At 31.9% G+C, this 59,131-nt stretch overlaps 2 protein-coding genes across 3 annotated transcripts; one reads left to right on the top strand and one right to left on the bottom strand.

Annotated features, from left to right (window-relative positions):
- Positions 1-5,014: 5,014 nt before the first annotated feature.
- On the bottom strand, positions 5,015-24,851 carry LOC127718580 (low-density lipoprotein receptor-related protein 5-like). 2 transcript variants are annotated; one of them, XM_052224645.1, is made up of 7 exons: positions 24,683-24,851; positions 23,150-23,233; positions 17,797-17,868; positions 13,264-13,453; positions 11,031-11,252; positions 10,124-10,239; positions 5,015-8,148 (listed from the first exon to the last, which is right to left on the bottom strand). In XM_052224645.1, exons 3-7 carry the CDS (start codon positions 17,855-17,857, stop codon positions 7,775-7,777), a joined length of 963 nt encoding a protein of 320 aa, XP_052080605.1. In that variant the 5' UTR covers positions 17,858-17,868; positions 23,150-23,233; positions 24,683-24,851; the 3' UTR covers positions 5,015-7,774. The 2 variants fall into 2 exon arrangements, with proteins under 2 accessions (XP_052080605.1, XP_052080606.1); XM_052224646.1 differs by having other exon boundaries at positions 17,797-17,863.
- Positions 24,852-36,860: 12,009 nt separating this feature from the next.
- LOC127719180 (cell adhesion molecule DSCAM-like) lies at positions 36,861-41,373 on the top strand. The gene is made up of 4 exons (XM_052225204.1): positions 36,861-36,991; positions 38,452-38,760; positions 39,825-40,114; positions 41,341-41,373. Exons 1-4 carry the CDS (start codon positions 36,889-36,891, stop codon positions 41,371-41,373), a joined length of 735 nt encoding a protein of 244 aa, XP_052081164.1. The 5' UTR covers positions 36,861-36,888.
- The last annotated feature ends 17,758 nt before the right edge of the window (positions 41,374-59,131 follow it).

Here is a 59,131-nt window from a genome sequence, read left to right as displayed (position 1 = left end):
TTACATCTAGAAATTGACAATGAGGATCGGTTGAAAACAAAACTTTACGACAAAAGAGATGATTTCACCTTCCCAATTGTGAACTTTCCATTTCTCTGTAGCAACATTCCAGCAGCTCCTGCATACGGAGTATATATCTCCCAATTGATACGATATTCCCGGGCTTGTATGACCAATCATGATTTCCTTGATAGAGTGTTGCTGCTCACAAGGAAGCTCTTAAACCAAGAGTTCCAAATGGTGAAGTTGAAATCATCCCTTCATAAATTTTACGGACGCCATCACGAGTTGGTTGACCGTTATGGAATATCCGTTTCACAGATGATGGTGGATATGTTCCTAATGTCGTAACTACAATCCCGTCCCCTTTTCACAAATGTGATCTACCGAATTAGACTTGTTTCCGGGTTTGTACTAACAGGATCAACACTACGGGTGCCACATGTGGAGCAGGATCTGCTTACCCTTCCGGAGCACCTGAGACCAGTGTGTGGTGGGGTTCATGTTGCTTAGTCCTTAGTTTTCTATTTTGTGTTTTGTGTACTATTGCTTGTCTGTTGGTCTTTTTCTTTTTTAGCCATGGCGTTGTCAGTTTATTTTCAATTTATGAGATTGAATGTCCCTCTGGTATCTTTCGCCCCTCTTTTATATCTAGTTTTTTTTTTCAGCATTTACAAAAAAAAAATGGAAAGTGACAACGTTTAGCAATCAAAACGTACATATTGACCTTTTTGTGATTTCGATTTGATCACCTTTTCCATCCAAAACTTGAGTTTAGCAAGAACTGACGATTCCTTGAATGTGTTCAAATGACATATTAAGAATTCTGTTAACAGGCTTAGTTAATCACAAAAAATGATAGGTATTTTGTATTTCTATTTTACCAGATATCCGTATAATTAAATCATTCGTTTAAATAATGCCATTTGCGTTATTAAATTTTAAAAATCACAAACAAAACAAACATGTTCCTCTTAGAAATCAAAGAGTACAAAGGACACAGAAAATAATTAGTGACGAATATTGATACCCTTCATTAATTTGAAATGTACGTCTATGAATATGATAAAGCACATAATAGGCTGTTATTCATAACTTGTACTTCAACTTCTATCTTGATCTGGCCTTTAAACTAGATCGATTCGGGCGTCATTGAGGAGTCATTTGTAGACGAAACGCGCGTCTGGTTAAAATAATTATAGTCTGGTATCTTTGATGAGTTTTCTTCTTTTATTCTGTAAAGCTTATGACGAATACTGTAAAAAATAACAACAAAAAAACTGAATAAAAATCGAAGTATACCATTGTAGTGGTTAACCTTAAGTGAAAGGAGATTTATAGTTTCGTCAAGGAGACGACAACCTAATAAATTAACAATACCACAAAAAACTCCTGAGACACAAAACAAATGTTTCTTCACTTTTTAGGTAAACATATAAGAAGGAAATGGTAAATTTATATAAAAGCGATCAAAGCCACAGGATTATGTGTGGACAATGCACAATGAACGCCAACGGAATATGACAATATTGATATTTTTTAGTCTCGTACATTAAAAAACAAATTGTTCAATATTATGTTAATTTATTTATCAAAAGATTGCATTATAACGTTTAATTATTTCAGTTCGGAAATATAAGATATGATTTGTTTGATGTCTTGTACAAGTTATGTATATGCCAATGAAATATTTTATTACCAATTATCAATTCACTGATAGGTTTTACTAAACACGATATATTAAGTGTCGGAGAAATACGCTAGGTTGAAAGCGATATTTCCTTAAAAGTAGACAGAGGAAAGTCAAATAAGAACGAACTGATAAACATGAATAGCTATTCTTTGAAACAAATAAGCACCTACAATTAAAAAGAAAAAAATTAAAAGACCAGTTGCTGATGATAGAACCTTCACATAAAGAAAACGCTTGTAAATTTTTTAAAGATACATTTTAAATTCAGTGAAATTCGCAACAACGTCTGTCTTGAATATGAATACAAAAAAAAACTGTCACGAAAAAAGATCCTTTTGTCGTTTTGTAACCTTATAAGATGATTTAAAACATTTTTAGGAAAGTAATACATTGCATATTGTAATATCGGCATATAAACACCGACAAGATCTAAGAAAATAAAGTAATGGTAAATGACATCACCATCGGGACGTCAATACGACATCATGTTACACATTCCGAGTTCCGAGAAGAAAATAATTAAAGCTAGCAGGCTTATGATATGCGTTTTTGTCTACTTAAGTTTCACCAGAGGCGCTCGAATCACCGTGCACTATATTTCATTAGACAATTGAAACTAATAACTGTTCAACTAATAATATGTTAACTATTTTGCTTACCAAACTATTTTCGAATTTTAAATATGTCCAAGTAAATAATATTGGTCAACGATTCTTAAATATGAAAGAAAGTTGATTAGGATAGTCAACTGCATATTATATTTTATTTAATTCCCTTGGTTTTATTTCTTGTTTTGTTTTGTTTTTGTTTTTGTTTTTTTGTTGTTTTTTTTTTTTTTTGTGTTATTTTTAAAGTTGCTTAAGTTTTTCCACTATGATAACCAACTATTGCCGTCAATAGAAAAATAATTGACTTGATTTTGTGTACCTCTATATTTTTCCTGTGTGTGGTTATTTTTTAAGAAACTTCAACTTATTCTTTATAGAGTTTATGTCATGTATGAGTTGCAGAAATAAGTATCTAACTCTAGATTGTATCTTGCAGTCATGGGATATGTGGGTATTTATATGAAATGCAAAACCGTTCAACGGTATTTAAAATTAGACAATCTTCGATGTGTAAACATAGGAAACATTTAATTATTACTAAAGTAGGGTATACAGGAGTGATCGCTAATTTTTTATTAACCTCAATTAAATGTCATTTTTTAGATTGTAGTCTCATTGAGGATGTTTTTATAAAGTTAATACGTTTATGTCAACATTGAGTTAATTGTCAAAATTCATAAAGAACAGATCTTTAAATATTTTTCATTGCATGGGGTTTTGTATGCTATCTTTCTTTTGTATGTGCTTAAGAGGTGTTATTTTGGATCATATTTTAATGTGAGTGATTTATTTAGTGTTATAAAATTGCTCTGATGAATACTTTATGTAATGGTGTTGATATAAGGAAAGATTTATTCTAAGAAACCGAGATAGAAAAACTTATCCTTAGCGTCAATAGGGAAAAAAATGCGATGTTCATTTCGATCAATCATGTAAAGAAAGCGTGTTAGTATGAGTGCAATATCAAGAGAAATTATATAAAAACTATTTATATTTTAAATTGATGATCGATTGTTGCTTGTTTAATGTCTAGTGACAAATATTTCATTTAATTCGATGGGGAAACAACATTTCAATTGTTTTGTGACTATTGTTATTTGATTTTCCTTGCTCTAAAGCTATAAAACGTCACGTTGTTAAAAAAACGTCATTTTAAAAGTGATAACAGAAGACTAAATAGACAGGGAGATATATATCTATGATGTATATGTCATTTTGTTTTACTATACAGTACTATCAATTATTCATTCGAATTAAACCTTACTATCAACTACAAAACAAAAGTGTAGGCGGCTTTGCTAGATTTATTTGTATGTTTTTGATTTTCGAGTCAGTTGTGCTGTATAATTATTTATAATGTATGTTTTCGAAATTTTGACTGCTGGATCCAAATTATTGTCACATAACCTACAGCTGTATTGTGTCTCTATGGGTCGCTTAGCTATATTTGTCTCCAATATAACTTCAACTTCAACTTTTATTAACACTCTAGACAGTTTACACTGTTACAAGAGGCAGACAAATGATAAAAAAAAACGGGACAACAAATGACTGTTATACAAGTGGGAGGCTGAAACTACCTTTTACACAAGGTTTAATTGCCATTTTTTTTCTCGGAAAATGCTTGTACCAAGTCAGGAATAAGGGAGTTGTTTTTCAATCCTTTTTTGTAGGTTGAAATAGTCGAGCGTTTGGGTTTGTCAGGTGTTATAGACTTTCTTCTCCTTGAATTTACCTGAGAGTTCGTTCATTTTGTTAAAGCATGTTTAACCCAACCTTTGTGTTTATACAGAAGATGCTGATTTAATCATAGACACGCTCTATTGAGCGATGCAGCATTAGACAGAGACCGATGTCTATTGAACCTTGTGTAATAACATAAGCAACACGACGGGTGCCACAGGTGGAGCAGGATCTGCTTACCCTTCCGGAGCACCTGAGATCACCCCAAGTTTTTTGTGGGGTTCGTGTTGCTTAGTCTCTAGTTTTCTATGTTGAGTCATCTGTACTATTATTTGTCTGTTTGTCTTTCTATTTTTGGCTATGGTGTTGTCAGTTTGTTTTCGATCTATGAGTTTGACTGTCCCTCTAGTATCTTTCGTCCCTCTCTTGTATAAGAAGATATTCATCTGGCACACATTTCTTATGTTTTCAACTAGTTATTACCTGTTTCCCATCGCCAATAGTTGAAGTACATGGGACTTGTCGTACTAGAGGACGCTCACATGATTCATTCTCATTGATGACTGATTATATTCTTTATTTAAAAGAAAGTCAAAATGAATTTAATTTTTCATCATATGTTAGGATCCGATAATTTGTTACTCAGTACTATTTACCTTTTAAATCTCAAATCATTTATTATTTATCTCAACAAACTTTTATTTTTCATTAGCATTTGGTTTTATTCTGAACTGTTGCAAGTTGCAAGATACACTTTGTCATATTATAGGTAGGATGCGAATTTGCACAATCTAAAATAAACACACCACTACAATTGTATTGATATCTGGTAAAAATAAGGAGATGTGGTATGATTTACAATGAGACAACTATCCACCAAAGTTCAAATGAAGTGGATGTAAGCAGTTATAAGCATCCGTACGGCCTTCAGCAAGTGTATTTTAACAAGACACTTGCTTAAACACACGCAGCTGCATTATAACATGTATAACTAATATACAAAAAAAAAAAAGAAAAGAAAAAACTACAATTGACAAAATTAAAAAAAAAAATTAAAATTTATTATCATTATTCTGCATGATATTTTTGAGTCAGCATTATTACAAGGACATGGGAGAAATATCAACATGTGGGAAAAAAAACGGGATGTTCCATCACATACATATCTTAAGTTTGACATGAAATGGTCTAAATGTTTTAAGCTAGTTTCAATTCTGACCATTTTGATTGATTATTATGATTATTTTTACAACGTCATTGTCGTATTTAATTGTCATTAAAATATTGGTCTTCATCATTGAAGATTGTCTCGATACTTCTGGAAAACAATAAATGATAGTGTCTCGTCCATTCTATCAATGTTCGACCGATCTGTGTCTGGTAATCTTAAAAAAATATATATATAATATTTATATTAATCCAGCCAAAAAACAAACATACTATCAAAATAAGTTTTATAAGCTTTTACAACGTAATGCACGTATGCCGTGTCAACAATTTGTCAAGGTTTCTTTATATTTTGTATATCATTTAAACAATTAAAATTGGAAAAAAAACATAGGTTAAATGTAAAATGCCAAACACGTAATCAATCAATACCTTTATGTTCTATAGATCAACTAAGCTTATGTGGATATTTCTGAATCTCTGTCATTCCACAAGTACTAAGAGATTTGTTAATGTGACTCGTATTCAATGTCAACACCTATTTAAGATTAATACCGTGTTTTGGAACGCTAATCCTTGCATCCGTGTTTATTGCGACATTAAGATATGATAGGAAGTCTGTTATACGATGTTTCAATTGATGTATATTATAACATCGGTATTCTTTTTATTAGCTTGTGTCAGTATTTGATGGTGTTGCATTTTAGTATAATTATATTCATTTTGCTCTTCGTGAATCTTGTTTCACTGTTTGTAGTGTTGAATTAAATTATCTGTAATGTTAGCTTTAACTGTTTTTGCTATTGTGACAACCTAAACCCATAATTGAAAAAAAACTAAACATCCTTGTCAAATCTACAGGCAGCTTAATATATCACATTGTCAACGGAGAGCCAAATATATCGATGGCATAAATTACCAAAGCCTCTGAAAACGAATCTAGCGTATAATTAACATGTCTTCTTCACTCTCACCGTAGTCTTCTTTTTAACAGTATAAATGAAGTCAAATGATCATATTTTTTTTCTTGTACATTTGTGATTTAGCTTACATGATATTTTATTTCGTTTTGGATAAAATGACGTTGTGAAATGGACTTATATTTAATTAACAATCGTGCAGAATGTTATTAACTAGTTTAAAATAATTTACTACTCACCTCAATATCAATGCCATCAAACGGATAAATTTAATTAACTACTAGATCAGAACAATAAGGTAACAAACATTACAATTGGCATGTTATTTGTTTTAAGTATTTAACAACATACAGTATCAGAAACAATTGATTATACCAAAGATCATATTAATTATACCGAATTATACTTATTACCGGGTTTGCACTAATATGAGCAACACGACGGGTGCCACGTGTGAAGCAGTATCTGCTTACCCTGTCGGGTCACCCCCAGTTTTTGATGGGGTTCGTGTTGCTCAGTATTTAGTTTTCTATGATGTGTTTTGTGTACTATTGTTTGTCTGTTTGTCTTTTTCTTTTTTATCTATGGCGTTGTCAGTTTATTTTCGACTTATGAGTTTGAAAGTCTCTCTGGTATCCTTCGCCTCTCTTTTACGTTATGACGTAACATGAAATCTAAGTATTTTTGTTATCAAAATATTGGAGTGATTTACATTATTAAACTTGCACATGCAATACAGAAAAGAACCGTACCGTTCAATATGTTATACAAAGCGAAACAGATAGATTAGTAGAGATAGATATAGAACGTCAAAAACTAGTTTTGTATTATAAATGTATGATGACAATGTCTACAATCACTGCCATGTATATTCTGACTGTTTTATGTGTGAAGTCAAAATTGACTGACATAATAACCGTTTGTTTAATAGATACTGAACGTATACAGTTTTGTGTGCGACGCTCACAATGTGTTCCCTTGTGTGTTTATAATCGGTCTGCTTGAAAGAATTCAGTTTTGTAGAATTTTTATGTCGATTATTTCAAATTTCGGCACATAGTTAAATATTTACATCTTTATAGTGTACGCATGTTAGTGCGTCATTTAGACACACAGTAGTTATATTATTCTATGCATAAAAGCGGCAAGCAGTAACAATTTTTTATATTCTAACTAATGAGTTATTACAATAATATAGAGAGAACTATATATAGAATTAAGTTGTCGTGTACATTCTTAACAAACAATATCTAACAGAAGTCAATTAAAGTAAACTAGCTTCCATGATAGAACCATGGTCGCTAAAAGAAGCTTTGGAAACTAACAAAACAAATAAATAAGCAAATAAAATACATATAATAAATTCAGTATTTTATCGGTAGAAACATACTTCATACAACTGTCATGCAGACGTCATGTTTCAATTTAGTTAATGTTAATGTTTTAGAATATTTCTAAAAGTTCAAATATTTGTTTATTGTTAAATTTTAATATCATAACAGATCATTTGCGATAGAAATACATTTATATTTTGAAAGTGAAGTAGATGCTGGTTTATTCATATAAATATATATATACTGACATATTCCCTGTTTCTATTCTCTTTAACTTTATATATATATATATATATATATATATATATATATAATGTTTAGAAGGAGACGCTTATCCTGTTGAATAAACAGGTCCCGATCATTGTGTAATTAAAGTGATTCCCTTACTCTGTGTTTGTTGCCATGATTTGCATTCTTCGTCAATATGTTAGATTTGAACATCGGTAACTTATAGTTGCGCAAATTTCTGTATAAGTACTTACGTTTTTCCTTATATACAAGTAAACCATATATTCTTTTGGTACCTGCGTATATGACACTCGCTGATGTGACTGGTTGCAATGTGACTTTGAGTATTTCATTAAAATTTACACAGTATATTTCGTCATCTAGTACATAGATGCCTACGTTTTGTATGGTCGTATTCGTGCTAAACAATTTCCTGTCATTAGTTCCATTCAAATATGCAGATTTCAAATCGCCTGTTGCGAAGTTCATCCAGTAAAGTCTTTCTTCGATGAAATCTTAAATGAAAATGCAATCAGTGTGAACATATTTATTCATGCATTCACAGCAACGGTGAATCTTGATATCTTTATGTAGTTCATATGGAAAGTTTTTAAATAATATACAGATTTGTTCGTCCTCTCATATGATTATTTTTGTAGACCATCATTTTAACATCAACTATAATTCAGACATATAACACCCTCTCCTCTACTCCCTCTCTCTCTCATTTAAAGACTGTCAGACACTATACTAAAAACCAGTCCGAGCCTGAAATTGGCACTTTTTGTACTCGACTGTTCTGAGTTTTTCTCGATCAATCTGAATTAGTCTGAATTTTACACGATTTTACTTGACTGTAATCTGAAGCATACTAAAAAGTCTGAACTCATACTCGACCATGCTAAAATAATTTCAACCCATTTTAGACATGTACTCGTCCTGTGCTTAACCAGTTTTCGACCTTTTTTTTAAATGTCTTGACAATGCTCGACCTAATTAAAAAAAGCGAAAATAACCAAGTGTTTATTAAAACTCGTCACTTGAAAACCACCTGGCAATGTTATAGCAAAATTGAAAAATGACAAAAAGGCAACAGTATACAAAATACAAAATGGAAAATTAAAAACAACGCAAACACCACCAAAAAACCGGAATTGGTCCAAATGCTCCGCAAGTTTTAACAAATATATTTCCACATTTGATTTTTGTCATGTTTCTCTTATAATAACATACCGTGCCAATTTTACTGCAACACTTCGGATGCATGAAATTTGTAACGAGTTGTTCTCATTTTTAAATGTCTCTTCAGTGACTCTTGAGACCATAATAAATAGAAATCAAAAACCGTATTCAAACGTTGAAGAGCTTACCATACCAAAAATGACCTTACAAAATGAAAACAACAGGTTATAAATTTCATGCGTCCGAAGCGCTTTTCTGGATTTACCTTCATCAGGAATGATCAAAGCCGAATATTTGAAAGCCAAGGATGTATAAGAACCAAAAAAGTTGAAGATTTATATTACCGAAAAAGGACATAAGGTCAACTTATATATATTTGGAAAACTTGTAGAATTTTTACATTGATTACATCTGAACGGTACAAGCAGTAAAGGGGCATATAAGCTGTGTTTTTTATTTGTTTAATAAAACACTAAGATCAGTAATAAAGTTAGTTCAATTGCAATATCAATTTGAAAATAAGGACATGTAGTATGATTGTCAATGAGATAACTATCCACCAAAGTTCAAATGAAGTAGATGTAAGCAATTTAAGGCAATCGCACGGGTGTCGATTGTCATTTATATAATTTCAGCCATTAAACGTTCACCTATTGATCAGCGTCTTCAACAATGCTATTTACTGAATAACAATTTCGGAAAACTTGTAGAATTTTTACATTGAGGACATCTGAACGGTACACGCAGTAAAGGGGCATATAAGCTGTTTTTTTTATTTGTTTAATAAGACACTAAGATCAGTAAAATAGTAAGTTCAATTGCAATATCAATATAGAAATAAAGAGATGTGGTACATGTATGATTGTCAATGAGATAACTATTCATCAAAGTTCAAATGAAGTGGATGTAAGCAGTTATAGGCAATCACACGGGATTCAACAATGACAAAAACCAATACCGTATAGTCAGCATTAAAGTCTTCAACAGTTCAATTGAGAAAACTTACGTCCCAATTTATAACAAAACATGTTACGAAAAACAAATGTGACAGACATGAATCAACGACAAGCACTGAACTACAGACTCCTGACTTTGGACAGGCACATACACAATGTGACGGGGTAAAACATGTTTGAAGGCCCTAACCTGGGACAGTGGTGTAAAAACATTTCCCTGAATTCATAGTTTACACGTAATACTTGATATTTGAACTGGTAAATGATTCTATTATACAAGATATATCGCGATTCTTTTTAATGAAAAATAAATAACGATATTATTTGAATTTAGATCCATAAGATAACATACCTATACTCAAATCCGAAGCTTCCTCCTCAATCACTGTTTGATTTCTAGTACCATCTAATCGTGATCGTCGAATACTTCTTTTTTTCGCCGTTAGTGTTGTACTATAGTACAACCACCTGCAATGTTGATTTAAAAAGAAAAAACATTGAAGCATCACTTTATAAATTGAGTGATATTTGTGTAATATAACACAAAAAAATAAAACACAACTTGCAGCTTTATTGAAATTCTTGAAAGTCTTCTCAAAGCGGTAGTATTTCAAATGTTTTAATATTTTTCTTATTTTTATTATTTTAGCTCATGTTTACGGACGTTGTATTCTTGGTTCTCCACTATAACATGTTTAAATCTGCATTTCTTAATTTATTATTAGATATATAATAATCATCAAAAAGACAAAATATCAGTGTTAGATTAGTTCCTGCTAGGATATCTGTGTTTTTATCGATAGGAATGGAAGGCATATCAGTTATCATTTTCTTTTATTATTTATTAGCGCTGGGTAAATACTCTTGCCTGTTACTCCACTATGATGTCATCTTTCCAACAGTTAATGCTTGAATATTAACGTGATGTTTAATAGAAAAACAAAGGATATGGAGTATCCATCCATGAAACAAAATCAGTACATGCACAGCAAAAAATACACAAGCTAACTGTATCATTATAGTTAAATTATCCGTTGAAAATTAAGAATGTTTTATATTGATCAGCAAAAAAGGTTCCTACATCTTCATTCTACGCTTACCTAAGATAAATTCGATTTAGGTTCCTGAGGGTCAAATAGCCCCTGGAGTGTTCAAGTTTTTATAAAATTTCTTTAAAAAGACTTTAAAATGGTTTGCTTGAACGTTCCTTGAAGTGAAGTCTTTTTATTCTTCATTAAAATAACAAAATAGATACAAACCTGTACCGATAGTCTAATGTTAGGGCAAAGAGTGGATCATCATTGAGGACAAGGAATTTATCAGATCCATTTAAATTACATCTATAAATATTTCCAGCTTTTCCAACGTTATATTCTGTCCAATACACATTGCCGTATAATGGATCAATGGCAATACCTATTGGTACACTTGCATTAGTCACAAACTCCGGTGTGTAAGCTTGATCAGATGGATACTTAACTCTAAGAATAAAACAGTATTAGAATTGTGTTTAAGTTTAACTCTTCAAATTTGTTTTAAGTTTTGGATTTTCAAATATACATGTATTGGTTTCAATCATCACTAAAGAAACATCAAGTGCAGTACTATTTGTATAGTTAATGTTGATTGTACCACTAGTCTTATACTTGAGCGGTGGACTGTAAGTACAAGAGGGCATCATTAGTGCAACATCTAGTACTTCGGTATCAACATGAAATAAATTTAAATAAAGAAATGCATTTCCCTCAGTCATAGCTCTGATTCCTCGTCCGGCTTTAGCACTAAGTTCTTTCCTTTTTGGTTTTATCAGCTCTTCAACGTGTGTATTGCGATTTGGGTTTTTTTATATTTCCGACCTAACCATTGCAGAAGATACACGAATCATCGAAATGCGCATCTTGATGCAGTAAAATTGTAATTGTCACTTTTATCATAGTTTTTTTTTTTTAACATTAAACCATTAACAAAGAAGATCTCTAAATATGGTATGTTCGTCGTGCATAATAATATAACCTGTAACTTTTCACTTAAGGTCAATCGAGTGACGAGGTGTTGACTATTCTTGCAGATCCATAAAACTGGGTTAATGGCATGACATTTGTCAGTTCAACGCACAGTCACGTATTTATACATAATATGCATTCTTTGCTTAATTCATTGTATTCCTAACAACTGTTTACACATAACACATGTGTAAAAGTTGATATGCGGCTTCAACAAACTATTATATAAGTAACTTGGAACAAATAGTGATTGCTATATGTTCTGAAAGGGGCTCTCTATTCGAAAATTGTATTGCACAAATTCAGCAGACCATTAAGTTATTTTAAAACTTATAATAGAATAGATATGTTCGGTACACGTGACTTTAAAAGCTTCGGACATACATTATGTTGATTGATATGTTTGTTTGAATTTTTCAGCCAATTGCGTTGAACGCATGCTGTGATGTATTGGTTACACAGTTTTTGGCACATTTGTTGTAGCATTACCATTTATGTCTGTTCGGGTTGCTCGTCCTATTTTGTCAATACAACGGAACTATAAAAAAAAACTGTCATACAAGTGGAATGTCAAGCTAGCTTTAAAACCAGGTTTCACCCACTATCTTCTTCATGTTCTTTTGAAAATGCCTATATGACAGTTGTTTATCATTTGTCCTGAAGGTTGGTATGATTTAACTTTGATTTAGTCAGGTTGTATTGTCGTCCCCCTTTTTGAATTTACCTAAGTCTTTTGTTTTTGCTAGTACTGGTTATACATCATAGAAATTAACCAAAAAATATGCAATGAATGACATGGATTATTTATCGTATGTGGAACTACAGCTTGATTGGAAGAATGGTTTATCGGAGGCTATTAACGGTTTCTGTTAACCCTACAAAAGTGTTTGAATAACTACATCACCATTAACAACGATTACACCGATGAAAATAATGCGTTGGTTCAAACAGAGTACTCGCCAATAATGTCCCTCGGATGCACTACTAAAGTGGGTTAGTGCAGTATATGTACTACCGACAAACAAATAAACTAAATAACATTGTATCAAATACTATGAATAAAAGGAGATGGGTATGGTTGTCAACCAAGCAATTACCCTCCAGAGACCAAATGACGCAGATATATCAAACACAGCTCATCGTACGGCATTCAACAATGAGCAAATTCAATATCAAACAGCAAGATGTAAAATGTTCCATAATTATGTGTACTGCCCGTAATGGGTTGTAATAGACTTGACGGTTATTACAGCTATCTCTAGGGGAAAACTAAGTAAGTAGAATGTACATTTAGCAGAACACACCGTACAAAAATGTGTATTCTTTTAAGCAAAATATATACTTGTTGCAAATCTCATTTAAAGTACGACTTGAGAAACCTAGGAACGCAGAAAAATCTTGAAGTTGTTGTGTTTCAATTCAAGAAATATTTCGAAAAATAAAGAATGGGCAATGCTTGTTATTCTATAAAATGTATGAGTTCTCTTACCTCTGTATGTCGTTCTTGTGTAGTCTTGGAATATATATATATCCATTGTTATAATCGTAAGCAATCGAATACACGTCGCTCTGTAGATTAGTTAATATATATGATACGCGTCCAGTGTCCAAGTTGAATTCATATATTCTACCATTACTATCAGTCATGTTAGTTGAAAAGACAAGCTTACTTGGAAAACCTGAAATATAAATTGAATAAGTGGCGTTTTTATTTTGTGTTTTAAGTTGCCACCGATCAATTAAAATATGAAAATAAACATGTAGTGATGCAGTATGATATTAACATGGCAGAGAGCAACCAACCACAGCCACTGAATTACAGCCTCCTGACTTGGCACAGACACATAATGTTAATAGCATTTAAGTTATGTATGTTTAAACTATTGGTGTGTAAAATGTTAAGCAGCATACATTGTAGCAGCTGACAGTAACATAATTAAGTAACTTTTGAATGACTTCATGCAGTATATTAAACAACAGTAAAGGAAATTCAAACACCGTTTCATTTTGCACAGTATATCATACTTTAACCAAAATCGTCATCGGGATAAGAAAATTTAGAAGTAAAAATCGGATAAAACACCATATTGAAACTACTAATTATTTACATGTAGAGCCTCTGGCCTTTGTTAGTTTTGTATTTTTTATTTTTTTTTTCATTTTAACTCATTTATATGTTTCGGAGTTAAGTGTGACGTCTATTTTTACTGAACTAGTACAGTACTTTTTTGTTTAAGGCACCAGCTGAAGCCTGCCTCCGGGTGCGGGACTTTTTTTTTTCGCTGTGTTGAAGACCCATTTGTGGCCTTGGGCTGTTTTCTGCTCTTTTGTCGGGTTGTTTTCTCTTTGACACATTCCCCATTTTCATTCTAAATTTTATTTTTATACCTTAATCTACGTAATCTGTCATACACGTTAACATTGAAATGCAAATAAAATAATAATTACGTTGAAAATCAAAGATGCATATTCCAAAAAAAAATAAATACCACACTTATATACATTTTATATCGTTTCTTATCATTGTACAATGCAAATTTCATCAAATGTATTACAGATCAGAAATTAAAGAAAAGTGTATAGCTAGATTTCCTCCTTAATAGTAAGACTGTTATCTTTGAATAATGTTTATCTTGACACAATTATCAATAAATAGATATAAGAAGATCTGGTATGAGTGCCAATGAGACAACTCTCCATCCAAGTCAAAATTTATAAAAGTAAACCATTATAGGTCAAAGTACGGTCTTCAACACGGAGCCTTGGCTCACACCGAACAGCAAGCTATACAGGGCCCCAAAACTTACTAGTGTAAAACCATTCAAACGGGAAAACCGACGGTCTAATCTATATAAAATACGAGAAACGAGAAACACTTATAAACCACATCAACAAACGACAACTACTGAACATCAGATTCCTGACTTAGGACAGGTGCAAACAATTGCAGCAGGTTTAAACGTTTTGATGGTACCAAACCTTCACCCTTATCTGAAACAAAAGTGTAACATGACAACATAAAAAGACACTGTTTAAAGTCTGTTTAAAACGTCTGACATGATTTTTTACAAACTTTTTCTAAATTCTCCATTGAAAAAATTACGAAATTACCAAGAAATTAAAATTCCAACTCCCGCAGATTAGTTCAACAGGGATGAATTTGGCTATTATGAAGGTCTTTTTTGTCAGATAGCTCTTTTCTTGATTAGGTCTAGTGCATATTTGTTTTTCAAACATGTATCTGTGAGCGTTCCTGGTGACAGTAAATAAAAAAGGGTTCCGGATGCTTGAAATTAATAAAGTGTTTTTTTTCATTTTAAATAACGACATAATAGTGCATGTGTTATTTCAATTGCTGATGCTATGTGTAGCAATTTTAAATCATTTCCAAATTAAGTAGTGTGGGATCACTATTAATTGAATAACGATAATTGCTATTAGGTTACGCTGAATAAATGTTGATTACGCCATGCACTTAGTTTTCTATAAGTTAGCAGTAGTCCTAAATATGCAAATGAAGATTTATCGAAGTTCACGAACTTATAAAGCTTAATTCAGAGATCATCTTAAACTCGAAATATAATGATTATATTTGCTTTCTGCTGGAAGCTTCATGTTGCTTTAATGTTTAGAAAAACAATTGCAATATTTGTTTTGTTTGTTGCTTCCTACACATGTACTGATGTTATGTAAAGTATGGATACATCATATCTTTCTTTTATCTAAGCGCAATTGAAATTTGAGAAATTGTTTCAAATATCGATTGTGTTGTATTTTCAATATCCTTACTTGCACGCTTTGTTAGCTTAAACCTAGCAATTACGGTTTTTCTGCTTATAATCAAAAGTTCTGACAGAAATGACATGAATGATGTACTAGTACTTAGTATTGTTGATAAACACACGGTATATATTCCTAATTATTTTAAACACTGTTGATCTGGAAATTATAAGCACTAGGACATCTCGAAATACAAAAATAAAGAAACTGTTGTAAACCTTGTCCATTTTGACGTTTATGTCATGCTATCCTTTATTTTTTTCAGTTTTATAGACTTCCTTGTTATGGAATTACCTTGGTATATCTGTGATACGTTTTTACAAAACGAATATTCAGTGAAAAATGTCTGATGTCGTACGACATTTAATTAAGGCCAACCAAATAAACGAATTTCGGGAATCAATAATTCATATTGTAATTCACTCCATACCAAACGAGACATATGTATTGATTCGGAAAACTTACCTTTTGATTATCACAAGAACAAATCGTTGATTCCTGTGTGCCCTATTTGTGTTCGCTTTTAATGAAAATCTTGTTATTTTGTCATCGTTTTAATTGCTGTTGGTTACTATTTCCTCTATTTATGTTTTGTTGGATGTTGTTTAAGCATAAATCAGACCATTTGTCTTCATTTTTGAATTTTATATCAAAATAAGGAGATGTGGTATGATTGCCAATGAGACAACTATCCACCTAAGTTCAAATGAAGTGGATGTAAACAATTATAGGCAACCGCACGGCCTTCAATAATAGGGAAAACCCATACCGTATGGTTGGCAATAAAGGCAACGCATGAAAAATATGAAACTATAAAATTGAGAAAACTAACGGCCTAATTTATAACAAAAAAATTTAGGAAAAAAAATATGACAGACATGAACCACTGGCAACCACTTAACTACAGGCTCCTGACTTGGGACAGGCACATACAGAATGTGGCAGTGTTAAACACGTTAGTGAGCGCTCAACCCTTTCCTAACCTGGGACAGTGGTGTAAAAGAGGGACGAAAGATACCAGAGGGACAGTCAAACTCATAGATCGAAAACAAACTGACAACGCCATGGCAAAAAATAAAAAGACAAACAGACAAATAATAGTACAGATAACACAACATAGAAAACTAAAGACTAAGCAACACGAACCCCACCAAAAACTGGGGGTGATCTCAGGTGCTCCGGAAGGGTAAGCAGATCCTGCTCCACATGTGGCACCCGTCGTGTTGTTTATGTTATTACAAATCCGGTAAATAGTCTAATTCGGTAAGTCACATTCGTGAAAAGGGAAGGGTATTGTAGTTACGACATAAGGAACATATCCGATATCATCTGTGAAACGGTTATTCCATAACGGTGTAACAGTACAACATAAGAACAAACTATTATAATCGCTTACTTTGCGGTTGTGGTCTTGCTATTTGTTAAAGGCCGTGCAATAGTTCTTAGATATTATTATCCTTCTCATTTATTTTCTTGTGGATACATTGCAGTCGTCTCAATGACACTGAAACCAAATCTTGTTTTTATTTACATGTACACCAATTGTCTGTATGATTCAGACAAGGTTAACACATTCAAACAAGACCACCATATGGCATTGTATGTTGATTGTACACACTGGGCTAGAATGCTCCTCTGCTTAAGAACGTCGGAATATATTCTTATCCCACTGTATCGACGTAATAAACGTTGTGAAGCTCATGATAAAAACAATGGAAAAATGTATTTTAAAAATCACCAGCACAATTTTATTTAGTTTAGAACGCTGGACACATGGACGATGTTGCCATGATGTAAAAACTGATGTTTATGATTACTGTGGGTTCATTTATTTTCGTGGGTACCAATTTCGTGGATCAAGGATAACTTTCATGTTCGTCGATATTTAATTTCGTGGTTTTGCCGAAGTCTGCATACAAGCCATAGCAAATTTGTCATTCGTTGAACATTTAATTTCGTGGTTCACCTGTACCCACGAAATCCACGAAAATTGGTATCCAACGAATAATAATGAATCCACAGTAGATTGAATATGTGTTATAAATACAACAAGAAATTAATCATTTTGAAGTTCTTGTTCAAATGTTGTTGACATTATGTTATTGCGACATTACAATGCTTTGTTTCAGGTGGGTTTATTTTCTTCATTTTAACAAATTACTGTTTCTGATAAAGACTGGTGTGTTAACATCTTAACATCAAAAGTACTGCTATTACTGTTTTAACACATTCAAATCCTTACCTTGAGTAATTAAACAGACAAAAATTATCAATACGGAGAATATCAACCTGTGCCATTTCATCCTGTTCTACACTGCGAAAAATAATAAATTGAATTATTCAACATGTAGCATAGTTGTCAAAAATGGCAGTGTAAATGAAATACTTTTATAATATAAACAAATCAATTTTCAACCATCATTTTTATCAGAAGCCAAATTAAGCAACATTCGTTTACCGATGTTCAATTCTCATTATTAAATTACGAAGTTACACATCAAAGCAATAAACAAAAACATCTCATGGTCTCTAGAAGGAGTGACACCGGGTGACTCGACAGAAAAGGGTCTCCTTCTTCACACGAATCACCTGCCACGCCATGCGAATCGTCATTCTGTCAAAATGTCATATTTTGTACAAAGCCATACCAATGACAAACACAATCTTATGGCATTTCCGTAATTGTACACGATGCTTTTGTCTCAATATTTGCTTTTTTATTAATATAGAATGTTTTAAAGGTACATTTTACTCGTAATTGAATATAAAAACGCAATTAACGTATTACCTTTGACATATAGAGACATGGTATCTTCAGAGAAATGGATGCTAATGTGTAATCTAATTTGACAGTAATAGTTCCAAGGCTGTTCATTTAATCTCAATTTGGTAACTTTATAATTGGTAAGTTTTTTTTTTAAATCAAGTTACTTTACTTATAACTTGTTATTGGCTTTAAATTACTTTCAGTAAAAGCGAATACCCTTAGATCGGCACTTTTTATCTTTTCCCTTTCTGTTAATTTTTTTTTTTTTTTTTTTTTTTATTCCGATCTGATTAGTTGAACCTTTTCCATAAGATTTGTACAGTTTGTGCTTACGTTGAGCTGTTTCATCTTTATACCAGAGGGTAATGGGATGGTTGAGTGATTACAATCAGGTGCAACCCCGTCATATTGTGCATGTGCTTGTCCCAAGTCAGGTGTTTGTAATTCATTGATTGACTTTGTTTATTGTGTTTTCAATCGGTTCTGTTTGTTGTTTTGTCATAAATAAAGGCAACAGTAGTATACCGCTGTTCGAAATTCATAAATCGATTGAGAAAAAAACAAATCTGGGTTACAAACTAAAACTGAGGGAAACACATTAAATATAAGAGGAGAACTACGACACAACAGAAGCACAACATTAAAATGTAACACACACAGAAACGAACTATAATATATTAATGGCCATTTTCCTGACTTGGTACAGGACATTTTAAGAAAAAATGGTGGGTTGAACCTGGTTTTGTGGCTAGCCAAACCTCCAACTTTTATGGCAATGTTAAATATAACATTAAAATGACAACATTACATGACAGGACTACAATACAAATAAATGGGAGAACATATAGGACAGAGAAACATACGAATAATAGCTAACAAAAGGTACCAGGTTTAAAATTTAATACGAAAGACGCGCGTTTCGTCCACACAAGACTAACCAGTGACGCTGAGATCAAAAAAGTTCGAAAGCCAAAACAAGTACAAAGTTGAAGAGCATTGAGGACCAAAAGTTCCAAAAAGTTGTGCCAAATACAGCTAAGGTTATATATCTGGGATAAGAAAATCCTTAGTATTTAGAATAATTCATACTTTTGCAAACAGTAAATTTATAAAAATGACTATATAATAGATATACATGATAACACCGAAGTGGTGACTAACTACAGAATAAAAAATGATACATAAAACAACATAAACCAGCACATAAAAATTCACAGCCGAGTTAGCCAAAGAGATCAACGCAAAAAAAAAGGTGACATCACATTTGAATTTCTGAAATATCCCCAAAATGGGATAGAATTAGGATAGATTTCAAGATTTGGTTTAAAATACTCATATAACATTTATTAATAACAATGAAAATTACAATACTAGTTAATATAAAATGTGGTAGTAATTAGATAATTAATAGTATTATCTAGCTATGTCGGTGTTTCTTCTAAATCAAACTGTAAACCAAATATATCGTATAAATCAGGCCATTGTTTTTTTTTCCGTTTGAACTGATTCACATGTGGGCATGTCTGGGCCTTTCATAGCTGGCTATACGATAGGAATTTGTTCATAGTTTCCTAAATTCACTTCATTTGATGAGCTGATTAGTTGTGTCATTGTCACATACAGTACTTGCAACCAACGACGTTACTGTTTTAGGGATCAGTCGCCAGCAGTTAACAGTCCGTCATCAATCAGTCAAGTTCACCTCATCAATTAGCCCGTTTTGACCGATAGGAGGTATCGGACAGATTGTACTTAAATACATCACGTTGATCTGTTTTAAATAACTGAACCGTAATTTTGTTTTTTTTAATCAAAATGGTGACGAGGAAAAGTACAAATTGTTTTAGTAAAGAAGCTTGACATTTTTTTTAAATTATGCAGAGAAGTTTTCCTTACTCAAAATGTCATGTCTGTTAGAAGACAAGAGAAATATGCAAACAAAACTTAGATTTAAATTTTACTAAAGTATTCCGAGTATATTCAGTTTGGTTTTCATTACAAAACCAGATGAGTGCAAAAAAAGAGTGTTCTTCGCAATTACTTAAATCTACTAAAATGCAGAAAAGCTCTAGAAAAAAAAAATCAGGCAATAAAACATTGCAGATATCGGTGCATAAGTTTAAACAAAATAATAAATATGGACACTCTAAAAGATTGAAACAAAGTTAATATCTAGCATATTTTCTCTTATAATCGTAATATTTTATAGAAAGCAACCCTTCCCGATGTACGAAATAATTATACCAAAATGCCGGTTAATAATATTAGAATGAAGAGATGATTTCAATTCATTCAACAAGTACAATATTTTAGTATCGTTACACTGGCATTATTCACATTTTTGTATGGAAAAAAAGTCATCCAGCGGTACAAAGGGACTATCATCCAATGACCGTTCATGATATTCATTCAAATGAAACAAAATGTTGTACTAAATTTAACACAAACAAACGTAACAGTATCTATTTCCATATATAATTCACATTCTATTAAAAACAAATACTCATCCAGAGGCATTCAAAATGACTAATTGCAAACAACGATGCATGTATTTCAATAAAAAGTAGAATATTGTCATGTGTTAACAATGCGAACAAACATTTGTATCGTTTCTCTTATATTCAAAATGTATTATGAAAAACAACCCATTCTCCAATACAAAAAGTAATACATGTAATACCACGTGAATGTTGGTGAATTCCAGAGACTTGAAAAATGGGATTTTCCGCTTCTCCGCCTAGCAGGCGGCATGTAGGAGTGAGAGCAAAGACTTGTCGGCTCGGAGTCAGATATCATTGTGCTGGTAAGCTGACATGTCTTCCTGTACTCTTTTACCTTGTGCACTAGCACGTTATGTTTGATTCCACGTGTCGGTAAAGTACAACGCAGGGTTTATATTATTATCATAGTATCATTTTCTCGTCCTCAAAATGGATTCAATTTGCCGCTTGACGTTAAACATCCATCCATATCTATCTAATTTCATCATATTGCTTTTTTTTTTTAAAACAAACTATCCCTATGTACAAAAAGTACTAAAAACCAATGACGATTCCTGATGTTCATTTAAATGGAAAAAAAACTGCATTGCTATGCAACATATAGACAAGTTACTTTATCCTTATATCATTTACACTGTATGAAAAATTACTAATCCAGAGGCACGTACATGACTAATTGCTTATAACGGTGCTTGAATGTCAATAAAAATAAGAAATAAAGGCACTGTTTTAACAATGGGAAAGAAATATTTCAGTTACTTATTTCGTATATTCTTTATATTTCTGAAAATCAACCCATTCTGATGTACAAAAAGAAGTAATTACAAATTTCTTTCGATGATTTCCATTAAAATGAAGAAATTATTGCGCTTTAATGAAGACAAAATGACTGATTGCTAATAAAGGTGCAAATTTTCAATAACACGAAGACATATAGGCATATTTTAATAACAGGAACATTATAGTATATCTTCTCTTATTTTTTTCGTATTCTTTTTCAAACAACTCATCTTGATGTACAAAAAGTACTTAAAACCAATGACGGTTCAAAATATCTATTTTAAGAAGAAATATTTGCATTATTATGCAACATACACAAAAGTTTAAGTAACATTGAATGAAACACTACTAACCGAGAGGCATTTAAATGACTGACTATTCATAACGGTGAATTGATTTCTACAAAAAAAAAAGAAACTTTGCATGTTTATTCAATGCAAACAAAATGTTAGTATCTTTCCTTATGTATTCATAATATTTTAAGAAAAACAGATCGTCCTGATGTACAAAAAGTTCTTATACCTAATGACCGATGATGATTTCCATTAAAACGAATAAAAAGCTGCACTCCTAATGAACGCAAAAAAAGTTTAAGTATCTGTATCCTTATATAAGTCACATTTAATGAAAAAAACATCCATAGGCACTTAAATGATAGATTGGAATACTCCCATGATTGTCAATAAAAAGAAGCTGTATTGTCATTCTTAAACAATGGAACAACAAACAGAGTATCTTAATTTTATCTTCAGATATATTTTTCATTTCTATCATGAGGTACAAAAGTACACATTTCCCATAACGATAGATTATATCAATCAAAATGAAAAAAAATAAAAACATTTGCAGTTTTATTCAATGAGAACAAACATTTAGATATATGTAGATAAAACGAACAAAAATGATACTGAGTACTGATTTAGGTTAATAAATTGTTTGCGCTACTAATTAAAGCAGAAAACATTCCGAGCGTGTCATTATGCAGCAATTACGTAACACATCTAACAGACCACAAAAGAACAATTATTAAGAATAATCAGATAATGTATCAAAAGTAATTGTTTTGTTTTTTATATGGCAAGTTGCAAACAAACTATCAGTTAATCTGCCCTCGTCGAGGTCCGCCTTTATCGCAATTAAATATTGCGGAGTTTGTTTCACGTAAGAATTTAAATCATATAGATCATATGAATCAGTCCGATCCGTGCATATAATTAATTAAATGATTTGATCAATGATGGTTTTCACGGTAACAGTCAAATAGAGTCCATAAGATCATTTAATAAAGCTACATTAAATCGATAACCAAGCATTCAACGATCAGTCAAAATCACGTCGTGGATTAATCACCGATCAGTCAAGTTTACGTTAAGCAGTAATGATTATGGTTACAAGTACTGTGAAACATCACCTTATTGAATATAAAAAGTGTTTTTTTTTTCTGTAATTAAACTGATATTTATGATTCGCTACTTTCGACCATTGTTAAGTTCTGATAATTAAAATAGAAATACACGGTGCAGCATGCTTATACTAAAGTCTAGTACCTTTTCAGTTGTTGTCACTAACTAGACCCTGGTATTTGATTTACTGTATAGGAACTTGTGTTGAATGCAAGTCGTTGGTTGTATCTGTAAATGTATGGCAAAGTACTTAAACTTACGTTTAAGTTGATATATGCTTGTAAAATATATATTTCAGGATAGTGATAATCTTATATTCAGCCCTGGTTTGTCCTTTGTGGTATAGTTTCGAGGGTATCACCAGCCTAGTAGCCAGTTCCGAAATCAAAATACGGATTTTTTTGTTATGAAAATTTGCTGTTAATAAATTTTAGAAATTATTTTAAATTAAGGAATTTATCTCCCTCTTGCAAAGTTCTGATTCCTGGCCCGGCTTTAGCTTTACTTGTTTGTCCTTTATGGATTATAGCTCTTCATCTTTTTAATAAGTTTTAGATTTTTTCAATATTTTGGCCTCGAGCATCATTGAAAAGAAATTTATTGTTGAAATGCGCATCTTGTGTAGAAAAATTGGTACGTTAATGTTATTATTGTACTGTTGCCACCCTGTTTTTTATCCGTACTGCAATTTTGTTTTAACTATTTGATACGAGCTGAAAAAAACGTATTACGTCTTTTATTTTTTTTTGTAATGTTAGACTTAGATTCACTTTTACCGAGTGTCAAATTATATACCTTTGCTACCAAATATAAATGTTTAGCTATCATGCAACGTGTTCAGAAATCAGTTACCCACAGGATGACTTGGAAATACAAATATGGTCAATTTCTTTTTCCGACCGGCAGTAAAACCCCAGGCAAAAGGGGAGGGGGCGGGGTGTCCAATTGGCTGTGCAGAATGTACAAGTACGCATCCACGTCTGGTCAGAATGGGGATGTTAAAACCGATCCCTCTCTGCACGTAAAGAAACCTTGAAACAATCCTATTAGGGGTCCGTAGGCGGACTGTTGCAAGGCAATGATTGCTGTCCCTATCAAGTTTACCCTCATTCTCCTGTGGCAGTCACAAATTTACGTACCTTCATCTAGTATGGCCTCTGTTACAGGACCTACCTATTATATTTATTGTTAATTTGATTTCGTCCTGAATATGCATGGACTATTTGCCACTGAACATTAAGCAACCACCAATCTCTCAATCAAATATCAGTGATCCGTATGTCTGTACATATAAAAACACAAACAATTTAGTCGTATTATGTTAATTGAAAATATATTGTCACGGGGTCATTTGAATTTATGACTGAAATCCATACAATTTTCTTTTCAATACAACTGGGTTTAATATTTTCAGTTCTTTGTTATATGAACAGATGATTTTCTTAACCAACACACATTATATAAATAAGTAAATACACACCTGCGTATCCGATATACAATGTGTTGTTGCAGTTATTAATTAAGTTTACAACCAGTGACAAAAAAATAAGTATTTTGTTTGACTTTATTTTGATAAAAGTCGTCGTTGGAACTGTGGTCAAATGTATATCGCATGTATATAATCATGCACATAACTAAACTACACGTAAACAAAAGCTTCTGCTAATCATAACTTACCAATTCTCTCTGCAAAGTACTTTATTAATGATGTCCATTCGATACATTATCTTTAAATCTAAAATCTAATAATGATTTCCCCCATTGAATTGTTAAGTAAACTAGGTCACAACCTGATATACTCCATGCGCAACATCTATGCACTTCAGTGGTTTTCAGTGTATTTCCGTTTACGTCATCAAGGTCAAACTGTAAGGAACATCTGTGAGATTGGCATACGGGTTCTACGAAGATACATTTATAAATTACTATGTACATTTATTTTACCTTTTCGAAAATTGTGCCTGACTGACTATTTTCGAAAACTACAGATAATACTATTTATCATTGTTTTTTTCGATCACGTAATACTGTTCAGAACAGATGTGAGGATGAAATACATATTTTAAGTAGATGGATACAATCTTATAGATAACTATAGATATTTTTTTAACCTATTTTAAAAATTATGCCTTATAATGAATAGAATTGAAAAATGTACAGATAATACAAAACTAACTATATATATATTACAAATAAAACAATGTGAACATCTCAAAGTCTCACCTTGTTGGTTGTTTTTAGGTATGCTAGGATTGTTAAAATGTACAGAAAGTATAAAAAAAAGAGGAAAAGAAAAGAAAACTGCCAGAAATAGTGACTTTGATTATATAAAGTGCTTGTTTTAAGGTAGCACAATACAAAGATTTTATACCTCCAACTCCCCAGTTTTAAAATGCTGTAACTTTCTTTAAAATGCTTGAAAATTTATAAAAGTGGTATTTATGGATAGCTAACAGATTACTCTAAATTAATGCAATGTTAGTATTATATAACAATTATGTAATTAATTATAATTTTAACTGTGTCTACAAAATTTTACAAGAAATTTCCACTTTCAATTGAAATTAGCTTCTTCATGGATACCCCGAGAGGGTTGATTTTATAATATGTTGTTCCTAGAGCCATTATCTACAAAAGGGTGTCTCAGATTTTGGATAGAATGTATAGATCAAATTTTACATCTAATCAAATAATCTCTACTTTTATGTGGTAAAGATGTTTACACTAATTACAGATTTATGAGAGAATGGAATACGATAGCGATAATTTGAGAAACCCTTTTGTAGCTCCTGCTGTGTTGATTAAGATAACGTTAAAATTTCTTGTGTTGTTATAGAGATGTCAGAGCTAAATTCATTCAAGTGAACTGACAAAGATTTTGCCATTAATTGCATAATAATTGATTTCATAATGATTGCATAACAAAAATATTGCATTCATTTAAAAGATTAATCTTTTGTCTATATATATATACCTCTTTTATTAATTTGTATGCAGTCATAAGAAAGTAACATCATTTTAAAGGTTGGAGATTGGAAGTAAAAAAATCTTTGTTTTGTGCTACCTTAATGCAAAGTATAAGACATGCCTTTGGTTTTTCATAAAGAAAATTACTCCGTAATTACTCTTCACCCAATGGAGTTTTTGCAACGCTATCAAAACACCATAACACATAAGCGTTATGAACACAACACCAGCATGCCTAGACGGAAAAACCCAAAAGTACAAAATCAGATCTCTAGTTATAGTTATTCGAAAAAAAGTTTTACTTAAAAAGAAGATAGGTAGACGGTGTTTTTAATGAGAAAAGAAGGGACATTTTTCTTACTTTGGGACGAACAAATTAACTGACTGTTGTTTGAAAATTGTGTATGCATATTCAGGACAAAGACAAATTAATAACAAATCTGAAAGGTAAGTTCTGTAATAGATTCATCAGAATGCAAGATTGATTTAAACTGCGGCTAGACGTATGTGGATATTTGTTTGTTGAAACCAAAATAAAATGTTGTCTTTAAATAGGCTACCTATGGAACCGTCAAACAAAGGTCTTAACCTGTAGAGAGCATGCCACTCTCAAAATATAGACCATCACATTTTCATGTCCCCTTTCAGGAAGGAAAATATCCAACAACAAAAATTTTAAACCCAACGGATTCCTCGTTGCAGCTTGTTTTTTAACTTTTGGCTTTGGATTAATGCATGTTTCTATACCCCTTTCAGCCTTTAGCAAGGGCATTACTTTGGCGATATTGGTTGTGGGGCAAAAGGAAATGCATTTAACAGTATGGTTTCTTAAAACAATAACTTACATATGTAAACCCATACATATATCCTATATTCATGAAAACATGCTCACAATGTGTTTGTCACGCATCGAGTTGTGACAAACCACCACCTTTTATTTCTCTTTTCGAAACATGCTTTATTAATGGCATTGTACTCCATTATAACTAGCAAAAGTTATGTCATTTTGGACTTTCTGAATAAATACCAAATAACTTCCAATACGTTAGTACGAGCTGTCTCCCATACACCAGGTCTACCCCCCTTAAGTGACTGCAAGCAAATTGTCTTAACAGAACCGAGATAGTTCTTTCCTAAGTCATCCCTTTGGACAAATAAAGTTCAGACAGAGCAAAAACAAAAAGGCACTCGAAAAAAATCAAATAAACAGTTTATGTTTTAGAATAGGAATGCAGTATTTAAAATTATCCTTATTATTTTTTGGCAGATCTGTGACACTCAAGATTTCAAACGTATATGAGAATAAACATTCCGTAAGGCACTTGTTGTCGTTGAACAGAACATAAAGAGTTTTTATTTCATTCAGATGCATGCATTTACTAAATATATGTCATTTCTAAAAATAGCATACGCATTACATCATGTTTTATAAGTAGTAGCTGATCAGACAAATAAAAAAGCCATACATTTAATCGGTGATTTGACTGGTACGCACGAAACTCTTTATCTCGTATTTCCAAAAAAGTATTTCTGTAGAGAAATCCTGAAATCGTTATGTACATAGTGTGTTTAAGGTATCGTATAGACTTTTTCAAAACTGCCAACTTAATTTTACTAAAACATATTTAAAGAGTGTAAGAAAACACATAGTAGATGTATGCATTTACTGTGGGATTAATGAAGCTACACTGTACAGAAAAGATCGTAAAGCGTAGTGCACGTACATGTACTATTTTCACTCACTTACCGCAAATACTGATAATAAATTTATACAAAATATGTTATACTTCCATTCATTTAAACATGGTAAAATTAATCCACACTTTTGCGTTGATTTAAACAAGTTGCTTGTTATAAATTTTGGAAACCACCGGGCCATTTCTATTTCAACAAAATTAACGAAACATAACCCATTACACTCTGACGTATCGTATAAACCTTATTATAGGTGTATATTAATTCCAGCTATTGTCTTTTATAAAAATAGTTATTACGTTTATATGTTAAATGACTCAAATCATACACTTATACGTAAGAATTTTTGTTAATGGCGGTGACATTTTTCTGAAAGATAAAATTACTGGTTGTCTTTTGATCTGTATAGTACAACATGCATTTCCATGCATTACTTTTATATAAGTTGATGACTTTGATATGCCTTTTTAACCAAGGTAAGCAATGAACATGTTATACACATTCAATTGCTATTGAAATAATCATAGTGACAACAAAATAAAAACAAAACAAAACAAAACAAAAACAAAAAGAATACAGAAAAAAGGAACGTAAAAGCAAAACTCGAAAACAGCAAAAAGGAAAACAGAAAAAAGTCTAAATACTAACATAGACTATATCCTGACTTAGGACACATACCAACATGCGGCGGGTTTAAACATGTTTTATGAGATCTCAACCCTCCTCCTCTACTTATAGCCAATTTGGAATGTACAAACACCCATCAAAGGCAAAGTAAAACTAAGTTCAAAAGAAGTCGGAGTCCAATGTAAGAATAAGGAACAGAAGAAACTTAGTCAAATGACAATGATAAACATAAACTAACAAAGGACTACTAGCAGTTACTTACATGCCAGCTCCAGACTTGAATTTAACTGATTGAAAGATTATGTCGTGATCATATGAATATCAACTTCAATCCCTCCCGTTAGGGGTTTAGTATCATGTCATCATGAAATATACGAGAACATAACCTGTGTCTTGCCAAAAACCGGTTTGAAATAAATTTGTTTATTTCGGATACGAGAACCCTATCAGTGAATCAATATTTATTCAAAAACAAAATTTAGTACACATTTTTACAAGTTGTTGATATCGGAAACCCTTGTGTAATAATTTTATATAACCAAAGAGATTTCTTTCGTTAAATCAAATGCTTTGTTGCATACACAAAGAACTCGAACAACTTTAGATATATAAACACCATATGATGGTGCAAAGGGAACATTATCAATCTACTAATGAATAATTAACAATTGGAAATGAAAAATCATCACTCTAATCGTAAATTTGTGTATTCAGCTTCAAATTAGAGATATAGATGTCAAAATCCAGGAAGGGGCAGTGTTCAATGCTAGTATTAGCTTTAGGTATAGTAAGCCCAACAGGATACATCTCTTCAGTGTACATATTGAAGTCGTAATCACTGAGAGCCAAATCATTATCCAAATATCTAAAAGCGTTATTAAATTCTGTGTCAGACGTTGTTTTGATGGGTCTTTGCTGATTTAAGACATATATTGTGATTCGTAAAAATACATAAACAGGTCCACAATAAGTGGTGCATAGTTATTCTACATTGGAAATCCGTTAGCTTGGCAATATACAGAATCTCCATACCGTTGCTATTAAATAATGACCTAAAAGAATTTGAATATATATATGCACATTCTGACTTTTTAAATGCCCATTTAATTAGGCATGTGGAATAATTCTTTAAAATGAGACGTGTGTGTATATAAGATGTGGCTTTGAAACACGATTTACGTTACTGAGAAGTGTCGACCACTTTTTGTTCTATTGGTCTTAATGTTACCACAAATGTTGTTCAATTGAAATGAAGTAGTAGTGGGACGGGTGTTTTTATGCATTTCCCTAATTACCGGATATCAGAATTCATGAACACAGCTTTTGAATTCGTTTACTTCTGACAAAAAAGGGTAAATTTGAAGGGTAATTTGACTTGCGATTTCAGCGGAAAAAGAACAACTTTACCTGTCCTTGCAGATATTTATTTGCAATTTGATAACATACAACTTGTAATGCTGATGTTAGTTTTTGATATTGTCTACATCTGTAATACATGGATTTGTTTGTTTTTTTTATAAATTTAAATATCGATAAATTGCTATTGCTATACAGTAATGATTAACGATTAGCTTTGGCCCTGCATCTTGTCGATACTTGTATTTTTGTACTGCTCAATTTTCTTTCCTATTATAAATGACTGAATTTTTCACAATAGACCAATTGGGTGTATACTGTTAACATTTGTAACATGGTATATCTATTAGCTGGAATGACTTTGAACCTGCTTTCGGTAGATAATCGTATAACTGATATTGCGGTGTCTTTCTGTTAAAATTTTCATTCTTGAACAGTGCCTTTATATCAGGAGAGACATAATCTATTGTATTCGGGGGAAATGACAATATTAACAAGTAATGAAATAATTTTATAAATGTACTTTGTACTTTAATCATATTCCAGGTTTTCCAAACATGATTATCCTATCTGTTGATAGTAACATAAAAGTACTCAACATGGACACTGGAGACGTATCATATATATTAACCGATCTACAAAGTAACATTTATTCTATAGATTATGATTATAGAAATATGTATATTTATTTTCCAAGATTTGATAAAAACGACATATTACGGTAAGTCGTTTGCTCTTAAATATTTATGATTATAATTATATACTAAAATATCAATTTAAGAAGCTTTATTTTCAATTCAATTTACGAATAAAATTGTGTTAAAATGTCTCTACATTGTTTTTTTGTTTTATGTGCATGTAAATTTAAATGCAGGTTAACAATTAGATAATTTTCGTTGCAATACATTTGACTCCTACAAAACTGTAATAAATATTTACTTTCTAGCACTTGATATAGAAATAAGTAGATGTGAATGTTAATGTGTCAGCTATCAACCTGTTAAAATGACGAAGATACAAACAATTATTGGTCACCGTACAACGTCAACTTTAGAAAAAATCAATACCGTAGTTTCGTAGTGACAGAAATGAACCGACAACAACCACTGAATTAAAGGCAACTGCAATACGACAGACACACATAGAAAGTAGTAGGGTCTTAGATTTGTGAACGCTTGGTTAATATAGTTGAGCGTTTAATTTAGTAAGCAGAAGGAGCCTATATATCTCCCAGTTGATACGATATTCAAGACCTTGTATTTTCCTGGTAGAGGTTTGCTTCTTAAAAGTAAGCTATTAAACCAACAGTTCCAATTGGTGTAGTTGTAATCATCCCATCGTACATTTTACAGACGCCATCACGGGTTGGTTGACCGTTACGGAATATCTGTTTCACAGATGAAAACGGATATGATCCAATAGTTGCAACTACAATCCTATCCCTTTTTACCCGTGGGTGACCTACCACATAAGACTTATCATCGGGTTTGTACTAACATAAGCAACACGGCCGTTACCACTTGTGGAGCAGAATATGTTTATCATCTCAGGACACATGATATCACCACTTAATCTTTAATTGTCTTTTGTGTCTTTTGTACATTGTTGTTTGTGTGTTGGTCTTTTGTTTTCTTTTTCAGCCATGACGTTGTCAGTTTATTTTTGACTAATGGGTTTGAATGTCCCTCTGGTATATTTCGCCTTCTTTTAGATTTCATCGACGTTGTTCTTTTAGAACAAACCTTGGAGATCCGTATGTTTGTTGTAATAATGTGATTCTCACGCCACTGGTGATCTTTTGTAGACGTGTTCAAAAACTAGAAAGCATAAGTCGCTATTTCATGATATACTATGATGAGTTTGAATGAGAATATAAAAAAACTGAAGATGATAAAACATATGAATGACAGTCGAATGTAACTTTTTGTAAATAAGAATAAAGAATTGGTATACGGTGGGTTCATTTAAGTCGTAGCTACAATTTTTAGGAAAAATCATTTTTTCGATGGTATTTGATCTCATGGTGTTGTTAATGTCATCATAGAAACTTATGGAAAATCTGTACTGTGTTTAACATTTAATTTGTGGTTTAATTATATCCACGAAATCCACTCAAATTGTTATTTTATAAAAAAAAAAATGAATCCAGACCATACAGGACTTACATAGCCATTATAGAATACAAGTGCATTTTGTGTAGACTGTCATCTGATGTTAATGAATATACTTGCTGTTTTTTTGTGTTAAAGTTATAGAATATTTCAAACTGAACTGTTTATGATAAATGATATATGAAGTATATTTTAATTTCAGGTTTCGGTATCCATCAGAAGACGTGTCCAATTTAGAAACTGTGACAGTTGCAGATGAACCAACAGGATTGGCAATTGATCCAGTAAAAAACCATTTATATTGGACAGAACAGTCCAAAGGAAATCTGTTCAGAAGCAATTTAGATGGGTCAATGAAAACGTTGATACTACAAGATGACATATTATTTGCTCTTACAATAGATTTCCGAGGAAGGTTTGTATCGGATTAGCTACGTTAGATTAAGGTATACTAGATTAAGATTAAGTACATGTACTCTAAAAAGCTATATCAATCATCCACCTGAAATATTACATATCTTGGTAATACCATTAATATGTCAAAAGCCCAATCTGTGATGAAATGTCTTTGCTTTTTTTCTGTTTTTTTTTTTTTGTAAAACATTGCGTGTTGACTCCTTTTGAAAAAAAAATGAATAAATATTGCCATCGGTGTTTACAGGTATTTTATTAAGTTTAAACTATCTCATCCGCCTTTCAACCTTATTTCCTGTTATATTTATTTTATTTTCTTTTATTTTCTGTTCAGACATATTTGATCATATTAACATATACAATTAGTGTACTCGAATTCTGACGAGTAGACCGATGGAATAACAATGTTCTCAATATGAAATAAGGAATCCTTCGTTTACTTTTGAAATCTTCTAAGACAAAGCACTGAAATATTATTCAGATTCACGCCTTTGCATACAGTCAAAAAGGGTACTCGCAGATTCGTACTTAGTTTCTTTTTAGGGATGAGGGATGGATGTACAATCTTAATGTGCATCGGGGACTTTCTATACTGTCCATGAGTGCATTAAATGTTTATTTCGATAAATATGAAATTCTTTAAGTCGTTTAAACATTTATTCTATATAAAATGTTATGAGTTCTGATCTGTTTCAAAATATTTCATTAATCTATAAGATAACTTGGTTATTTGATAAAATCTGTAAACAATGACAATAACGCATTGTACTTGGATTGTATAAAATAATAATGATAAATGAAAGCAATATCGATGTACAGTTACTTGTATTTATCATGTTTATGGTCGCCGGCTATGATTCATAGTGTCTACATTACTAATGTTTCTTTTTCTGCACTAACAGTGCCAGCATGTCCTCTTTTTATTCACCAAAATCAGCAGTTTTCACATCTCAGCCTGTCTCAAATAGAGCAAAAATATTTGACCATCTAAATGTATATAGCCTCAAAATAAATCAATATTTTTTATGTCAGGAATGACTGTGTAATACAAATGACAGCAATACTGGAATACAATGATTTCAAAATTTTGTCCACATCAATTAAGAGTGCGGGCATGTCCTCTTTTTTTAAATATTGAAGCGTAACAAAAATTCAGTAGTTTTGATACCTAAGGCTGGCTCGTATAACAAAATAATTTGACCGCATCAACCAAAACTGACCATATTTGGATTTTATTATATAAACTTACATGGCCGCATAATACATCAGTATTTTTTTTATGTCAGAATGGATTGTTTTATACAAATGACAGCAATATTGAAACACAAATACTACAAAATTTTGTCCGCATCAATTTAGAGTGCCACCATGTGCTCTTTATATTTAAAATATTGTAACGTAACAAAATTTCAGTAGTTTTGAAACCTCAGGGTGGCTAGTATAAGAAAATTATTAGACTGCATAGAACAAAACTGACCATATTCCATGTATTTGCACTTTTTTATTGAAATGTTTATAGCTGCATAATAAATCAGTAATATTTTTACGTCAGGAATGATTGTATATTACAAATGACATCAATATTGGTACACAATGACTACACAATTTTTGACCGCATCAATTTAGAATAGCAGCATGTCCATGTTTTATTATAAATATTGATTTATCACCAAGTTATCTGAGGCTGACTCGTATAACAAAACAATTTGACCGCGTCAACCAAAACTGACAATATTTGCACTTTATTATGTAAATTTACATGGACGCATAATAAATCAGTATTTTTTTATGTATGGATGGATTGAACAATTGTATAATACAAAAGACAGCAATATTGGAAAACATTGACTACAGAATTTTGTCCTCATGAATGTAGAGTTCCAGCTGTCCTTTTTATTGAAAATTCAGTAGTTTTGATATCTCAGGCTTGCTCATATAACAAAATCATTTGAAAGCATCGACCATAACTGACCATATTTGGACTTTATTATGTTAATTTACATGGTGCATAATGATAATAAATCATATTTTTTCATGTCTTGATATGTTGTTTTATACAAATGACAGCAATTTTGGAACTCACTGACTACAAAATTCTGTCCGCATAAATTAAGACTGCCAGCAAGTCCTCTTTTTATTCAAAATATTGACTCGCAACACAATTTCAGTAGTTAAGATACTTCAGGCTGACTCCTTCTACACAATTATTTGTCCGTATTAACACTGATTAACCAAAACTGACCATATTGGCACTTAATTATATAAATGTGTAATACCACATAATAATTCAGTAGTTTTTTTATGTCAGGAATGATTGTATAATTCATATGACAGCAATATTGAAACACAATGAATACAAAATTTTTACAACATCAATTTAGAATACCAGCAAGTCTTCTTTTTATTCAGAACATTAACTTCCAACAAAATTTCAGTAGTTTTCATATCTCAAGCTGACTTGTATAACAGAATTGTATGACCATATCAGCCAAATCTTTGAGAGGTTTTGTCTCATTGTTCTCATGCATGAAAACACATTTCTATTACAAGTAGATGGCTGTACTACAGTACATTAGGAACCAATAAAACGATAAGTCGATCAAGATTGGATGGTACTGAACAACACACATTTGTAGACGTCAAGTTGGAAAAAGTAACTGGCATAAGTATAGGTATGTCAACATTAATGTTCATTTATGAAAATATGAAGACTGGTGTCTGTTTGTGTAATCTGTCATAGGATATATGTGATATTATGCTGTGTCCTATTTTTTTGTAATCTAATACAGACGATGCGAATAACTTACTTCATCATGCGTGTTTATTAATCCTGTATGTTTTTTTTTAAATTAAGTTCATTTATATGTTTTGGACGACTTCCGTCTTCTCTGAACGAATACACATTTATTTATGGGCCAGCTGAGGTCCGCCTTCGTTTGCTATCTGCTCTTAGGTCGGGTTGTTGTCTTTTTGACACATTCCCCATTTCTATTCTCAATTTCAATTTTATGTTAGATTTACACTTTTAACGTACAGATTATAAACAGCAGCTCCTGTTTCGTATGATTAATCAAGTTACGCTTTCGTCTGTTTGTTTGTCAATGTCCTTGACATCTCTAATATTTCGTATACACTTCACAGATAATACATGATATATTTGAAGTATAGATTGTATGTACTTTTGGCGTGCCTCGGTATTAAAACACCCCTTCATTGTGTTCTGCTGTGGATATATTTGTACTTTTGTCTTTCATTTTGCGTATTTAATTTGTCTAGATAGCGGTTTTATTCTATTTTGTTTTTTGTTGTTGAAATAAATATTTGATTTTATAGCGATTTAGATTAAAACAATGTTTTGACTGCTATAAAACAATTTTTTAAATGTCTATGCACTATGTCTGGTTGTTTTGCTCACACATATTCTGGAGCTTTTAATTTTGTCATTTGAAAAAGTAAGTTTTGTTTTGAATTTTACGTAGGGTTTGGTATTTTTGTTATTTTCTTTTTCTTTTTTTTTTTCTTTTTACGTCGTCCCCAATGCTATAACAAGGCATGTAATCAGCACGTTGACATGATGTATTAAATATTAGTTTATTTTTGTTCTGAAAATAAGCTCTTCAGTTAATGCTAAGGTTGTTTTATCCCCAAAGCATACTTCGCCTTTGCGGTTGTGGCACATATTTGTTGTATGCTTTGTATGCGAAGTTATATCCAACTAGTTTTTTTCTACCACCTCTGATGTGTCCTGCATACTAAATAATGATCTTTGTATTCTTTATGATTTTTTTTTCAAACAATGGTTTGTGCTTGTACAAAGAGTAAATCTATATTCATCAAGAAACTGCTTTAACACACAACAATCTTATATTGTTTATTGCGTTTGTTAACCTGTTACCTATTTATCGTAGTAAATTAAACTCATAACAGGAATTGTCTTTACGTTTAACTGCTTTAAATTTTACCAATGGATATGTGCTTAGGCGCTTGCGAGTATGTGTGGTCGCATCACATTCTGTGTGCGCAGCGGTTGTTGTCTGTTATATAAGATATTTGTTTTTCGTTTATTGTTTTTCATTTCATAGTATGAGTAGTAGATTTTCACGTTTGAATTTTTATGCTATTGTTTCATAGTTTGCTTTGCATATAACAAGGGTTTTGCTCATTGTTTAAGGTAGTACGATTATTTAATTTTGCTGACTTCTGCGTCATTTTTGTTGGTTGTGGAAATCTTGTCTCATTATCAATCATAACGCATCGTTTTATTTATATGTAATCGAACAATTTGTCTGAAGTGTTATGCTTTTTATCGGCTCATCTTCTTTAGCTTAAACCGATTTTTTAAGCATAAAAATGACGTACATTAGTTATCAGTAGATTTGTATAGAAATTAAAACAATTACATTTAAACTAATAGTGTCTTAAATCAAGCATCGCTGGTGAATCTCTGGCAGACGGAGACCTATGCATAACGTATACCATTATCAGCCTGGTATATTTGATGACACTTTACTATATTGTTAGTAAATAATAATGTACAGCATATATTCATCTATCAGATTATGATAGTGGTCGACTTTACTGGATGGAAAATGTGGAAGGCATATTACAATCCACAGATTTCAATGGTACTTATAGAATGAAGGTTTCTAGCACAATAACGGAGCAAGCATGGGAATTTGTGCATATGGTGATGACATATACTGTTCAAATGGTATGCACCTGCTTCAAGTCAAACTTTCCGGAGGCATGCGAAGACCTTTTGTCTTATACTCAGATAAAGACACGATACATGGTGTACTTTACATTAACAGAAAAGGTAAGTTGTGTGACCGGATGCTTTTGTTATTATAAACACGTTTGAATATTCATTAAGGTTTTACAGATAATGATAGTAACTAACGGTCACATAATCAATCTATTATCCTGATCTAGTGATAAAATAAACTCAACATAGATACACTGATTGTCTACAAAAGACACGTCAGTTACGCTTCAATCAAAACAGTTTTAAAAAAAAAGATCAAATAAGCAGCTTCATCCACCTAATTTCTATATTTTTACATCGAATTTGACAATTTGTCTACTGTGGTCATACAAGTACCCGAATCTATAACAAATGAGACGATTTCAATTCAAAAATTATAAATATTCCTCACCTTAGCAGTAATATAGCAACTTCATCTACGTAATGAGTAGAAATTTCTCTTCTAATACGAAATGAAAGAACGTATGGAAACAGTCATCGGTGCTAGAGGCAAATTTTATCAAAAAGTGCATCGGAAAGTACCAAGACCAAAAAAGTAAATACTTTTTGATTGCATTTATGTTTGTTTAAATGTATTTTGTCAGTAATGTTTATGTCTGTTATGCATGTTAAAATCATATTACCGCCATCACATTCTTCAAAAATTCATGTACAAAGACAGAGTGATAGTTGTTTTTCTGTTCATTTGCATAAGTCGACTTACTATAGAAAGACAGATATAACACAAGTTATCTATATTATATTTAAAGTATTATGAAAATGGTTCATTTGACCACCAAGTAAAGCAAATATCTTTAAATTTAAGTTTTGTTGAAATTCGGATAAACTAGTAGATATTTAAGTGAAGAAGTCACTGTTTCACTGCCTACAATACAATATGAATATCTCACTGAGACATCCAAGCTGTTACCGATTGTGTTTTAAGGTGGACAATTAACACCCCGTATAGGGATGCACATCCAAAACTGAGCTTATTTACAATAAAACTTTATCAAAGGGTCGGGCGACAAACAGGTGCGTTTCCAGTGCAGTGAAGGTGTTATGCTGCCGCTTTATTCATCAATTAACCTGTAAGTCCCAATTTCTAATTCTGGAAATGTTACTTTATTCTTACTCAAACTCTTTTTTATATTCATAATTATTAAAACTAATAAACGTTGAAACAAGTTCGTTAGACGTGTAATAGCATTACTGAGGTGAATATTCTAATACTCATACATTTTGTACATGGCACAAACTCGTTTGATTTTTTTTTTCTGCAAGCATTCGTTTTTTTTTAATTTTTGTCATAGCTACTTAAGCCTCAAATGTTTATTTAATTTCATGCATCCATTGATATTAACTGCTTGTGTTTCATCGTTCCTGATGACGTTAAGATAGGAATGTGATTCGATCGAACGTAATTCATTGAATGGTGTTTATATTTACTATGTATATACCAGTGTTGGGTAACTGTTTATACCGGATGCTTTAACTTTTAACATTCAAGTAAAGGACATTTTCCATTGCAGACCAATATCCTGTTGTAACTATTAATTCAAACTATTATGTAGTGGATTATGGAAGTTCGATGACTACTGACTGCTCATTCCAAACTTCTGAATGGAATCCTGTTCGTGAAATATATTGGCATTTCAATAACAGTGGAGTAATAACACGGATTGTAAAAGGAACCGAGAGAATATCAGGAAGTTCAATCGAAACACCATCTCTCACAATTTTCAATGCGACATCATCTGAATCGGGAACATACACCTGTTACGTGAGAAATGATATTGGAACAGGACATAGTATACCAATATATGTTAAAATAACAGGAGGTTTGTAAATCTTTTGATGTTTACAATGCTTTTCACTTTGTTTTTTTTTTTAACTTTTTTCGCTCCTTTTTTTTAATATGTAATCCCATTTTATTAGCAGGCATGCAAAAAGGTTACTCATCAGTGCTGTTATAACATAAAAAACATGTGTTACTGTGTTAACAATATTTAAATATATACCTATTTGGGCCGTGCATCTAACTGTATAAAATTGCAATTATGTAAATTGTGCAACAATCTAAAAAAAATATTAGAAAACACGCAACTTCAGTTTACCACATTATGTCAATGTCGATAAAACCCATCCCGTATGATATTTCAATAAAAATTATAGAAATAAGAAAATGTGATATGATTTGCAATTAAGACAATTCTCCACCAAAGACCTAGTGTCGTAGCAAGTAACAACAATAGACAATGAGCAAAACCCATACCGCATAGTAAGATAGCCCATAATATTGACACACTCACATAATTTTACATCAAGAGACGAAACATGTGTTTAACATGTTATAATGCTCATTGCCGGTTTTTATGTTAAGTCGTCTGATTAATCATGTCGCTAAGTTTGTTTTATTTTTGTATTTGAAACATTTGACTGATTGTGAATTTGAAAGGTGGTTGAAGCATGAACATCAGGCTACGCTAATCTTGTTTCGCTCATCTCTGATTTCACAGTATTCCCCCACTTTTTGTGTGTTACCTTTAATATGTATATTCCTCATGCATGATATGATTTTTGGCAAACTACTGTCGCCTTGATATAGTAACAAAAGATCGATCTATCAAATATATTATGATAATGATTTGAACAGGTTAAAGACATCCTTCAGGTTTTGTTTTAAACCAAGACAAAATATACATCTTCGTGAATATGTTACTTATCATAATAATTTTGTCTATCGCCACAAAGAAAAATCGTTACTTTTGTTATGTTTGTACATTGTACTTTATTTTTATGAAAGCGCTTCAGACACACAACATTTAAAAATATAATCTTTATTTAGTACTGTACATCTTTGCTCACATATATGAATTATTAACATGCCATATTTAAAATGTAGATGTGCCAATTGTGTTTGTCGGAAATAGAAATTATCCAATAGGGTACGGCGAAAAAATAACATTATTCTGTAACATATCATCTGAACCTCCTGCTAATAATGTTTATTGGGAGAAAGTAGTCAATGGAACTAAACACATACTGAATAATTGGACAGTTGGTATTCAAGGCGTTTCTGTAGACACGCCATCGATTACTATAGCGGAAAGTACTACTGCAGATATAGGAACGTACAGATGTGTAGCTATAAATGATGTTGGGACTGGTTATGGTGCAACCATACTGTTGGGCGTAATTGGCGGTAGGTCACTATCAAGTTATTGCCTCTTATTATTTGGTAATATTCTGACCTGATAGCTATATCATTTTACACGGAACAAAGTGAATCAAGTATTTGTCATCCTGTGTCGTGTAAACATGTAAAGATATCGAATAAAATTTGTAATGTTCTCCTAAAAAAGATTCCCTACCTAATTGTAAATAAACAAAACCAAAACTTTCCGTCGGACACCAACTGACGTGTAAGTAGTTAACGTATGATGAAATAAAATTGAGAATGGAAATGGGGAATGTGTCGGAGAGACAACAACCCGAACAAACAGCCGACGGCCACCCATGGGTCGTCAACACAGCGAGAAAATCAGCCACTCGGAGGCGCGCTTCAGCTGGCCCCTTAAGAAAGTGTGTACTTGTTCAATGAAAATGGACTTTACGCTAAACTCCAAAACATATAAATGAACTAAAATTGAAAAAAAAGAAAAGGCTGACAAAGGCCAGAGGCTCCTGGCTTGGGACAGGCGCAAAAATGCGGCGGGTTTAAACATGTTTTGTGAGATCTCAACCACCCCCCTATACCTCTAGCCAATGTAGAATAAACAAACACACAGTAATACGCACAGTAAAACTCAGTTTGGAAGAAGTCCGAGTCCGATGTCAGAAAAGGTAACTTAAGAAACTAAGCAAAATGATAATAATACATAAATTAACAAGGGACTACTAGCAGTTACTGACATGCCAGCTCTAAACATCGATTAAACTGATTGAAAGATTATGTCTTTATCATAGGAAAATCAAGCACAATCCCTCCCGTAAGGGATTTAGAATCATACCATCATAAAATATATGAGAAGAACATAACCCGTATCATGCCAACAACTGGTTTTAGAATGTGTATATTTCCGATCCAAAGACCCTATGAGTCAATCAAAATTCATACCAAAATATGCCATCTTTAATGATCTGACAACAGTATCATAACTATATCCCTTCTGAATAAGTCATATATCAGCTTTAGGAATATAGTTCGTTACTAATTATGTATAAGCTTTCAAAATATCGTTACTAATTGTCTATCAGCTTTCGAAATCGAGTTTTACAAAATGTGAAACTGTATTATAATTGAATTTTTAATATACTAGTCAACAAAAGAAACGATACAGGGCAATGTATTTTCCATATATAATGCAATTGGATACACTGTACTAGGTAAATAAATAATTGCCCAATTGGTCTTTTAGTTTATGTTGGATACGAGAAATTGTTGGGAGTGAAATGTTCTTCAAAATGTTGAATACGAATATCAACTATGTTCATTACTGAATTAAAAGAAAATAATCTAAAAATTTTATGTCAGCTTTTTCTCGTTTTATCCATTTTGAGCAGTAAGTCCGGAGTGAGTCGTGCATGATGTTACGACACTCATTCCAATTGATAATTGACGGGGGACAATATTTAGGTCACTTACTGAGGAATGATTTCAACTCTCGGTCATGAACCATGTTAAGGTTGTCCTGTTATAACATAGGAACTGGGGACATAAATGTATTTGGAATTACTGCAATTTCATGACGTAGGTGTATCATCACTGATATTAACATCTTTACACACTTCGCTATAATTAAACACATATTTTCAGGTGGATTTTTTGTAAACATAACAAATGAGAGGGAGTTCAGTATTATCAAAATATCCAGGAATTTGTTCTTTAACAGAATAATCATAAAAAACCTGCAATATTTACAAAATCAAAACCTTTATTGACATATTTGATTTTAATAAAATGTTTTTATGATCTTCAGGGCGATCAATTTTGGAAGACAGTTAAGAATAACAATATGCAATTATAACGTGGACGATTTCATACTTACAGCCCGTAAGCTGGTAACGTGAAAGTTAACACTTTTTTCATTCGGGAATCGTACGTACATCGTTCGGGAATTGTTCGTATAGAGTTCGGGCATCGTTCGTACATCATTCGTATAGCGTTCGAACAACGTTCGGTCAGCGTTCGTTCATCGTTCGTTCATCGTATGATAATTGTCATCGTTTAGGGTTTTGTATATCGTATGGTTCGTGGTATCGTTAAGCGTTTTATTTGTCGTATGGTACATGGTATCGTTAAGCGTTTCGTTTATCGTATGGTATATGATATCGTTTCCGTTTCATCTATCGTATGGTATATCGTTTTGTTAAGCGTATGGTATATTTTAGGGTTTTTTATTTCAGAAAGTTATTTCAATTATTATTTTGAGTTAAGATAATTTAATATAAAGAAATACGGGATAAAAAAAGATAATTATTAGATTGGATTGATTGATAGTTGGTTGCGTACTTGTATATATAAAAAATAACCAAACGGATGCACCACTTTGGCAAGGTTTTTTGTAATGCCAGGCGGAGAAAGACCTGTAGTGACCATATTACTATCCCCTATTCACCCTTTGGGGCGACCTACATTTGCACGAATTTACCTGTAGTTTACCTGAGTTCTTTTTTACCTGTAATTTGTTTTTCGATTATTGTTTTGAACATAAATTGGTGATCATACAACATCTTCTTTTTTTATATATTGATAAACATGTAATAGATTTGATTTGATTTTTGGTGTTTTAACGCCACTTTTAAGCACCGCTTTTGGGCTATTTCGTGGCGGCCAGTTTTTATTGGTGGAGGAAGCCGGAGTGCCCGGAGAAAACCACCGACCTTCGATAGGAAAACTGACAATCCTAGTCAATTAAGATTGGAGTCGAGTGCACCCGCACGAGCAGGGTTCGAACTCACAACCTCAGTGTTGACTGGCTAGTGATTACAGTAGTAACTACTTAGACCAGTCGGCCACCGAGGCCCTCCAACATGTAATAGACAAGTCTTTATTTGTTGATATAAACATTAAAAGGCACTATATTTAGATCTGTGTAAAAGAAAAGTTTTGAATAAAATACAGTGAATATCATAGAAAAGAACATTTAAAGTATATAGTCATGAATAAATCTTAGAATACATGCACATGATATCTATACGGGAATCATCTATAGATCAGTCCTTGTCTAGTACTTATATCCTAGCGATTTCAGATAGCATTGACGGGAAATTTTTCCAGTTTGAAATTTCAGAAATTGTTGAACTGTAAACTTAATTTTCTCTTTGTCTGTGCGTTTAACAAGGGCCTGGTTATCGCTGCAGCAAATTTTCTTATTTTATTAAGTAAATTTGTTCGAATGAATTTCAGTTTATTTTAACAATATTAAGTAAATTTTAATTTTTTTTTATAAAAAATTATGGATTTATTTTCATATGTTTTTGTATAATTCCGCGCAAATGTAGTAACTTTTCATCAGATAAATTTCGCGCAAACGTGGATTTTTTTCTCGCGCAAATGTAGGACGAATTCGCGCAAACTTAACGTGCCGACCCTTTTGGACTATATTAGATTGGAAAGAAATTTACTTTCTTGAAAAAATAAACATTTCGATTGTTAATTAAAGCAAATAAGTTATCTTGATTATTATAATTTTTGTTTTATACTAATTGCGTAATTCTTATTGTCTTTTTGTTATGTTGAATAATTGTGTAAAAACATTTCAAATTCGATCTGATAAAATGTTAAAAAAACTAACCTAAAGAATACCCTTAAATGAATGGAACGTGAACTATCTATTTTACATAAAACTTATTCAGTAGTAAAAATAGTGTATTGGTTGTAAACGTTTTAACTTGATTGAGAAACGTTTAGAAATGCAATAAACTTATTTTACATGTACTATAACTTTATGTTGATTTCGAACTGTATACCCTTGCTTACCGTTAGAAAAAAGAATCTGCAACTAATAACATTACATTATGGAATACCCTGCTATATAAAACGAAGGGGAAATATTTCCTTCCATCACATTTTGACATGAGTAACATGAGACCAAATACCGCAAAATATATTAGTCTCTCTCTCTCTCCCTCTCTCTCTCTCTCTCTCTCTCTCTCTCTCTCTCTCTCTCTCTCTCTCTCTCTCTCTCTCCCTCCTAAATTATATATAATGTTCTATGAATGAGGCTTTATATGAAATACACGTTTTATATCTAAATGTAGAAGACCAAAAACCTATGTAGTTTGTAACTCTTGCAAAACAAGGATTTTAAATGTTATGAATAAAAAAAGACAAGACATCCCTGGTATTTGTTCCCCTCAATGACAGAGTCTGATATCAATGGAAGATTACCATGGATATATAAAAAAAAACTGGTGAAGGATTCTATGAAAACAGCTTGGCTTTCGATTGCTGCTATGGTGTTAAAAGTGTTATTTTGACTGAAAAAAGTGCTTAAAGTCATATGAAACTTCAAATTAAAAAAATGATTCAGATGTTTTTTTATAACTAAATGGGTGGTTTTTATCATAAAACTCAGCAAGACCTTTCTCGTAAATATCAGGTGATCGCAATGCGACAGTGCGAAGGGAAATACCAAACTGGCAGAAGGGGTCAACAAACGTAAACATCACTCCGTCATCGAAATAAACTATATCTTATTGTACATGTTGTACACGTGCTTACCTGAATATCCATGCTTCTTTGTTGATTGTTTAAAAAGATGACAATCGGTAAACTTCGGATTCAAAACACGACCATTAATAAGCTGCCATATTTTCACAACAACATTGACCGAGTGAAATATTTTTTTGACGATTATACGAAATGGATGCTTAAAAATGATTAAATTTATGGTGTTTACATATCTCAATTGATACGTTATTCTCGTGCTTGTTCACACTATACGGACTTTATATACAGGAGTGTGCTCCTTACACAGAAACTGCTCCAACAAAGTTATGAGGAGGACAGATTAAAAATGACACTCCGTAAATTTTACGGACACCATCACGAATTGGTTAGTCCATACGATGTGTCTTTGTCCAAACTAACTAAGGACATTTTTACCACGTGTTAGATTGTGGTTTGTCATTACGTCGTCTGATCTTTTAATTACCGAAAGTGACTTATTCCCGATTGTGACTGTTTTGCTAAGTGTGAAACCGCATTGCTATAAGACGTGTCACGGTACCTTTCTATCCCAAATTCATGTATTTAATTTTTATGTTATCTTTGTTATTCTCGTCGGATTTTGTCAAATGTCTTAACGTCTTTTCTGTTATATTCGTGTGTTATGGTAAAGATAATTAATCACCACCTTCATTTATTAGATTTTAGTTTGGTTCATCGATATTTATACGATATATTTGGTTTCGTTTTGATTCAGAAGAAACACCGACATAGCTAGATAATACAATTAATTATCTAATTACTACCACAATTTGATATTAATAAGTATTGTAATTTTCATTGTTATTAATAAATGTGATGTCAGTACTACAAATCTAATCTTGAATCAATCCTAATCTTATCTTATTTTTGGGAAATATTTTTACAAATTCAAATGTGACGTCACTTTGTGTGTTTTTTTAGAATTCAAATGTGACGTCACTTTGTGCGTTGATGCTTTAGCTAACTCGGCTGTGTATTTTTATATGTTGGATTAAGTTGTGTTATGTAATGTATCCGTTTTTATTCTGTAGTTAGTCCCCACTTCGGTTTGATCGTGTATATCTATTATATAGTCATTTTATAAAATTTACTGTTTGCAAAATTATAAATTATTCTAAATAATAAGGATGTTCTTGTCCCAGGCAGAAAACCCTGGCCGTGTTAGGCGCAACTTTTTTGAAGTTTTGGTCCTCGGTGCTCTTCGGCTTTGTGCTTGTTTTGGCTTTCAAGCTTTTTTCATCTGAGCGTCACTGGATGGTCTTGTGTGGACGAGACGCACGTCTGGCGTATTGAATTTTAAGCCTAGTACCTTTTGTCAGCTATTATTCGTGTGTTTCTTTGTCCTATATGTTCTCCCATTTATTTGTATTGTGGTCCTGTCATGTGATGTTGTCGTTTTGGTGTTGTGTTTGACGTTGCGATTAAAGCGGGAGGTTTGGCATGCCACAAAACCAGGTTCAACCCACCATTTATTCTTAAAATGTCCTGTACCAAGTCAGGAAAATGGCCATTGTTATATTATAGTTCGTTTCTGGGTGTGTTACATTTTTAATGTTGTGTTTTTGTTGTGTCGTTGTTCTCCTCTTATATTTGATGCGTTTCCCTCATTTTTAGTTTGTAACCCGGATTTGTTTTTATCTCTATCGATTTATAAGTTTCGAACAGCGGTATACTACTGTTGTCTTTATAAATCGTGAACAGAAGACTGAGTTTATATCATATTCATGCATTGGTTCAAGAATTGGATTAACAGTATTTTTCAACAGTCACTCGTTTCATATGACTTTAAGTCCGTGTATGAGTAAAATTCAGAATTAATATATAACTCTTCCTTTTATTTGTTGATATTTCTGTATCTTGAAGGTAAGCTTCTGTCCAAGTATCACATATTTCAACGCAAATCATTTAGATCAAATCACCTTAAATAACCAATCAATTTTATTTTAAAGTTGTTGATTTGTTCTTTGTACGAATACATGAAATATTTGTCACTGGACGTTATGCATGCAATCAATGATCAAATACAAATCTACAGTATTTTTAAACATACTGCAATTTTATATATGAAAGAGACTAAATAATATAAATATTAATTATTTTACACATATTTGAAGGATCGGAATAATCAGTTCTACAAATGGTTGTTATTGAAAGACTTAATGCATTTTTACAAATAATACATGGCTCTGTAAAATTTCATATCGACGCACCAAACTATTTCCTTTTATCGTAAGAAAAACTCCTGCATAGCTCATTTTCCGATTCACTCAAGGTTTTTGGCGATCTTTTTACTTGTTCATTTATATTCCAAAATTAAAATCCTACACATATTGCCAAAACTTGTATTCTCAGGCAAGACAGCGTAAAAGATAACTACACTGTTGTTATTGTACAAACGGTGTTTTGAAGGCCGATATCCATTTGCGCTGAAAAAGAATTAATTTGCACAACTTAATTGCGCCAATTCTTCTTTTGCGTCACTATATTTAAAAAATGCAGCATTCATTTTCGCCAATTAAACTAGCATATAATTGCGCAAATGTTATAGATTTATATACTTTTTCTTTGGTATTTACTTAATAACTGGATTCCCTCCTCCTATTTACGGGCTAGTTTCGGGGTGCTTAATTCATGTATGGGATCTTATTCCCCATTCAAAATGACTGTGCACGAGTCAACTGTAAATAGCCTTGCAAAGCATGATTTAACAGCCGCATTATATTTCCAACTTATTTCTCCATTTTTCTGTATAAAAGCCTGGCGAAATTTATAATCTTCACAACCACGACAGGTTTCATGCCCTCTATCAGACTCTGTCTTTTTAAACAAAATTTCAGACATCCTTACAAGTGAGTATTCTAATGTTACATGTAAATAGATTAATCGTTTAGAGGTAAATATGGCACAATGAAGTTCCATTTATTGGCGCAATTCATACTATAAGAAAAGAAGAAAGGGCGCGATTCCAACCATTTCAATATGGCAAATTACACTTAACCGTTCTGACAAACCGGTAATTTCTTCGCCCGGGGATATGAATTTGAAATTAATCATCCTTCAGTAACTTTACAATACCCAGCCGTGTCATTTCCGTATATTGTAGATAGTACGTGTGATATATACACCAGAAATACCCATTCAATTGAATGTTATCTTTTAGGAGGACTCCATATCGAGTAACATTAAATATCAATAAAAATAAAATTACAATTAAAAATGATAATAATAAGTTGAAATGTTCCTTTATTAAATGCACCTAGGTACGTATTTGTAAACTTATGTTATTTCATGCATCTCTTTTTGTATTCTTTTTTGTCGTCAATTACTTAATTTTTTTCTAATTATCTTCTTCATAAATCGAAAAACGCTCCCACCTAAATGAATCATATGACACTGAATGATTTCTCCAACTCAAAACTAGTTATAGATGACTCTTAATTTTTTTTTCTCGTTTGGTTGCTTGTCCATTGACGTTTACCCCATATCCTTTTTGTCGGTATATGTAAAAAGCCGCTCATCGATCAATTTCACAAGACATATAACGAGAAAAATACTCGTAAGTTATCAACATTAAAGGGGCCCTAGCTGCCAAATTCATGTTCACCGATTTGACTAAAATTCTCATATTTGATTTATAACATTCTAAAACGTATTTTCAAATCACAATAAGTCTGAAATAAACCGTTAAGAAAGCATGTACTCGATAATATATATCAGAATTTTATGTGTATTTTAGTCTAGACGCCATCTAATTAACTATCGAGATGACCTCCGAATATTGCCGATGGTCACATAACCCGATATTAACATAAACATAAATATAAATAGACTGCTACCACGTGTAATTGAGATTTTATAGGGTCTGTTTGATTTCATGTTATAGTTTAAAAATATAAGTTCATTAACGTTTTTACCTGTATAAGAATGATTTTTTGTGGATCGAATCAGTCAACGACATGGTTTACCTTTCAATGTCGACACTCTTTTCTTTTAATGGGTGAACACGACTTATGTATTAGTAACCAATCTCTAGCTAATGGGTTAAATTGAAGGTCACATGAATACGGACTTTAAAACGTCAAACTATTCACTTGCAAGTGAATAATTCATCATCGATATTTCTTTGCTTATTTTGACAAAACTGTACCAAATTGGCTGCTAAAAACGAATTATTATTTCATCATTTCCCTTTTATTAATTATTGAACCAAACGAAATCATATTGTATTTTTGTTCATATCTCGTAGCTAGTGCCCCTTTAAAGTATAACTTGCTATCAATTGATGTAGAACGATTGTTTTGTGAAGAGAGCCCTTCAGGACACTTCATCGTTTACGCACATTGATCACATAAATGAAAAACTTTTAAGCTGTTTAAATCATGTGAATTTTGAAAATATGGTTTTGAAAAACCAGTAATTTATGTTTAATACTTTTCTGTCCCTTGTCTTAATGATTAGGACACGTGCAACTATGAATACTAGTAATCCCCAACAACAAATGTTTGATTGGTTTGTCATAATTGCTTATCAATGTCATATTGTTTTCGGCAATATTGTAACAGTAAGGGTTTATCCTTTAGTATTATAAAATTGCTCCAGTAATTTAATATATTTCATTTTTGTTTTTCATGTATAATATTTTTTGATTGATAATATAATTGCATCATTTTTTAAGCATTATTTATATGATTATTTAATATTCATTTCGCAGTGCATTATTGTATTTAGCAAAATCATCATATAGAAGATCGCCAGGTTAATTCCTAGGTAAACACACCATGTATGTTAAAATACGTTAAACTATGATCCTTCGTCAACTTGGCACACGAATATGTTACTAGTTACACAGTATTCAACAAGCGTATCGGTATGTGTCATTTAATCTGCACAGCTCGGGTGACCTTACTTGACCCGAACGACGTATGAGTTTTGGTTAATGAGTGAATACGAACGTGCATACCGATTTGATTGGGCAATAACATGACGGCATCATAATATTATACATGTGCGTTTTTGGAAATATTCGGCGGATATTTAATTAGTTTAAACATATTTTATTTGCTTAAATATGCAAAAGGGATGATCAACTAGTTCATCAAACTTATATAGTCTTTTCCCGGCGGATATTTAATCAACGGCTCCCAGGAAAGTTTTCTTGTATGGTAAAAGAAGGGGGAACATAGGCCTCTAAGTAGTAAAACTTTAAGATTGGTAACCTTTAAATTGTTTAACTTTTCATATTCAGGCTTTCTCCTCAATTGTTAAATTATTTGGAGAATCGCGTTTTAATGCCAGATCTTTTATTGTTTCTGTTAAATCAAAGACGTGTAATACATGCATTTTATTTTTCTGGATAAACTTATTCACAATAATGTAGAAATTCGGAACGATTTAGAAATTGACATGTTGTGTATACAGCTTTAAATTGGTGAACACTATATATGTTGCCAACTTTTTTTATTTAACTTAGCGATTTCCAGTTATCTCGCGTAACTTTAGAAGTTTATTAAACACACTCATATATAATATATTATAACATTTATTTTCAAAAGGTAATACACAAGTTCATACTTCAGCTATTTATGTTTTGAGTGTTCTCTCTTCGGTTCTTGTACGTCACCACCACGTGTAAATAGAGTGTTGTGTTATAGGAATGTAAATACATATGTTATCCGAGTACGAGATGTTCTTATGTGTTTTTTGTTGTTTGATTGCTGTCTAATTGTCGTTTAACCCACCGTGATCTCATACAGTTTAAGTTCAGTTTAACGTACGTTTAAATCGGTTTAAAACAAATCATATTTGAAAGGGTTATTGCTCAGAGGAAGATTAATAGAAAAGATTTGTATATAAATTTTTAGTGCAAAATAAACAGTAGAAAAAAAGTTTCTCTTTTCAATTTTTAACTTCCCCAAAATTTAAACTGTATGACTTTTGAAGCTATGTCGCATCTAAACAAAGTCTGAGTAATCCAACTTACTGGTTTTTTGTATCCCTGTTTGGCACATACCTAAATATAAACCTCATCACATTTAATCCCATTATTGCAAAAATATTTAATTTGTCGTAGTAAATTCCATTGAGCACAAAACAAATCCAAACAGATTTGAATTATATGGATATTCAAAAATATTTTAAGAAATATGAAGAAAAATAATAATTATCTTGTTTAACTTTGAAACACGGAGTTAGTACTCTTAATCACATTGTGCACAAAATATCAAAAAATCTTCCTATGTATGAAAACTCTTTATTCATAGAAATGTATGAAATAGTTTACACTGGACATTAAACAACCAACAATCAATCAACTTAAATATATCCAAGGGATTATTATTATACATGAACATGTATATAAATGCCGGGTACCATATAAATATATGGAATAATCAACAAAATATAGTGCTGTCAAAAGAAAACATTATCATTGGGATATAAAAATCATTAACGGTGTTTTTTTTCAAAATGGTTGGTAAACAATCCTCTTTCCGGAGCATTTTGCAGTTTCTGTGCTATCGCTCCATGTCGGTTAATTATTTTTAGCATAAAGTTTATAAATGGATCTATGTAATACTATATATACATTTCATATATAGAAGTCGTAGTTAACATTAAACTAATGCATGGCGGAAAAGAAATATACGAAACAAATAGGTACAATGTGGATGCAGCCTTGTAAATAATATTTAAAAAAAATAACATTTAATTTATAAAACTTAGGACTTTAATTTTAGTATTTTTGGTGGGATGTTGACGTTACTAGAACATAGGAAATACACAAGAAAACCTCTTAGTACACTATCAAAATGTGCTTGGTGTCCATTTTTTACTATATATTGTTTAAGAATTTAGTGCATTCTTATTCATTCGGACATCTGTGTCCCTGGATCTGAACCAGAAATTGCGAGGACGTTATGCTTATCAGTTTACCTTTAAAATGATTTTTCAACCGAATGTTATATATACAAATTTTAAAAATTTTTGTTTTTCTTTGTGAAAACATTAATGGTCCTAAGCTAAATGTCATCGTCAGATGTATAATGGAAGGCGCTAAACACTTTTGAATATATACCACCTGCTGTATATACAGATCTTATTACATAACACGTACGAATGTAAAATGATCGATATGGTAAATCCAGTAGAATATACACGGTATCTCTGGATTGGGGTATTTAAGATATTTTGATCTGACAATGTATGTAAATTTATCTGTGCTTTATGTAAAAAAAAAACACAAAACCATCGTATTTTCGCAAAATCTTTAAAATGTGTTGACTTGGAGCCTATTTGTATTTTCAAAACCGGAGACAAATCACTGATTTCCAATTATAGACCAATCTCATTATAATCAGCAGTGGGCAAAGTATTTGAAAGAATTGTATATAAAAATGTATTTACCCCTTAATTATTATATTTCAAATAGAAAACAACGCGTTTTTGTTTCAATTTCATATCGCCTTTTGGGAATACTATTGCAGGAAATCCGCAAGGGTCTGTATTAGTTCCCCTACTATTCCTTATTCATGTAAATGACATAGCTGGTAATTTGATAAGTCTAACTCGATTGTGTGCTGATGACACATCCCTTTATTATTCAAGTAATAGTCCTTACACAACAGAGGATGTCCTAAATAGCGATTTAAAACATATTTCAGCAAGGTCTAAAGATTGGCTTATTGGTTTTAATCCTAACAAGACAAATGCTATGCTATTCTCCTGTAATTCTTCTCCAGATGATATTAAAACAGAATTTCAAAATCAAGCAGTAGAATGTGTCTCCTGTCATAAACACTTAGGGATTACTTTTGATTCTAATTGTAAATTGCATACACATATAGAAAACGTTTTAAATTGTGCAAACACAAGATTAAATTTCTTAAAAAATTCAAATATGTATTGAATAGAATTATCTTACTCGTATAAACTTAACACTTATAAGACCAACTATGGAATATGCATGTGACCTATGGGATGGTTGTACACAACAGGATTCTGACAATTTATAACATGTTCAGTTGGAAGTAGGAAGATTAGTAAATTGGTTGCTAGTGTTTGCTAGTCGGGAAGTTATATATATTTTGAAACAGGCTGACATTTGTTAGTGGACAGAAGAAAGTCAAGAAAGGTCAATATTTTCTGTTCTTTACATAATGGGACTGCCCCTGATTATCTCTGCGATTTAATGCCACGTTTTTGTCAAATATATTATTATAATTTGCAAAACAGTAATAATTATGTGGAACCCAGTTATAGATAGATATAACCAGAAAATCCATTTTTTCCATCTACTACTATTGAATGGAAAAACCTAAAACCCAACATACGTACGTCCAGAAATATGAATATATTTAAACGAAAAATGAAGTGTAAATTGATACCGCCACCTAAGTCATTCCTATTTTAATTGTTGTGATAGAAATGTTAATATCATTGATACACGTTTGAGAAATATGTGCAGTTCTTTAAATGCAGATTTACAACTTCTTAATATTAAACCCAATCCCGTATGCAGCTATGGCCATCCTGTTGAGGATAGTATTCACTATATTTTGAGTGCCCTTTTCACACCGAAACACGAAAAATATTGTTTTCAAAATTAGAAAGGAATGCTGTATCCATTGAGCTTCTATTGGCTGGTGACGGTGACCTTTCTTTTCAGCAAAACAAAGACATTTTTGAGTCTGTACAATCGTATTTCAGAATTACACAAAGATTTAGAACATTCAATTAAAATTCGGAATTCCTACTTTCCAACTCTTCACTCCAGTCCAGTTTTATATATTATCTATATTATATTGTATTTTTTGTTTTTGAGACAAGGCCATATTTTGTCAAAAGAGAAGCACAACTACTCCAAGGCGAATTGCAAGAAGTGGTTTCGTTTTTCGTTATAGACAAAAAATACTAGTAGTTTATGTTAAGTAACGACTCTCTTACGGTTATGTCGCATTAATATCTATTTGATAAATTAGACTGTTAGTTAATCCCACCTATCCCTATCTTGTCGCAAGTGTTGATGGTCTTGTGGTATGTTCTAAGTGTGGAACTAGCATTGTTGAAGTGAAGTTTCCGTATGGCTCTGATGTTAATGACAAACCTTGGAGAAATATGCCTCCCGTTGAATGTGGCAAGGACAAAAATGCTTTTGTACAGAGAGAGAGACTCTTAGCTTTATCTTGATGAAAATCACAATTATATGTTTCAAGTACAAGGTCAGCTAGCACTGTATGAACTAGATTTGGCAGATTTTGTTGTTTGGACAAAGAAAGGGATAAATGTCCAAACAATTTACTTTTCACAAACTCTTTGGGATGAAATGTTACCTAAGTTAAAAAATCTTCTTTGTAGATGGAATTGTTCCAGAACATTTTACAAGAAGAGTAAGGAGAGGAAAGTCTCTTTATTGAAATATTAGCCCCAATTCAGATTTTTACTTTAAATGTTTAATTAAACCTCATTTATAACATTCTTTTTTTGTCATGTTCCTTTTCAAATTTACCCTACAATTTTATTATATACATGATATACATAAAGCAATAGGTGAACTATATTTGGTGTATGGAATGATTGTCAGGTGTAGATATCCAACTGGCAGGTGTCACCTGATCCGTGACCTCATTTTCATGGTTTATTGATCAATGTTAATGTTTTCTTGTTTGGTCTGTTTTCAGATACCTGCATACCATGTATACCGACAATAAATAATAGGTGAACTATATTTGGTTTATGGAATGATTCAATGGTGTATATTTATATGTACAAGTCTAGTAGTAGTAGGTGTCATCTGACCTTGACCTCATTTTCAAGGTTCATTAGCTATATACATGCATGTATATGTATAATATATATCATGTATATAGTCCATATGAAATTTCCCTGGTTTTTTAATTCAGATAATGTACTATAAGGAATACATGTAGGTGAACTGTCCACCAGACATCAAGTGACTTAGTAGCTTACAACTATAGGTCATTGTACAGCCATCAATAATGCGCAAAACCAGTAAAAACAAAGCAAAACTTGATATGTTGAACTTTAAACATGTATAAAATAGCAATTATAATTATGTAACAAAGTTAAATCACAAATATAAATGAAAACACAGCAATTAATACAGTGTGTTTACAGTGTAAGCACGATTAGTAAATTTCATTTTCTGTACACAAAAAAAAACACCTTGTGAAACTTTCATGTTGTCAATATTTTTTTTTATAAACAGTATAAAATTAAAGACTGAAAAATGTTCTGTTCTCATGGATAAACAGTGCAAGTAATTAAGCATGATAATTTTTGTTGTTGATAATTCTATACATGCATTTTAAATAATGAAATTTTGCTTCGGGACCCTAAAATTTGATCTCTTATCATATACTATGAATGTGAAAGGGGGATTTTTGTCCAGTTCTGATGTTGTTTAACAACTGAAATTTAAAGAAAAAAAAACATTTTTTTTTTCAGGATCTATACAAAAAATTACAATACACTATCAATGTACCTAATATGGTTGGTATAGATTCATCTGTGAATGTCCCTTCAAAATGAGCACTGCACACTCTAGTATTGTCTTTAACCGCCAAATTTGCTCTCACATTGTTCAGTCTTTGAATCCATAATCTTTTGATGTGTGTTTTCTTTTCTGACATTGGAAAACGATTCAAAATAATTTTGTTTCCATTCAAATCTACACTGTCAGAGGTGTTGCTACATCCCGGAACACAACAATATCTTTTACCCATCCAAAAAAAGAAAACTTTTTTTATATATATTGAATCGAAGGTTGTCAATATGTACTGTAAATTTAGCGATTATTGGGAGATTTTTAATAGTGCGAGTAATGTGACTTGATGTGTATCGCAATCATAAGAACCAGCTTTCTGATAACTGATACATTATATGTTATTCAGGTCTCGGACAGGTTATATAATGCGACATTCTCGGCTTAGAGTTTATATTTTCTGAGCCGAAGGTGGGAATGTCACATTATATACCCTGTCTGAAACCTGAATTACACATATATTACGGGTTACCCCTGCCTTAATGATTTTCGAGTACTTTGTTAAACATTCACCATGCAGTATATAGATTTTACGCATATGGGAGGGATATAGTAATTTGATGTGAAAATAACTTTATCGTGTGCGAAATAATTTGTATTAGATGTGCAAACCAAGTGATTTTAAATTAAAAGCGTATTATTGACTGATATTCATCATTATTTTCCCTGTGTGAGCCTCTGAGGTACAGAATAATACTACATCATATAGTAATGTTGTTGAGGTTCCGCATTGGGTGAAAAACGTTGTATATACTCCGGCAGTGTCCTGAATATATGCTGACATCTCTGTGTTATCCTATCACAAAACTCGACACAATTGTAATCAGTAATATATATCTCTAGGCAATTGCTCCAGAAATTGCAATGAATAATCTTAATTTTTTGTTCATTCTTCAAAAATCGCAATAATAGAATGCATGCAATAAATTCTGAATTTACAGAAATATATTTCAACTGTTCATTTTGCATGTTTTTGGTGTACAGATAAGAAGGAAAAAAAATAAAAAATGTAAAAAGTTAAAGTACCAATTGTGCACTTTTCAATATTCAGGTAATGGTATAAAAAAACAATCACAGTCCTGCAGTTCCTTCTCTCCAGTATAAATTAACGCATTAAAAAGTAAAATACATTTTTGTCTATTTGTTTTCGCTTGGCGACAGGAAACAGGCTCATTTTGTTTTGGTCTGATGCAGATAAGCACAAGGTTATATATTTCTCAAACTGTTTATGGCATCTCAACATTATTATACCTGTTGGATATGCCCTGATAATACTTTATTTACTATAACTAGTTGAAACTGGCTTTAAACTAGCTTTCAATAACTGTGATTACTCTTATTTCTGTGCTTTGTTTCTATTCTTTTTATGTTAGTTGTTTTGTTATAAAGTATGCCTCTAGTTATCTCAATTGAGTTGTTTCAGATTTTTCATGTTGGGGCCTTTTATATGAGACTATACAGTAAAGGATTTTCTCATTTTTGAAGGCCGTACGGTTGCCTATAATTGCTTGCATTCACTTCATTTGAACTCTCATTGGCAGTAGTACCACATCTCCTTATTTTTTAAATTGGTAGGACAAAGATGTAGTTATGATTTAACATTGGAGATTTTTAGCTGATAGTATTTCACACTCTTTATAGTTGACTAAGGTTCATGTGGATCTTTAGGCTAAAATGGCTGTATTTCTGAGTTTTCACCTCAAAATTTATCCTGAGTACATCAGGAAGAGTTTTATAGTATAGCATGTCCTAGATAAACAAAATGCAAATACATTTTATGTTTTAGAAAATTTAAAACCTAGAGGAAGGTGTCCTTTGTTCTATATTTTCTTAATTCTTTATTTTTTGTATTTTTGCACATTATTCTTTAATCTTTATATTCTAATATTCCATTCTCTTTATATTTTATTAGCACTCTATTAATCTCTAATCTGTAAACCCCCGTCCACGCTCTTTGCTATGCCTTACAACTTTTCCAGATGCACAGGTTTGTATATTTTCAGAGTAAATTTTGATATGAAAACACAGCCAATTTAGGCAAAAGGTACACATGAACACATATGCCATATACTGGCCCTGCAACGTACGTATTAAATTATTTGATGAATAAGCTTGATAAGCCGTGTTACGGTTTTTAACGTATAAGATTTAGGCAAGAAACGTACAAAACTAGAGTAGAGATTTGTTCAGAATCTGTCTTTTTGCATAAAAAAGTTAAATGCTGTATTAAAACACATCTATATTTGTTGTACTATACCATAGCATAAGTGTTTACCTTTATATATTTTCGATGATCGTTAAAAATTAAGTTAATTTATGAACTGCGTCTTGTTGATTATGGTTGCTATGCTATATGTTGATGATAAGAGACGTCCCGGAAGTAGATGATTAAAGTAATATCGGGAACGTTTACGGAAAAACAACCGGAACGGCTATTGCGGAACTCGACCATTGAATGCAAAAAATAATGACCATAAAATGTCAGGTTTGCGAAATCAGACAGTAACCCAACAACTAAGAAAAATGAAAATCTAGGGATCAGTATTTAACATTCGTCAGCAATAAGCAATTTTCATTACAGCTAATAAAACATGATTAAGTCGAATACGTTGCGCGCAAAGTAAAAGAGACTACCATAGATTTGTTAGTGATCCCAATTGCTTGATGGGTACAAATACAGTAGTCAGGAGTTACCTTTTTTGCATTAACCACATTTCAACAGAAATTGAAAATTGAGCCTGGAAGTATTTCTATAAAAGACACTGTTTTTTTTCCTGTTCTATGTAGCTTTCTTACTGGCAAAAGTAGTGATAGATTTTATAAATGCTGTCAGGCACGGACCATTGAAAAACAATCGATCTGTTGAAGAAATGAAAATAACTGGTTTTTTGGGGGTTTTTTTTGGCAAATTAGTAAAATGACCGTTTGATTTAAAATTATTTAAAATTATTTTAAAAAAAGATTAATGAACATAATTTATTTACATGTGAAAAAGCTAGACTTTGTGGTGTATGGATGTGATTGCGTGGTTTTGTGTACAATTATTTCCCAATATTTCGGCAGTAAAAATCTGCAATTGTTTCATTATTTTGTTTGATAAACACATTATAACAAAACTAAGAATATGGCGGATGAATTGATGGTTAGCTGTTTAACTTCCAGTGGAAACTATTTGAAGTATTATTAAGAAGACATTGAATATGAACAAGGACATCCTGTGTTATGCAAGCATGTGTATCACGGCACAAGCGATAACCTTCAGACCTTGTGTAGCATGTATATTTAGGGTATAGAGTTGTGCCGAATAAAGAGGGTACAGATGCAGGAAAATAAAGAAAATAAAACTTAATGCCCCCTCCGATTTTTTTCGACTGATTTGATAGATGAATAAAAAATATATCTATATTCTAAAAAAATGGTTTAATAACGAATATATTTATTTAATAAGACATGCTCGTTTATACTAGAGACACATACTGGTGGAGTTTAATTGTATTTTGAAAAGAAGAAACTTTCGTTGTGTTGATAGAACAATAATTCTATTAATGTTTGACTAAATTCTATTTAATAAACGCGGCGTTGTATTTCCAATTCTAAACGATTATTTTGCTTACTAACGCGAACTTCATTGAGAGCACCTGGATTGAAAGTTTTACAAATGTTTAAACCAATGAAATTAATTGGAATATGTAACGCGAACCTCAACGAGACACCTGGATTGAAACATTTTCTCTAGATAAGCCAATCGAATTTCTTCTTAGTATTTTAGGTTCATATTTAGTTTACACATGTTTAAACTAATACAAATTAAGCTTTATACATCTGCTTAGGCTACCAACTTTTAAAAGGTAAGGGTGATTGCTCTCTTCGAAGTCCAAGTTACCAAAAAAGATTATAAATTAAATGTTACCATCTTTTATTCTTATGAAGTAATTCG

Source organism: Mytilus californianus, unplaced genomic scaffold, assembly GCF_021869535.1.
Source record: "Mytilus californianus isolate M0D057914Y unplaced genomic scaffold, xbMytCali1.0.p SCAF_10, whole genome shotgun sequence".
In the NCBI taxonomy this organism is placed as follows: domain Eukaryota; kingdom Metazoa; phylum Mollusca; class Bivalvia; order Mytilida; family Mytilidae; genus Mytilus; species Mytilus californianus.
The sequence above is the reverse complement of the archived record's forward strand: the minus strand, read 5'-3'. Positions and strand labels throughout refer to the sequence as shown.

Bases quoted from the DNA above. Each gene is read 5' to 3' on its own strand.
- LOC127718580 (XM_052224645.1), bottom strand. From the start codon at position 17,857: ATGAAATGGCACAGGTTGATATTCTCCGTATTGATAATTTTTGTCTGT. The intron at 11,253-13,263 runs GTAAGAGAACTC...TTTTATTCTTAG, and splicing joins CACAAGAACGACATACAGAG to AGTTAAGTATCCATCTGATC. The intron at 8,149-10,123 runs GTATGTTATCTT...TTTTCATTTAAG, and splicing joins AGCTTCGGATTTGAGTATAG to ATTTCATCGAAGAAAGACTT.
- LOC127719180 (XM_052225204.1), top strand. From the start codon at position 36,889: ATGCACCTGCTTCAAGTCAAACTTTCCGGAGGCATGCGAAGACCTTTT. The intron at 36,992-38,451 runs GTAAGTTGTGTG...TTTCCATTGCAG, and splicing joins ACTTTACATTAACAGAAAAG to ACCAATATCCTGTTGTAACT. The intron at 40,115-41,340 runs GTAATTGGCGGT...TTGGTCTTTTAG, and splicing joins GTGCAACCATACTGTTGGGC to TTTATGTTGGATACGAGAAA.